Source organism: Porites lutea, chromosome 13 (genome assembly GCF_958299795.1).
Source record: "Porites lutea chromosome 13, jaPorLute2.1, whole genome shotgun sequence".
NCBI lineage: Eukaryota > Metazoa > Cnidaria > Anthozoa > Scleractinia > Poritidae > Porites > Porites lutea.
Window position 1 is genome coordinate 8,863,098 of NC_133213.1, and position 71,908 is coordinate 8,935,005.

The window sequence follows — 71,908 nt, forward strand, 5'->3', positions numbered from 1 at the left end:
TAATTCGTTCTAGACCGACTGGAATATATGGCCCCTACAAGCTCTGTGTGTTTATAAAACGAAAGCAACCTTGTTTTCAAGGCAAGCGGTGTAAGTTTGCACACAGTGAAGAGGAAAGAATTGCCTGGGAGGAAGATCGAAAAAAAGGTACTTAAAGTGACCATCAACTTTTACCTTTATTTCTAGCAATAATAATATATCGATTTAGCCAGGACTAAAAGCGAAGCTCTCGATAACATTTATAGTTTGTTCAAACAAAATATAAAATTGTGTAATGCTAAGCGGCGAAGGCAGCGCCGGAGAACGGTGAAAAACAACAATAGGTCTAATTGGCAACAAAAGCAACTTTGTACGTGCAGTGCATTGTACATTTCTTTGCCGTTGTTTTGCACGATTACAACGTGAAACTTCCAGAAACGTTTTAGTTACACGATTTATGGAGGAAATGTCGTACGTGTTCTCGTTCACTTTTTTTTCGCTGCCGCTCATTTTCACCTTGCATTGGTGGCCGCTAGCATTTCTCAGTTTGTCACCGCCGCTACAAAATTTTCTTGCTGTTCTTCCAACAAAAAAATGTCTCCTGTGTTTTTTGTCTCTCGCTCTAGATCTCTGTCGCCCTTTTTCTCGTTGAGCTTCGCTTGCCTGCCGCCTACTTTCCCTTTTTCTCTGTCTTTCTCCTGCTCTGTATTCCAAACTTGTGGACATTACAATTAATCTAAGCTTAATACGGATACAGAAACAATTTCCACTTTCCGTTTTCGTCTTTATTGACTCTTTAGTTGTCTCTACTTGACAAGACGCCGGTGGTTATGCGATTTCCCTCCAAAATAACTTCGAGTTGCATTTGGGTTGCCATACCTGTTGATTGAGTTATTTTGCATTGGGATGCCTGTGGTGCGGACGGACGGTCGCTCGGTCGGTATACGGTCACGTGATTACAAAATTTTCTCGGATGGGTGGATTACTACTTCATTTTCTTACCCATGGTGCTCCGCTGGCGCGCTTCGCGCGGTAGAGCTCCGCTATAAATTAATCAACTGATTGTTTAGCAGGCAGAGAAAACATTAGCCTGTTCCAGGCTCCGAGATAGTGGTGAAAAGTCGTTCAGTAAAAAGAAACGCGCCCGCTTTCCCAAGTCGCGCGCGTCTTATTTTCGCTTTGCTCGTTTTAATACGTCCGCACTCTACTATCTGAGAGCCTGGCACAGGCTAAGAAAACATAAATTGCTCGAATGTCTGGATATTGACCTGATTGGTCAATAAAGTCTTTCATTTAAGCCATGGTGTTATTTGCTATGAAGACTCGAAATCAGGGGCACCCAACAACGGTTTCCTCCATGATAGGTTGAAATCACTTTTTAGGCTATCCAGAGTGTTTTTACATATCTAGAAATGCATTCTAAGCAGCACTACAAAATTCAGTTTTATCTGTTCGGTCATCCTAGGGGAACTTGAGTCAATTCGAAATTACAAGGGCTTCAGTATTATTTTTCCGAAAATTTTTGGCGCAATTCAGTTTAACGCTTTACGAAAGTGAGGATTTTTGTGATTCCTCTCTCCACCACATTTTAGAATCCGAACATTTTAGGTTTCCTTTTTCTACATTAAATAGTGTAAACTGGTTGGTAAAATATGAACAGATATTTTACAGAAAACAGTCGTTGGGTGCGTCGTTTGTTCATGATTCTCTCGTAGTTAGTTTTGCTTAAGTCCCGGCAGTCAACAAGTCGTTTGTACGGTGCCGGTAACTGTTGACTACGATCAACCGTCTTGCCAACTTCCGGTGTTGTTTTATTCTTATCACTCCGGATAAAAAACAGGGTTCAACAGTATTGACGTCATACGACCACACAAGGTGGATATTAGTGAATTAAAAAATATATATTCAGAAATTAAATAAACTTTGTTCACCCCTTTTCCAAATCAACAAGTTTTTGATATCTGTACGGCGGGTTTGAGATGGCATTTGATGAACATACTGGGCAAGTAAAAGATTACAAGTTAATTCTGCTAAAGAGTCTGTTCTTTAGATGGGAGTTCGCGCAGTTTGTCAAACAAAACGAGTACTTATGACCCCCCTGGGGGTTCTACATATAATGTTCTATAAGGGGAGACTTCGCCCGAATGGGGTATTTTATTAATTAAGGCTTCAGATATATAACAGGGAAGGGATTTCACTTGTTGACTTGAAGTATATGAAAGGGTGGGAAATTTGTTATGTCGGTCAGTAGAAAACCCCAAAAGGGCTAACAGATGCGTTTTATGGGCGCGAAAAAGTCGAGAAAACGTTCTGGTTTTGTGATTTATTCATATTTAAGACAATACACTTACAGCAGTTAAAAAGTCAAGCAAAGTTCTAAGCCAGGCATGCGAAAGGGGAATCATTTGACGATAGAAGGAATACGAAAGGGGTAACGTTTCTGTCAAAAATGATATATGTAAAAGGATAAGGGGTTAGACATGTTTTTTGTTTGGGAGACGAGAAAAAAAAAAAGCCTGATCGCAGGTTAACATCGGGGCGGAGCCTCCCAGTATGAAACTTTGTCGAGTGCCCCCCGCCCCCCGGGCTGATGACCTTTGTAGGATTCTTTGTTTTGTGTATTCTTTCTTATCTGTCTCCCACTGATTCATTGAAGAGCGACTCATTCATTAGCGGCTTTGTATACACTTGAACTGTCACATTTTTATCCGAACGTCACAGCTGCAATCGAGCGTTTTAAGGGTCACGTTATTAGAAACTTTTGTTTGTCGAGTGAATCAGTGCGCTTTTCAAACAAAAACAAAACACGATAACTTAGTAATCCCGGACACAGCGTGCTGTGGAATTCATTTCGCTTGGTATTTAAAGGATAAGAAGGTTTAAAAGAAGATTGCAAAGGAGGATGAAAAACTAACCCATGAAGCTGTTTTAAGCCAAGTTTTGGCCGATATTTCGTCGCGCGCGAATTCGAAAGGTGAGATAATTCCTTGGGATGGTGTTGAGATATTTTCAGCTATGTTTACTGCGGGATTCATTCAAGCGCACTAAGAGAAATAACCTAGTTCAGTCTCGTAATGGTATCCATTTTTCAGTGGAATGTTTATTCTTAAGTTAGTTTTCTGCTCGGACGTTAAGCTGCGCAGGGTACAGACAATCATACGATCGATTTGCAAGGCAAGCAGACGAATTTTACATGTAATTCTTAAGACAACCAATGATCGATTATCCAAATAGCTCAAAGGTTTTGCATCGGTAATTTAACAACAGATTTTGGGTTTATTTTGTGCATTAAGTAGCGATGTACTTTTTTTGAAACCGCAGACAAGAGATAAAAGCAAACGCAATATGGGATTAACTTATAATTAAAAACGACCTTTTGTAGTGTTTGGCTAGCAAGAAACTGGCAGCTTCTATGAGCACAAATCTAGAGGCCAGGTTGATATTTTCGTGCATAAAAGAAAACAATTGTGAACTCCACATAATAAAAATGTTAGATCGCAGTTTCAATGTCTCGGTCATCTGCCTTATCCTAACTCAGTGTCTAGCTCTGATAGGAATGCCACACGTCGGGACCGACGTGTCTACCGGAGCACAGCACAGTTTATCAACAAGCAGTAACGGAACTCGTTATTTTGGTAAAAATTAGCAGCTTTTTCTAAAGTTTTAAGTGATCGTTTGTTTATAAAGTGCGGATTACAAGGCAACTCGCGTGACTAAACTAACAAGTTTAATCTAATTATCGCTCCCTTTTCTACCTATCTCGTTAAGGCTGCTCTCACGCGATCTTGTATTCGATCCTGTTCTTTGCAGTGAGCATTTAAATGGTTTCCCGAGAATTTTAATTGTGAAAGAGAGCATCTTCAATGCAATATTGATACCTCTGATGGAGTAATTTTTGTTAATTTCAATAATTTATATCCATGTCTTGCAGAGAAATAATTTCGCCAGCTTAACGACTGCATTCAATTACGATTTCTATTTCTCCCTACCTGCTGTGTTTCAAAACATGTCACAATCCTACTTGATTCATTATTCATTTTTTAACTGGAACTTTCAATAAGTGAATGCACTTCATTGGATGATGTCATTTGGATCATCTAGTCTACAAACCAGTGATAAACGCTTCATCAGAAATATTTCGATATCTTTTCAGTAACAGCTATTGTAGTTGTTGTACTTTAATACTGCATTGCACGATTTGAATAGATAACACTATTATGAAAGATCAAGAAAATCATAAAACGACAAACTGATCCTTACGGTAAGGCGATGAACACCTGATGAAGAAGTAAGCAAAAGAATAAAACAAAAATATATAATTTAAACAAATTTGCCCAATATTTCGGTTTGAAAACAAACCCTGAAGAAGGTTTGTTTATTGTACTGATCCAGTTCTACAACTGGGAGATCCGGCACCACTCAACGGTTTGTCGCTGTGGACTTGTAGACTACGAGCGGTCTCTCTTTTTTCTTAGTCCGTTGAGCAAAACGCCCTAGTCGACACGCAAAAAATGACTACGCGCGTGACAGAAGGCGCGAGACGGGAGAGGCGAGCAATCTCTCTTTTTTCTTTTTTTCTTCTCGGGGTGCCGCCCTCGTTTCTCACGTCTCGGGGCTTCGCCGCTCAAGGCTCGCGCGCGCGTGCACTCCTCTTACTAAATCTGAAGAAAAAGAGAGACTGCTCGCAGTCTAGTGGACTTGCTGATATTTTATATTTTTAACACTATTTTGTTTGTTTGCTGCTGGCAGGAAATTCGTTTTATTTGATAGGTTATCTATTTTCTTTGTAATGCACTTTTCACGTTAGATATATCGTTTAAGGAATGGCCAAAAAAAGTGAACTGGACGAGAGCCCGCCTTGAATACACACTATGAATGGGATGAGGTGAGGAGGCGAATAGGCTATGCAAGGCACTTCTCATCCTATGAGCTTCGATGAGCACATGAATTTTAGCCTGAAAATCTGAGATAACAATTAAATCTTTTTTGTACATATGCTCGTAGCGTGGAGCACAAAGACGTTTTTTGTCAATCTGTGATGCTCACTTCCCATCAGTGATAGATGGTGGGAGGAGGCGGGGGTGGGGGACGTTGTTGGTTAAGGAGGTGGGGTGGAGGTAAGAGAAAGTTATTTCCCATATATACTGTGTCCTGTCCTGTCTTTCTGTCGGTCTGTTGATCTCTTTACTGGTAAATAATTACTGTAAAACTAAAAATGTACATACTTTCGGAGTACAGTTGAAGAAATGTACAAGTTCGCGCGCTGCTTTACGAGCCCGCAATCTCAAAGCGCTGACATGCGCGCCTAAAAACCCAAATTTCAACAATCTTATCGCTAGCCTGGAGAAGAAACGGCAAAATGAACTCCAAAATGCAAAGAAAAGGTCAGGTTTCAAAATAATTCCTTTTGCAATAGCGGTTTGAGTTACTGATTTTCTATAATTCGTTTCAGTTTTGGCAATCCAAGCGAAGAAAAAGAGGCTTAAAGCCCCAAAAGCACGCATGAGGCCGGAGGATAGCAAGTCAAAGCCGAAAAGGTATCTAGAGATTTTCTTAAACTTACAGCAAGTTTCTGTGAGTTAATGGATCGTTTCTGTTTCTTGGTATTTTAGCGGTAGTGTTTCTAGTTTCAATGACGAGGATTATGAAGTGGACGAAAATTCGGACGAAGAAGAACAAGAAGAGCCCGGAGATTATCTGAAAGGTATAAGAGAACGTATTTAACCTAAGTTAGCTTACTTGTAAGAGCGTGCGGCTAAAATCTGTTCGAGTTTCATGCACATGGATAAGCGATCTTTTAATGCGAACCAAGCAGCATTTACTGGCCTTATGAGACGTTGAGAGGTTTGTTCTCCATTACTCCTTTGTTCGAAAATAGCTGACAACTTCTAGACACCGTTTGTCGATCTGTTCGAGTACAGCAATAATCAGACGAGTTGGAGAAAATAAGCTCATTAAATGCGGCGAGATTAAGTTCACGCAAAAAATTGTGCTGTACATCTCAAGTCCTATTAGATTAGTTTAAACTGAGATTCTCAGTTTTTTGTTTAAAGGAAACAGTAATTTTTATGATCATCTGCAGGTTAGAAACACGAACCTTGCTTTCAGATTGCTTAAACTGATCGATAAAGGAATTTTTTAGTACACAAGCTTTTGAACTGTCAAATTTCAATATTGTTTCGCTGTTTTTATCAATATAGTAAGGACACTAAATGTCTTTCATGAAGGGTGCTTCTAAACCTTAGAAGAAATATTGTTGTTAGAAAATGATCCTGAAAGATTTCTGTTTTACCCGATGAAAAGTGTTTTGTTTGATATAAAATGTGTATCTAAAATTACCGTTTGAATACATCAACAAAGGGAGGAAATGATATTTTTTGACTGCCAAAAAATTTCCATTTGTTCCACACACTTTTGCGTAAAAAGGGTGTAGTTTGAATTATGCCAATTTTTAAAAGTTATTGCAGCTTTTTCTCTAGCATTTTGGCCAATTTCAGGTTTACATTTTTTGAAGATTTAAACCGCTTTTTGAAATCTTTTAGAAACGTTCCATCCTTTTATGAAATGCATTGTTTTTTAAAAACTGTAGTTATTATCTGAAAATTATCATGAAATATGCTAATTCAGCCGACAGTTGTGTCTGGTAGACTTTACTTTATAATAATTATTATATTTTTTCTTTTTTTTTCCTGTGGAAAAAAGCAAGATAAAAGTTATGTGTGTAACTAAGAAATTAAAACGGAGACAAAAAAGACAAGATTCAAAAAGGGTGTCTTAACTTTTAGAACGGAATAGCATTCTCAAGGCATCGTGCATTAAAGTTAAGTATACCAATCATTTAAATTAGTTCCACCTAGCTGTTAATTTGAATTGTAGAATACTGCAATTAGTTCACAGACTGTGCGCAGTCTCCTATTTTCCTCTCCAAAGTTATTCCATGCATAACCCATGCATGCGTGTGAGTTGCACTAAACGAGGGTGTAACCTAAAGGGAAAAAGATGAAAATAAGAGCCTACTGACTCTTTTGTTCTGTCTGGGAACAACAAAACTGTTAAAGTACAGTGGAAGCTTTGTAAGGGGACATACTTGGGACATGAAAAAGGTGTCGGTAACTAGAGCTGGCTGCTTACAAGAATGTAAAAATACAGCATTTGTATCAGAGTTGAGTAAAACAGGGTTTTGTAAAAGTGTTCGGATGTAGAGCTGTCCTCTTACGGGAGTGTTCGGTAGGAGAGCTTCCACGGTAATTTTATTAATGAATTAAACCCAAGTAACTTGAGCCAATTATTAATTTTGTAAATGGAACATAGACAGCTGAAAATTACACCTTTTAAAATCCTGTAAGATTGCTATGACTCCTTTACTATCAGAAAATTTACAGCATTTTCCTTCTGTTCTGATCATTTTAGCTTTTATACATGTATGATTATGCATGGTTTGTAATTGCTCATAGTCAGTTGTGTGTGCGACCTGTTCTTGTGACTATTTTTAGTGCTTGTTATTTCACACCACGCTTATCCACACACCAGTCAATGATCTGTTGACAGCTGTAAAATCCACTAGTCAGCTGCTTCATTTCAGAGCTCATGGAGGGTTTGTTTACTACAAAAAAGTCCACAGGCGATCTTTTCTCATCTTGTCCTAATCCCTCATTGTAACGTTGTCATTTGCAATTGCGCCGGCTGGGATAAGCACATACGTTAAAGAAAAGGCGGACTGCAAGCAGTCTATTGGTTTGAGGTTTAGCTTTGTCATCTGAAGACTTTGTTCTCTGATTCCTCTTCTTTACACACCATCATACGTTGTGTGGTTCCATAAAATATCCATACCCACTCTTTAGCGCCTGGTCATTTAAAGGCCAAAGTTGTAAAGTAAATTGTAAGGCGAAACTTAAATTTCCAGAGGGGTGGGGGAGCTTTACCCTATAATCCCTCCTTGAACAACAACAACAACAACAACAACAAGCTTTACTAATAAGCAGATAATATTACTGTCACATTGCCCGCAGCCAGCAAGGCCATTCAAGGCGGGACAATGATTGCAAAATATGAAATTAAGACCAAGGCTAAGTAGGGAAAGTCTACAGTTTACCAGATAACACAATAAAGAATAAAGAAGAAAACAAATAAATTGTAAAAGTAGAAACTAATAAGCAAGAATTTAGTGGCTAATTTTACCTTTGTAATAAAAACGGTGGGCATATCAATATAGTTATCCTCTGAATTCAAAGTATCAAACAGTGATTTAAGGAGAGTTGTTTTTGAATTGATTCTTGCGAGATTTTGGATGTGACAGGGTATCTCATTCCACAGAAAGGGGTATGGATGTTTTTTAGAGCAACACATTTACTTGCAAAGTCAGTACTCCCAGGGTTAACAAAATAACCAAAAGCTGGTGAAAATCACCCACTTTGTGGTATGTTTGGTCAGTCATATATCTACTCTGCTAGTAGACTGCAAGCAGTCTCTTATTTTTCTTTTGCGTCACGGTAAAATGCAATGACTTGGGACGAGTGAGCAGAGAAGCCGTGAGGAATGAGGGCGGAGCCTGAGTGAAGAAAAAATAAAAAATCCTCTCTTGCCCCAATCTCTTCTCCTTTTTTGCAAGTAATTTGCATAATTTTAACTTTTCGCGTACCCGTGTGGCTCTGAGGAACAAAGGATGACCACTCGCGGTCTACTCTGCTAGACGGTTCTGCTGATTCTTCAACCATCAAAGAGGATAACTATGTTACATCATTCCCCATTTCACAGGGTTCTGGAGAGTGAATTAGCTGAGTAGACTGATCTTTGCTTCCAATTTTATTGTTTGCAGGAGGTTACCATCCTGTTCGTTTAGGAGACTTGTTTAACAACCGCTACAGCATAATCAGAAAGCTAGGATGGGGACACTTTTCAACTGTATGGCTTGCATGGGATCTCAAGTAAGACTTTTATCTTAAAGGAGCTAGGTCATGAAATTCATCAATATTCAAACAGTGTTAACTGCCACCAAATTGAGTGAAACATTGAAATGATCTCTCAAACATAAAAAAAATAAATGAACCATTAGACAATTAATTAAACAAATGATTTAGATGTAGTACGTCCACATATTATAGGTCTTCATCTATTACAGTCAACTTCCTTTATAGCGGACACTGTAGGGACCTCAAGTTAGTGTCCTTATTAGCAAGAGTCTGTAAAAGCAGGAGTTTATATCAGTCAAATGTCTGCAATTTGTTGTTGTCTGGGATTTAGCTGCTGTCTGTATTATCCGAGTGTCCATTATAGCGGGGTGAACTGGAATTTGGGAATGTTGGTTTTTAATGAGAGGGGTAAACTGTGGTAATGGAGTTTGTCTGAGTAGAACGCCTTGCGGTGTTGTGTCAGTATGTACCTCTAAGTTCAACTGCGGTGTATGTAGTGTACCCTTTTACACCTGCAAACAAAACCTTCTGATTTTAAAGCTCTGATTATTCTTTTTTTCATTTCAGAGATCGTCGGTTTGTTGCCCTAAAAATTGTGAAAAGTGCGTCCCATTATACGGAGACTGCAATTGATGAAATGAAACTGCTAAGGACGGTAAGTGATAGATAAAATTAATGTGAGTGTGTCAGATTTGTATGTATAATGGGCAGTTACAAATCTGTTAGAGATCTGACAGGAATATCTTATTATGGTTTTGAGTTGAATCAGATTTAACTGTTTATTCATGTTTATAACATTGTTGTTTATCTTGTGGGTGGGACATTCCCTTGCATATCCCATTTGGATTGTAACAAACGCTTTGTAAATGGTAATTTATTATAAATGCTCCTGGTTTCCTGGATACGACATTCCTAATGTTGCACGTTACCATTTTACTTGTTTTTGGTGTCATTCTTTTCATTTGTTCATTCCTCTGACAACACAGAGTTAAGATTGCAACATAGCCTAAGAAAACAGCTGAAATTTTGCAACATCATCGTTGGTTTCCTTGCAAAATGTTGTCTGAGAAAAAAGTGCAAAAATTCCATACTGATGACATGTCCTACCCATATCTGGGTAGTGCTTCTGATTGGTCATGCCATGTGGGAAATTTGCTTCAACCAATCAGAAGCACTAACCAGATCTTGGTAGCGACACGTCATCAGTATGGAATTTCTGCACTCATTTTTTCAGACGACATTTTGCGGGGAAACAAGAGGTGGCATCGCAAAGTGTCAGCTGTTTTCCCTGGTAAGTGCAGTATGAAACAACTTAAATTAACCATTGCCTTTTCAAAGTGAGAGAACCAGGTCCTTGTTCTTTCTCAACAATGTATTAATGATGAATAATGTTAATTTTTTCCAGGTTCATACAGCTGACACAGACCATACTGGGTATAAACATGTTGTACAGCTTACTGATGATTTCAAAATTGTAGGAATAAATGGCTCTCGTATCCTCAAACAGTTTTTTCATGTATTCACTTCTCACCTTAAAGCTTAAAGAACATAGACCTATGATTTTGAAGTTATCCATGGATGGCCTAAAAAAAAGTCCCATTCAGTTTTTTGCGACAAGCAGTCAAATTTCTTGTGACCTAAAAAACTTGTTTGCCCAATGGGCGACGGTCCAGGAAAGTCATCCTCTAACAAAATAATTAACTAAGACAAGCAAGAATTGGCTCCAGAATGATAAAATGTGAGAACTGCTTGCCAAAAGGACAAGCTGAAATTCAGGCCTAATGATTCATCTATTCATCCCTCTACCGCCTACCAGCCTGTCCATTTGTACATGCATTTGAATTGGTTTGATAACCTAATAAATAAAGTAATGATAATAAAAATAGTAAAAATATTAATAATAACAATATTAGTAATGATAGTGATAGTGATAGTAATGATTATTAATTAGCATAATAATGGTATTAATATTAATATTAATAATGATAATAATAATAATTAATATTTATTACAGTCAAACCTCTATTAAGCAGCTACCCTCGGGGTACGGGCAAGTGGCTACTTGATGGAGGTTGGCCACTCTATAGTTGTCTGAAATTAGCATAATCTTAGCAGAAACACCACTTTATTTTAAAGCAAATGCACGATGAGAGGAGCATTACTGGCCGCAATTATTCCAAAGGTTGGTAATGCTATGCACCGGATAAATCTCTATCCAGGGGATAACGCAATTGGTTTCCCTGATACTTGTCCACTAGGTAATGATTTATCCCGTGAATAGCGCTATCCAACTGAACAACTGAACAACTGGGGCCTGGTCCACAATGGGTTATCAACTTCTATTTCGGACTATATTTTCCTTCATCATATTCTTGAAATGAAGCCAAACTTAGTGTATCAAGTGCTTAATAGCCACTTAATAGAGGTGAAAATAATGGGAAAACTCTCTTCACGATGGCTAAAAGGTGACCACGTCCACTCCACTTAACAGAGGTTGCCGCTTAATAGAGGTTTAATTTCCCATTCTTTTGGACAAATTATTTCAGGACTTATTTAAATACTGGCCATTTAATGGAGCTTCAACTGTATTTAACTATTTACTCCCATAGGGATAAGGCTAAATTTATTATTATTATTATTTTTATTATTACTATTATTATATATTATTACTGTAATACATGTGCTTCTTTTGCACTGCTCACTTGTTTACTCTTAAAGGTATTGTGTATAGTTTTACTATGTCTGATCAAAATAATAATACCTTGACATTGGTGTTACAGATATATGTATGGTTTTTGAAGTGTTAGGTCATAACTTGTTAAAATTAATAATAAAGTCCAATTATAGAGGAATACCTGTGATGCAAGTCAAGAGTATTATAAAACAGGTATGTAGTTATTTTTTTGTAAAGTGATTTAGGTTCAAGTGCCGATGTAGAAGCTCAACTTCCAGCTCCTACTTAAATGTGGTTGTTATGGATACAGAAAATGTAGTACTAACAGTTTAGCTTTGTTAAACAAATATTTCGTCTGATGTGACCTCACTGCACTTCCATGTGATACCATTTGTTTTTTAATATTTTTCTAACTAAATTGGGGATAGTTCTCAAATTTTGACATTAGCCTCCGAGAGTGGAAGGTTCAAAGAGGAATTTTAAGGGCCCCAGTGCAAGAAAATTAGCACCACTTGGTCCAGGGTAAAATAGTACAGTAGAACCTCAATGTAACAGACCTCCGTTTAATGAAGTCCTTGGTATAGTGAGTGATTTTCTTTATCCCAATAATAGTAAAATATTATGTAAAATATAACCTCGATATACCCAAACCTTGTTAATGTGAACAAATTTTGCCAGACTCTTGGCTCTTCATTATATCAACGTTCCACTGTATGGGCACTATCAATAGCATAACCAAGGGTTTTTGTTGGCTACAGAGAAGAACATTCAAAGAACTAAGCTATGAGGCTCAGATTATTGTTTTGAGTGGTGTGTTTCAAAGTTTAGAAACTGTGACACTCCACAAAGCAAATCTTAAAGATTGGGTAACTTCCCCAGTTGGTTGTGTCATATAATTTTCATAGAAAAACGTTCAGAGTAGTAATGGCTTTCTTATTAATACTTGTCTTTATGCAGACATTACAGGGACTTGACTACTTGCACACCAAGTGTAAAATAATACACACTGATATTAAACCTGAGAATATCTTACTGTGTGTGAGTGAAAAGCATATTCAGCAACTGGCCGCTGAGGCAGCAACAGCAAGAGCATCAGGAGTGTACTCACCAGCTTTAAGTAAGTTCAAAATAATAATCAAGTCCCATTGCTAATAACAATGAAAAATTTTTTAAAATTATTGGTAGGTATCTTAGTATCAGGGTCTTTCTAAAATAGCTCAATATGAAGTTTGATGTTTCCCGTAAAATGTGAAAAAAAAAAAGTTATTGTTTTGATTACTCATGAAAATCTAAGGTGGTCTTGAGTTGTTTAAGACATGTTATCTCAAAACAGGTTTTCACCCTTGCTCCCTGAGTGGTAGCAATGGTCTTGTTTCCAGCTCTGGAATATTATAATTTACTGCGTAATTGGATCTTACCAGAAACTCATAAGGGGCTGAAACACGTAACTGTCATATCTTTGCTTTGTCCAATGCTCGTGAATATTCTTTTTCACAATTACCATTTTTGGTACGAGAAGAAAGGATAACTGACCTATCAAACTTAGTAAATGATGAGACATAATTTTACTCCATGTTCTTCCACCTTCACAAAAAATAGCGAGCTTATGTAAACACCATTTAAAAGTGGCACTGCTTCAAACTTATCCCATCTCATTCAGGTAGTCAAATGTTAGCAAATTTTTCTGGAGTTCAGGAATTCTAAAGATTGTATCAAAGTTCAGGAAAAGAAAAAGAAAGTCATTGTCTTGTGTTTATGCCCTCCACAAATCATGAAATAGGCACTTTCATGCCATAGTCATGCAGTGACAGCAAAGATATGTACAAAAAAGGGTGATGCATGTGCAAAGTGAAACCTATTCCTTTTTTGAGGCCGTAGTGAGAGTTTCCAAATATGGTACTCAGAAAAATGAATATTCATGAGCATTGAACGCGAGTGACAGGTTTTAACCCCTTTCTGATCTTACCTCTTTTTTCCTTTTAGTAAGCTCAGCTCCACCATCAGTAATGCAGGTTTGTAAACTACTCAGATACAACCACCTTAATTTGCAATGTTCTTCATATCACACTCAGCCTCATTTTTTGTTATTATAATTAACTTGATTGGCCTAGACACCATTTTTTGCAAATTGATGTATTTATTCTTTAATCAATATGTTCAAATCTGTAACTTTTTAAGCAGCCTGTCACATAGGGTTGCAGTAGCCATGAAGAAAAATTACGGAAGAAAACAAGCACGCTGGTCAAATGAGCTTAATTCACCAAATACAATGTATCATGTCCAATTATCATTGAATAACAAAAATTTTGGTAATAATTAATAATAATAATAATAATCGTAATAATAATCGTAATAATATGCGTCAGAGGTTCTGGATATGCATTCAAATCACGTGAGGTCTCAGAAGACTTCACTTTCACTGTAGCTGGTCTGCATCTGCACTCATAATTTTAGGCCTAGATTTTTGATAGTTTTTTTTCTTAGTAATGCTTGATTTTCTTTTTCCCACTCTTAAATTATTCACAATTGTAAATAGTTCTCTATCGTGGACATATATTTAGTTCTTAATTAGTATCTTAGAATTCTGAATTGTGAAGGGGTTTTGCCGGAAATTTGTATTTATATAATAATGAATGTGGACGTTTTATTTTTATGAATATTTTACCGAAGTTTTGTGTGTAGTTTTTAAAAGATTTTTATAAGATTTTAGTGAAGAATTTTTTGAATCTTGGATATTAAGAAAAAAATAATGGTAATAATGATAATGATAATTTATAAAAGCATTTATTTATACATGGTAAATAAGAGGCTGATTTGGTCTTGTATTATCTAAACAATAATATCGTACACTCTGACCATAGATCTGTTATTTTTTTTAATTTGAAGCAATGCACATCAACTAAAATATCAAAGAACAAGAAGAAGAAAATGAAGAAGAAACTCAAAAAACAAATTGAAAAGCAGCAACAGCAGCAGGATGAAATCGAGCAAGGAATACTGGAAGAAAACGAAGAGGATTCAGACAAGGAGACAGAAGATTGTAGCAATAACGCAGAAAACTGCACCAAAAATACCTCTGAATGTGAACAAAAATCAAGTGAACAAGCTCCAAGTGAAGCACTTTCCAACTGTTCACAGGAAAAGACTGTAGAAAATCATATTGATACTGAATCAGTTGAACTGTCTGAAGAGCTTAGTAGTCAGACTCTACAAGAAATGGGTGAGACAGCATCAAATGATGCTATGTCCACAACAGAGGAACAGCTTGAGTCAGGTGGGCTCTTTTGTTTCCTCACAAATATAAATAAGAAATAAATTAATGAATCAGGGTTGTCATTAAGAGTCAGGGGTCAGAAATTTTCCACAGCTACTAAGGGAGTGGCCCTCAGCTACTTTTATTGGAAAATAGGAGAAAAATAGAACCAGAAGAAATCCAGAGCCGTTTGATTCCCCGCCTACTTGTTGTATTTACCCGGCAACTTGAAATCTTAGTGACAACCATGATTGAATGCATGTCCAGAGGTAAAAGGTAAAGGCACACATGAGCCAAAGGCCCAATCATAATTATGACAAAACAACCAAAATGGATGGAAATCTAGCAATTTCATCCTCCTCACTTGACCTTTACAACCCGCTGAAGAAAACCTATGTTTCCTGTCGCTAGGTTACAGTTTCAAACTCAGGCCTAATAGCAGTGCGCTTTTGGTTCAACATCGGTTTATCAATTAATTGATGCTCACACTCGAAAAACCAGTTTGAAGGGAAAAACAGGATTGACTGGTCCAAAGGTTTTGGCTGTGGAAATGTCAAAGGCCTGACACTATTCAAGCTGAGCCTCCTTTGCTCCTCCTCAATCGAGAAGTCAAAACGGACCAGTTTAGGTTTCTAGGAAACTGCCTACCCACCCCACCCCTAACCCATGTTTCTCACTGACAAATGACTTAAAGGCAGAAACATGGGTTAGGGGTGGGGTGGGTGGTCAGTTTCCCAGACACCTAAACTGATCTGATAAAAGGACGCTCTACGCACAGGGTGCTACAAAGTATGGCAAATGTTGTGTTTGATTGCATTTTTTCGGATCTCGGTAGGCGCTCCGCTCTGTAATGGAGACGTAGAAGACACGGACAGTAGGAGTGTTGATATGGAGTCAATACCAGAACAGAAAGGTCAATAACATTAAATATTATTTGTGACTGACGAACCTTGATTATCTAGACACGGTGGGAGTTGTGTAAATGGTAGGAAAATCAAGAGTCTGGATACCTTGCACTAGTGCTTTTAAAGCAAGTCGTTATGGGTATACAGTGAAACCTCTATTCAGGTGACACCCTCGGGACCAAGCCACGTGTCCCCTCAATGAGGGTTGGCCTCCAACAAACAAAATATATTTTTCTTCCATTCTGCCTCGGAATCTGCTGCAGTTTATTTCAAGCAACTAGTGAATGTATAAAAGATAATGATTAACTTATCTCTGTGATGTTGTGTGTTGAATTGCCACAAGTGCGGTACATCAATTTAAGTGATATAGTTCATGTTGTAAAAGCTGTCTCATTGCGACTAGTGGACACTTAAACTTTTGCTTTTTGTGGTCAGTCATATTTTGAGTGCTGAGGTGTCCCCTAGATGGAGGTTAATTCCGTGTTTCAGGTCCCATAAAAAGTGTCCCTTTCCCCTGAATAGAGGTGCCCCTTCAGTAGAGGTAACAGATACAAAGATTATGTCAACATTTTCTTGGACCAAATTTTCTGTCCCCCTGAATGGAGGTGTCTCCATTGTAGCTGAAGGGTCAAGGCAGTCCATTAAAAAATTTAATGTCAAACCAGGGGAAAACAATTGCTACATAACATATACCGTGGATGAATTGATAAGGGAGAAAACTGTGTACTGGAAGCTGGCATTTGAGATAATTATTTTAAGTGTTCACAAATTAGCTGTTCATGGATAAAGCTCACCTGAAACCTTTGACTTCAAAAATGGATGAATTTTTTATTGTAAACACCAAACTCCTCTCTCTTTTTTGACTTTTGTTGCATATCCCCCACACTTTCAGAGACAGCAGAAGAAAACTGTGTAGAAGAAAACCACACTGAAGCTGATCACAGTGATGACTCTGTCAGGGTGAAAATCGCTGATCTCGGAAATGCATGTTGGGTGGTAAGTCATGTAAACTGGCCAGAAATAGAGCCCCTTCTCTTATCTTAGACCCTCCTCCTCATCTCTCCTAGTCTGTTGCAGGCGTTCACGTTGTCGGGGACAGTCCAAAAAGATGTGTGCAGGATAACTGGTTTACAACGGTTTCGCTACTTGTCGAATTCGCTACGTTCGAGTTCGCTACGTAAATATTCCTGTCGCTGCCTATTGGCAAAGTCCAAAACTTGCACCCTCGGAGGAACAAGCTTAGAAGAACGAGAAATGAGAAAATCTTGTTCTCGTACTCTTCTTCGTCTTAGAATCTAATGGTGTCTATTGTTCCTGCTTCAGCATCACCATTTTACAGAGGAGATCCAGACAAGACAGTACCGTAGCCTGGAAGTGTTAATAGGTGCAGCGTATGGTCCCGCAGCTGATATGTGGAGTACAGCATGCATGGTGAGTTAAATATGGTCTTTAGCATATGACAACATTTATAATGTTTCAATCTACTTTCAGTAATACATATAAACCCAGGTTTTGCACGCACCTTGAAAGTCCTTGAATTTTAAAATAAATGTTTAAGGCCTTTAATTAAAGTCCTTGAAAATTGCAGTTGGTGCTGGAAAGTCCTTGAATTTCAATGCTAACTAAGAAGAACTCCAAAGAGAAAGGAGCAAACACAGAAAGACATTCAGGATAAAACTACTCATGTTATGGAAGAAGTAAAAAAGACATAAACTCAAGGCTGTTTTTCGCAGTGAACGGAGTCCTTGAACAATGGGAAATGTGCCCTTGAAAGTCCTTGAAAATTCCTTGAATTTTTTTGTGCAAAGAAGGGTACGAACCCTGTAAACCAATGTCATTTAACATTAAAAATCCGGTTGAAAATCTTGGGCATAAGCATTTAACAATATAGTAAATTTGACCTGGTGGGAGAAGTACCCAGTAACAATATATCCAGATCATCTGGAAAGAATTGAGATTAAAAATTGAATCGCCTCAAATCATAGCCCATATTATTTTTATGAAGCTTCCGAAATGGAATCAGGCAAACTATTCCCATCAGAATTTGCAACTTCGCGATGAGAATACCTCAAGAGCTGTGTCACGAACTGAACTGAACTGAAATGAAATCGGTTTTGTTCCTCGTTATTTTGTTGTGTCGAAAATACATGCTCACACGCACATTCGTTAAACAACCTACTGACACACTTAGTTTTGTATCGTAGGCTTTTGAATTAGCGACTGGTGACTTTCTGTTCGAGCCTCACTCGGGAGAAGACTATTCAAGAGATGAAGGTAACTTGTTTTTGTTTTGCAACTGCCTGTCGGGGTTGCTGTTTTCAATAATATTTGTGATCGTCGTTTTTCCTTGTTAGATCATCTTGCGCACGTCATTGAACTTCTTGGGAAAGTGCCGAGGCATATAGCCCTGTCAGGGAAATATTCCAGAGATTTTTTCAACAAGAAAGGTTAGTAGCTACAGTAGCTAATTTAAAAGTTGATCTCAGTACATTTCCAATAGATGAGCGTCCCGGGAGGTGCCCGCAAGGTTTGTGAGTCGAGTGAGAACGGTGTGTATGCCAGTCCTGTGATGATGAGGCATCCCCTACCCCTACCCCACCACTTTCATAATCATTGTCATCGTTATCCTCATAGTCATTGTCATCGTCGTCGTTATTATTTATTGGCCAATCCTGTAAAAAACCGCCCCTCCCCTCCCCCACGAACGTCATCGTCATCGTCATCATCATCATCATCATCATCATCATCATTATCATCACCATAATCATTATCTTCCTCGTCATCATTTCTTTGCCGATCCTATGAAAGGCAGCCCCTCCTAGGCGCGGATTCACACCGGTTTCCACCGTTTTACGGAAATTGGTCAGTTTTTCATAATAAACATATTTTTGACAATAAAAAATACTTTTCAAGTTGAAATCTAGAGAATGGTTTGGACAATTGTTTACTTTTTTCAACTTCCGGGCATTAGACACGCTATGAGATTTTCAGCTGGAAAATCATTTGTCGCTGTCTAGTCTACTTTACACAGTCAGTAATGCCCTGACTTTCAAACAGCGGTCACGCGTCGTCATCACATTCAGAACCCAGGCAAGGGGACTTTGGTAGTTAAAATCTAAAAAACTTCCCGGGGTGAGCATGCCCCCGGACATCCCTAAAAGCTTGCGCCTGCCTTTCGCGCTCGTTAGGAAATCGGTCACTATTTATCCTAGATTCGCGCCTGCGTTTTCCCCATGGAACTATCGTGCTAAGAACAATGTGGTCAGACAGAAGAAAGGAACAACAAACCTAGCTGAAACTGACTGACTTCCTGAGGAAGTGAGTGTTTTGGGAAAAACATTTGGACAGGAAGTACGCGAAAACCAAGTGGTCGCGAAACGCTCCAACCTTAACGAGAGACCTGTAAAGCAACACCAGTTTTACGAATCTCCAGTGGAGATTCACAGGGGTTGCCCAGACTCGCAATGTCAGGCAATAATCTTTGCTTTATTATTATTAAGCCACATTTAACAGATGCGTAAATTAGCTTAGTATTTATAACTTCTTTCCCATTACACTGTGGAGTTAATGTATAAAACAACAAACTCTTGTCTGGCACTTTAACTTTTACACCTGTGGACGAAAACCTTTAGTGTTGCCATTTAAATAAAACCTTTTTGCCAGAACATCTGCTATAGTACTATTTTTTCTCAGGATGTTTCAACAATTTTTTTAACGTTCTTTGACAATTCTTAGAAATGAAATTGTTGGGGAATTCTTTCTTTCTTGTTAAACAGGGGAGTTGAAGCACATTTCCAAGCTACGACCCTGGTAAGTGCAGTAATACGGTCAAATTAAATCTTTTTATCCATGACGAAACCGGTTTGGAAACTTCGGTTATGAACTTCAACCGGCTTAGAGACAGTGTCAAGTTCGCTCTTCGCGACAATGAAGTAAAAACACTTCTATGTAAGTCGTGTGATGTGTCTCGTTCTTTCCACAAGTCTTGTCAGTAATATGTCAATCATTTTTTTTGTCGCTGTAGGGGCTTATATGACGTTCTACGCGAGAAGTATGAATGGCCTGAGCAGGATGCTATGGAATTTTCAGCATTCTTGCTTCCTATGCTGGACTTTAACACAGAAAAGCGATCGACAGCAGCTCAGTGCCTTGATCATCCCTGGCTTAAAGATGTCGTTTAGTGTCCTTAATCACAATATGACTTTGAGCTGACTGGACAACACAGACCTACTCTCTTATAAAGTCAGCTGGATGTTATAAAGGGCTACTCGTTTTGTCAGCCTCGTTTTCAGAAGATAGAGGAGCCTGGGAACGAGGCAAGAGACTTATTTTTGATTAACATTGGGGTCGTGATGAACGATTGTAAATGTGAATTCCCAGTTAATCTTGAGATATTGCCTGTACAGCGTGGCTAAGAGAACAGTAACCAATTGTTTCGTCTTTACAATCCAAGGATGACTTTGGCCAGTATGAAGTTCAGTGAAGCTATTTTTGTTCAACAATGGCCTTTAAGGTTGTTCAGAGCAGTTTTCCGCATTGATGAGTTTGTAATAGACAACAACTACCCGTTTACTTTCAGACGAGGACCTATTTTATGTCGCGCATTAAGGTCACAACGACTGAATAGCGTGAACGTTACACGCTATCTTAAAGACCTTCTCTGTACAGTTTGGCCGAAAGAACGTTAACCAGTTTCCGCAATTTTTATTATAAACAGTTGCTCTCCCAGGATTAGCGGAGTTCAAGCCGAATATTCCTGGGAATATTTCGATGTCCATTGACGATGGAGATTGTATTTTTTTGTAAAAGTTTTTCACCAAGAATTCTCTAAGTAATAGAGGATTGCATGTGGATAACTTAATTTCAAAGTGTATACATGAAGAACCTATCAGGCACACTGCGTGTTTCGCAAGAAATGACCTTTACGTGGAGAAGTTGAACTCCTCCTTGAATGTGCTACCTGCTCTATATAAACATCAGAGTGGATACGAGGATTGCGCATAAAGCTATATTATGGTGTCTTTAAGGCCCCGATTATATGAAGAAAACCTGTCTTGGGTAGAAGGTTCACCCTCCCTATCGAGTCAATTTAAGTCGCGCATGCTCTGATTGTAACGCCTTGACCGTGTTGACCCGGCTGTGCGAGGCATAGCGTTTATGTGGAGAAACGTTAACCCTGCTGGGAGGGTGACCCTAGTCGAGCGAGCATTTTTGTTTCTCATGTAAACGGCCGCCGCGTCTTTTACTGCGCGTTTCAAAAACACACAAATTCTGAAGTTCAAAAGCCAACTGACGTTTGCGTTCTACGCTGCCGTCAATCATCTTAGCGGACCTCTTAGGAAACGGAAGTTTACTTCAACGAGTTCAAAAGGTCATGGTTTGTGATTTGTGATTGGTGGAATTCGATCCGTTTTGTGTGTTCCAGTGTTTCAAGGTTTGTTGCGTGTGATCGTAATTATGATTGAAGGCAGTGTAAAACGCAATTGTGAAGGCGGCATTTCAACTTTAGAGTTCGCGTGTTTTTGAAAAGCGCAGTAAGGAAATGCATGAAAAGTTGGCTCTCCCAGCAGGGTATCTCGGGTAGGCGAGTGACCCTTCCATCCGTCAACGTTTCTCCATAAAAACGGGGCCTCACTAAAAATCCAGCCATTCAGTTGGTCAACTTCGAAATGGCTTGATTTCTTGTCGTTTAACCCTAAATTCTAGTCATCAGACAGGGGCGTAGACAGCTTTTCGACTGGTTGCAGGCCTTGCTGTCTTTCATTTCCACACATCTGAAAATTGCACGCATAACTAGTGCGCACTGATCTCACCAACACTTTCAGCTCTTAAACTTTTCAGCTCACTTCAACAACGCATAATTTATTACAAGCGGTAGAGTTATCAAGCCAAACATTTGCAGGTCCGGGTCTATAGGTCTATGTGCTGGCTACGCCCCTATCAGATACGTTCTCTGTACCGCGTAGTTAACGACAGTTAACAGAGTAACGAAACATAGATATCTACCTATTAAGTTCTTGTAAGAAATGGCCAAAGAGTTTATTAACTAAGGACTTTGTACTTGCATTTTTCAAGTACCATGAATATGCACCATATTTAATAGGCGAGGCTTGATGCTCATCTAGTTGTGCTTAGGTGTAATTAAGATACTCAGTTTAACTTCAAAAGGAACAAGTAACCTGGCAAAATATATTTGCTTCTTCTCCAACCCTCTTTACCCAACGTTTGTGTTCATTAATGTTTTTTAGAAGAGAGGGTTCTGGAGATTTTGATTGGCAAACACGCGCGAAAAGCGCCTCTCGCAGGAAGCCCGGAACGCGTGGTGGCCATTTGCTGGACACGAATACATTGCTTGCTCGCGTGTTATCCCTCTCAAAGTCATTTTCATCCTCATACACATCATCATCATCTTCATCGTCACCTTCATCACTCTAGCTCAAAAGCTTCACCATCATTTGTCATCATTCTCATCATCATTACCCGTAACATTAGTTAACTCGTCAAAAGCTTCATCATCATAGTCATCCTCGTGGTCATCACCATCACCACCACCACCACCACCACCATCATCCTCATCCTAGTTGTCATCACTACCACCACCATCAACATCGTCCCCATCGTCAAGCCCACCATCATCCTCTTCCTCGTCGTCATCACCACCACCACTACCATCATGCTCGTCGTCATCATCACCACTACCATCATCATTCTCATCGTCACCACCACCATCATCATCGTGATCCTTGTCGTCACCACCACCACCACCACCATCCTTCTCATCGTCGTTGTCAACACGACCACTACTATCAACATAATCCTCATCGTCGTCATCATCATAACCACCACCATCATCATCATCACCCTTTTCGTCATCACCAACACCACCATCATCATCCTCACCCCCTTCGGCATCACCACCATCATCATCATCCTCATCTTTATAACATCTTCCACATCATCATCGTGATCGCAAATTATCATTCTCGTGCTCATCATCATTATCATACACATCATCAACATAACCGTTATCTCACAACATCATACTCATAATCATTAAGCCCTATTTCCAGCACACTACTTCCGTTAGTGAGATTAACAACCTAGGAATCGGAACAAACTGAGGATTAATGGACCCGGAGTGGTCTGGGACTCAGAGAAAAATTTATGGACAACAATCTTGGAAAAAATAGAAGGAAAATTACCCCCACCTCCTTCTCCCAAATCAAGGGTGGGGAAATAGCACATTTTGGATTTCACGGGGCTCTATCCTTGATTTCGAGGGGATTGGGGTTTGTTGTTCTATTTCAATCTATCCAATGCTGTAGTTCCTGCACAGTTCATTTCAGGCCAACAGTCGATTTGTTGCGTTGACCTGACCGAGATACGCTCAACCGAAACAAAATGACCGCACGGCAAAAATTTTGAGATATGGAAAATACACAGGAAGCTTTTATGCTTTCTTTTAAAAGTGGTGGGATAATATTTAATCAATATTAATTTTTCGATATTGTGGGCACACGAGTTCGACATGGATGTTTACGCGCCCATAAAACTAAGTAATGCACACTTTCAAAGTCAAACTCATTTCATGTTTGAGCTTTTCCTATATTTAAATAAGAATACTTGGTGTTTATTGAGTGCTTATCGTTTTCTGCCATAAGGTGTGCGTTCAATAAATAGTGCAATTGAAAAAGACTAACTAAACTAAGACATTTCTTTAAAAGTCTACTTTTGTCGCTAAATAACAATGTCTATGGCTTTATCTCTTGGAATGCTGGGTCACGTGTCGGTTTCCATAGCATCAGTTTGGCGTAATTCTTCAATAGCTTTTTCCAGTAACATTTAACATCCTGCATACGAAGATGTTCTTTGATAAACTGATAACCTCTGGGAACAAGAAGAATAACAAAGACGATCGATCAAAATGAGTGAGTCGGCCATTAAGAGGTAGCGAGTAAGAATGGGTCATTGATGGTCGCATTGCATAATCTGACAGTTTGGGGGACGCAATTATTTATGGCAAACAAAACAATAAACAATAAACGCAATCCATTTCTTATTGGCCGTTTTTATACATAAACATAGTTGCTAATCCTAGCAGTCGAGAGACTATACAGCATATTAAGAAGCAGTCTGTGTGGAAAAAGAAAACGGGAGCAAAAGAAATCCTTCACTGGAGGACGCATTATCTGTTCAGACGGATATTTCGTCTGTGGCCGTTTTTTACGGCGAAAGACGCATTCTCCGTCTGAACGATCTTAAGCAAACATTTGTCGTTTGTCTGGTTATGCGTCTCGCGTATAAAGAGGGGCGCAAGAATCATTATGCCTCTAGACGAACTATCCTTCGCAATACTTTTTGAACGACGCACTAAGAGAAGTAGTTCGTTTGCTAGATACAAGAGACGCATTACCAGGCGAACTCACTCCTTGCAACTTTGCCTAGTCCCTAGGCTTCATTACTACGCGCCGCCTGTGCGTTTCGGGTCACGTGGTCCGAGCGAATTTCGTCTCCCGGCAGATACAACACCATAATGAATTGACCGAGAAGACCTGGGAAGACGCCGTACAGCGACTTGGCATCTTTCAACTCACCTCTCAGCCATAGCTTTAGCGACGTCATCATTTGCTTTGGCGAATTCTAGAAGGTCCCTAACATATTAAACAAAACAAGCAGGTCAAATAAAGAGTGAAATATTGTTGTGAATAATTTACGGTAAATAAATGCACGATTTGATGGTAGAATAAACGAGAAATACGCCTTGTTATTAACCGAGCGTGAGCTCCACATGGATATGGACATTGGCCAGTTTCTTTTGTTGTGTTTTTATGGACGAGGGGTGCATAAAAATGGAAAAAGAAAAACGAAGCCACTATCAAGCCATCCTGTCAACAAACAAGATTGTTCAATAAACGATTAAAAATTATGGCCATTTTTTTCTCTTGCGGGGGCAAGATCGGGGCGAAGTAGGCTCATCTCGCTAGCTCGGGGAGCCAATAAGAACAAAGGATTCGCGTCATCTTGAACACTCAAGGTAAATCACGACAATTATGGACCTCGTTATCGGGGAGTAAACAATAATTATATTTCGAAAAAAATTCTATTTATTCTATTTAGTTTGTCTTATATTTTGCAGATAATCTTTTATCCAGTTCCTGTATTCATATTTACGTTCTGTATTCTAGTTATATTGACGCTAAATATCCCCTTACAAGGAGCATGTAAAAATATGTATCTAAGCAAATACTGCATAAGATAACCAAGAATTGTCTACACTGTTAATGCCCTGCAAGTTTTATATTTTAGATGGTACGGGCACGACCAGGCATAAGCATACGTTTTCATCAACCGCCACCGAAAAGCCTAACGCAGGTCAACATTTAAACTTCCCTTGACTTGCGTTCCAAGGTTTGGCCATTGGGCTTGAAAGCCAACTCCTGTGCAACGCTGATCTGCTGAAATTATGAGTTTCGTAGCGCAATTCTCATTTTGTATCGACAGACATATTTATCGAGACACAATTTTGGAGAAGGGAGACAAAAAGAGGTATTCAAGGGAGTGCATGTGGCTACGGCTTATTATAAAACGGAGACCTTTCCAGGATTCGTTTTCCACGCAGAAAAATTGCCCTACCCATAATGTCATTTTTTTTAAACTTTTGTCAGAAACATTCCGCGAATATCCGTTGAAACTCTGAATTTTTAACCACAATATAACCGAAATTTGCATTATATCTTCATTATATCTGAGAACACAAATATGATATTAATATTACTCACCTAACATTATGGAGATCAGTGTCAACTGGTATATAGTGAACCCAAGGTTTGAGAGCACGATAGAAGAATTCAAGCCACTCGTCTCCTACATGGAAGACTAATGACTTACACAAGAACAGATGCTTGAATCTAAAACTTGCCGCTACACCTCGGAAGTTGAAGAGGTATCTGTAAAACAAGAAACAAAAAAGCCAAATTTAAAAAGCTCAACATTGTATCTGCAAAAATGGTAACACGAAAAAATGGTCTGTAGTTTTATTTGGATAGGCCGGAAGTGTACTAGCTTGCGTAGGTGGCGGAATTGTTTCCTGCGCGTTGCGCGTGAAAGTTTTGGCGGCACAGCCGCGAGAATAAGTTCAAAACGTCTAAAGGCGTGTCCTGCCCATTCTCCGCACGACTTCGCAGCTCATCTTCCAAAACTATGCGCCCGTTAAAAAAAGATCCCGCCAGCTACGCAGGCTAAAAGTGTACTTCCCGTCTTCATTAGACTACGAGATGCATAGCTTAGGAGATATTCTTTAAACAGCAGAAGTCGTTCGTCGAATTTGTATTTTTGCTGTTCTTCGTAGTACGGCTGTTTGATTTTCTCAAAGCGTGTGAAATTTTGCGACATTTTCTACAGCCCTACCAAAGCAGGCAACCACGTCCCCAGGGCTTCTCGGTTGCCATGCCTTTTTCTGGCGTTTATCCTGTAGAACTGAAGTCATTTTATTGGCTCCCACAAGTATCTGCCAAATTTGGTCAAGGCTAGCTCTATAAAAAAGCTGGGCATAAACCATTGGCCGAGGGATTTGAGGAAATCAAAAACGACGAAACATTTTAAATGAATTATAATGCAAGTTACAGGAGCTAATCAAAACACGAAAAAAATTGCTATTTACTGATTTGGTAAAATAATGCTAATGATGGAAGTCGATGTATCCAAAACAAAGTCTTCCAAACTCAGATATTGTGTCGTGTTTCTCGAATGTTTAATTTTCTCCAGACTGCTACGGAATAAATAACAGCGACAATATTTTTAACACACCTGTATTCACAGTGATCCTCGAGCTTGATTTCTTTTGCTGGAGGAGCATGTAAGGTATCCTATAAGACAAAAAAAAAATCAGAAAAAACACATACACACACACTTAGCAGGAAAGATGCCCTCGTAACTGATTATGGAATGAATATAAAATTCTAAACAATTTTGGAATCGATAAGGAAGGGGAGAAAATTCCTCTTCCTTGTTCCAGGCACTATTGTCCGACCATTGGAGCGGGCATTTCCAACAGTAAAAGGGGCAGTAAGATCCCCCCTTCACCTCTACCTCTGTCTCATTACTAGAGGCTCCAGAAAAAAGGTTAGGAAAAGGTGACAGTTATAACAGTTACTGGTTATATCCACAACCCGACTAGACCCTCAGTTACTATGCAATAAAATCACAGTATGTCATGACTGAAACAAGTGGGATCCAGACGTAGCGAAGAGTTTTAAAAGGGGCTGAAAATCACCTTCTTTTCTAATGAGGGTAGGATATACTGGGCTCCTGTTCCACTGTTCCGTACAGTTAAAACAGGGGGACAGAATCCAGCTCTTTAACCAAGCCGTTGGTTATGTAGTGGATTGTTATATATCGAATGGATACTTCAGCTTTAATTAAGAAATATTCTTCAATGAAAACTTACAGCATCAGATTTCCAAGCCTGGTTCTTGGTGTACTGAGCATCAACTAACTGTGGATTGTCACGTGACAGCAAAACCAATGGATCTCGCTCAGAAGATGTCCTGCAGAGTACAATAAATTGAAAATTAAACAGTGCTCTAATAGTTCCTATTCGACGCGTTAACGTTACAGTTTTGTAGTTGGAATTATCGCTTGGAAAAATTCAATGTTAGTTTTAAAGGTTGCCGGCCGTATTTATATGGAGAACACCTGTCCCGAGAAGAGGGGTCAACCAAACCCCCGCCCCCCCGGCCCAAGCCGAGTCACCTTAACCGAACGTTCACCCATTTTTCCAACCCAAAGGCGCTCGCATATGCTCATAATTTCTTGCTTTGACTGAATTGACACGGAGAAAGGTTGCTCCGGGTAGGACGGTGACCCTACCATCACGAAAGGCGACCCAGATAGGCGGGCCAACTTTTTGTTCTCATGTAAACGGTTGGCAGCCAGGTTTTGTTAGGAAATGTAAGAAACGTTGGCTCGCCCGGGTATTTCAGGTAGGCTGGTGACACTTCTCCCTTAGACAACTTTTCTCCATATAAATAGGTCTTTAATCTCTTCCCCAGACGATGTCACCGACAGTTGGCCTTTTCTGCAACACGGGTTTGCGTGATATTCACACCAAGTTTTGTTTCACCTCGCACCGCCTTACCTATTCCATATCGACATGACTGCAAGTTATTAAAGACCTAGAATTGCCAATAAAACACTTAAAACAACCCATCATTGCTGAAAAAAGAGCAACCTGACAAGCCCAAAAACTGACAATGCTGACAAATGTCTGCCAGGAATGCATTTCAAGCTTTTGTTACTTGGTTACCTTACCTTGATCCCCTGAAAAAAGCTTTTGGTTGCTTTTTGTCCCATGGCCACTCTTTAGCTTTCCTGTAAATAACCACGAACACACACTGTTTAGTACAAAATTTTCTAGCCTAAAAACAAGAAACTGGAACTTATAAAATATCGTTGAGCCTTATTCCAACATGAGAAGTCACTGTAAACAAACTAAGGTAAATACAATTGTGGATTTAGCCGGCATAGCAAGCATTTCCAATCGAGTTATTACGCGAAAGATGGAGCAAGAACGAATTTGCGCGGAAACGCATGCCACGCAGCCTTCTGTGGATTAACTCAAATAGGCCTTTCAGGAATTAGACCATGAGCAGCCTCTCTTTTGTCTTGAGCAAAACGCACGAGACACGCAATGACCACGCGCGTGAAAGCCACCCTCGTTTCCCGCGTCTCTCGACGCTCGCGCGCGCATGCACTCCCCTTTCTAAATCTGAAGAAAAACAGAGACCGCCCGCAGTCTATTCAGGAATGGGACCTGGAGGGTGTTTATTCCTTGGAAAGACTACCATGTAGTGTATTTGAGCAGCGACGGGGGAGGTGGGTGGGGGCTTATTTAAGAACACTGTTTTGAAATCAAGATAAGCTTATCACCATACATGTCACATGTGTAATTTTTATAGGGTTAATAGTTCCGAAAAGGTCGTTTAAGTCTCTATTTTGAGTCATTTCAGCTTTGTTTACCACAAAATGCTGAGGTGGAAGAAGGATTATTGACATTGCAGTGGGTAGTTGCTGTTTTCATTATTGGTAGTTAGAAGACTGAGGAATTCAAATGGGGTGCTCAAGTGCTTACTCGAGAATTCATTGATAGGCAAATGTCATCTATTTCATACCCTGTTCCCAGAGGCTTTCCTTGAAATTTTTCCTCACGAAAGAGAGAGTGAGCAGCGTAGCGGCGAGGAGAGAGAGAAAAATCAGGGTAACTATTTCACTTTACATTGACCAAAATTAACCCGACAAAACTTACTTTTCAATCTCATCTCTCATTAGATCCCATCTTCCCAGTCCAGTGGGGTAAATTGGCCAGACAGCAGGACCTCCTTCCCAGAATGTCCAAGCAGGGTACATAATGTCATACTCATTGGCTGTCTAAAGACAAGAAAAAAAATGTCCAAAATTCTATCAAGTCAACAGTGTATGACAGCCATACAATGGTGGACAAAAGTCATGCATGTTTGTCAGCCTGCGAGCAGGATCTCTTTTGCTGGGTATTGGGCACTGCCAGTGCGAGCCAAAACAGCTGGCTAGAAGAATACTACTGACTCAATTCCCCAAACATGTGTGCTTCCTACTGAGGTAAATATTAGGATGCATATATTTAAAGTAGTGCTATCTTGAACAAATGCCTTGCACTTCTTCTTCTCCCGTGCCGAGCGATGTTTGGAAAAATGATCAATTAACAAAAATATCAAGGATACATGTCTTCACTGTTTTATGTATGGTGGGGGTAGGGGAAAGGTCCGAATGTAAAGAAGATTAAAAAAAGTTCCACAAATGCAAATTTGGCCCAAGACTTTTCTCCATGATTGTAGCAAAGGGCTACATTTTAGTTAGAAAAAAAAGTGTTAACTCTCTGAAAACTGGAGTACGAAAACAGCCCTTTAATTCTTCTTTTTGCACCATTCCCTGGGCAGGCATAGTTTTAGACTCATACCTTTGATTTATACACATTTTGCAAGGCACAGACCAACCCATTCCCACAACCTGTGACTAATAGATGGGGTGTGACAAGTGTGTGAAGGATTGATAGGATATGGGTGTGGTCACTGCCAGTGATCGTTTTATCACTAGCAGGTTCTGAAATGGGAGACTGTTGTAATGTTCTCAAAATGATCGTCTCAGCAGCCTGAGGACATTTTGAGATGATTATACAACAACCAGCTTTAACAGTAAAAGGTTTACAATCCCTACCTTACTGAAAGAGAACACAGGCAATGGTTTTGACCACTTTGAGTTCTACCAGAGAAAAGAACCAACATCTCAGTCAGTAGACTTCCCTAGATCCATTTCAGTTGAGCATAATAGCCTGCTTAAGATCCGACGACGGCAGACGTCTGTGACGGCGAGTGGAAGTGAAATTACTACTAGAAAGACTTCCGGCTGCCGTCGTTGCGAAGTTTCCCGCCGTAGCGGCCTTGTCTGTGACGTGAAGAAGGCCATTTTGCCGTCGCGTGTAAAACGTGAGTAAACTTGATCAAAATAATGCCATTTAAACACATTTTGAGCGAAATTCTTTAGCACTGTTAACAGTTTATTCTCAGTAGACCATTTTTGTCAAATTTCTAAGCGACTTAAACGATTTGAACACGGTATTTAAATTAAATTTGTTTGCCCTCTCTAAACAGTTTGACTCGTTAATCGCCATGGACTCAGTCAACTCGACAAAGAAAGCAACCCAGTAAGTTTTACAAGTTTTTTCTTGAGTTTATTGATGTGTTTATTAACAATTATGATATCGTAGACTGTTTTGGCATTAAATTGAGGTCCAATGGATTATGTCACTCATCTTTTCGTCAAGCCTCTCGAGGTCAAAATTTTCGTAATTCTGGTAGGGAAAATCCGGATTTTTAGATCTGTTGACATCATACAACAGTAAATATTCATCTTCTGAAATGTCGCCATCATCGAAACTTGTCAGTAACAATTCATGAACCTTTCTAAAAGTAGTCATCACTCTTGTATTTATTTCTAAACTTCAACAGGAAAAGGCGCTACAACAACCCGCCGTCGCGCGAGCTTTCTTAATGCTATTTTTCGCACCATTGCGACGGCGACCTCACCCCAAGCCCCCTCGACCAAGTCTGCCGTCGTAGAATCTCGCCGTCGTCGGATCTTAAGCTCACTAATTATGCATCCTAGACTACGAGTAGTCCCCCATTTTTCCTCAGGGATAGTAGAGCGAGCGAAACGCGAGCGCGCGTGAAAATCACCCCATGTGAGAAAAGGCTTTTCTCGAGTGGGGTGATTTTCATGCGCGCTCGCATTTCGCTCGCTCTACTGTCCCTGAGGAAAAATGGGGGACTACTCGTAATCTAATGCATCCAAGCTTCATGTTTTTATGTGGTTAGTACAGTACTAACTATGTGTGAAGTAACCCATACACTTCCTGAGTGAATGATGGAAACTAACTCGAAATTAGTGGACAGGTTAAAACTGTAAGTCTGTGATCAAAATCCTATGGTATGAACTTTACTGTTGTCAGTGATTAACCTACAGGGCTCGAAAAAAGCCCTGTCTGGTCATCCGTGATGAGTAATCTTTGTTCTTTTCAAGCCCTAGGATTTCACGGTAACAACAGTTTCAGGTAAGATGTTGTTACAATGACCCTACATGTAAAAAAAATAACAGAAACGAAAAATAGTTTCCCAGTGACATATCCTGGAACAGATGATGAGGCCCAAATCTCTTTATGAAGAGACAAGATCTATGGCGAACATTTCAAGTGAGTATACTTCTTCAGTTGGATCAAAGAGGAGTCTGGAGCTTTAGACACTAATGCACACACATTTAACACTTAAATTGATTTTCTTCTGTCATTTTAATAGACATTGAAGTTTTTTGTAAATAATAGTACACACTAATCAATGTTCTTTAATTTTTAAGTACTGGTACTGATTAACAACATATTTCTGTACATTAGAAGATTAAATAACAGTGGGTCCCATGAATTTTTATTTATGGTTTCCCATGATCTCTGGGCATGGTATCCATGGGATTTGAAATCCTAGGGCTTGATATTTTGTCAAACCAAAGATTGACTCGGAATGATAAGCATATACCTGTGGATAGTCCCTAACATTGATCTTCATCTCCATATCTGGAAGTTTGTCAATCATCTTCAAAATAAAGTGTTCCACTCCTTTACATCTGAAAATAACAATATTATCACAGCTTATAAATTAGAGGTGACAAATATGAAACAAGGTGAAGGCAGTCCACCATTGCCACAGCTTAACTTGGTTTTAGTAACACAAAGCACTTATAGTTATGTAGTATTTACTTCAAACCCCTGTATGGGATGCTAGTCTTGAGCAGAGCCGGGGGGGGGGGGGGGTTACTCTCTATAAAGGCTCCACCATAAAGGTGAAGCTTTTTCAAGCCTTATATGAAAAGGTAGGTATTTCACTTGTTGAAGTATATGATTAAATGGTAGTAGAATCTGGTCATTTTGGCCTGTAAAAAGGCCCAAAAGGGCTGACAGAAGATGTTCTGGTTTTATGATTTTTTCATATCTAAAAGACAGTGCATTTACAGCAACTAGGTTAGAGAAAGGTGTACCATTTAAATTTGTCAATAGAGAACGTACACAAAAGGCCTACCTTTTCTGTCAAAAATAGAATATAAACGGGTACGGGGTTGAACCTCGGGGCGGAGCCTCTTAATTCAAAATGCTGTTGAGTACTGCCCCCAGGGTGTGGGCCTACCCTGCAACAGTAGTATATCAAAATGGTTTGCACACTTGGGTTAGCAAAGACAAAGTGGGGTAGCATTTCTTGTCTAAGGAAGAGGGTTGTCCAATACTGTCGACCAGGAATCCAGACAAGACGGCAAAAAGGTTTTCAAACTGGACCAGAGATCTTAAGTCAGAGCTTTAAACCACTTGGTCACTATGCCGCTGCAAGTCTTAGATTTTACCATTGGACAACACCTTACTGTAACACCGTATTTCGGCATAAAAAATTAAGAAAACAATAGAAAATAGTGTTTTTAACAGATGTCAATCTCATTATATAAAAAAATGCATGTTATTTGAGTGTCAAGGTATTTTGCACAAAAGTACTAATTGGGGACACTATTTTTACATCACCAACTAGAGACGGGACCGCCAGTTTACATGGTCATCAAAGCCATGTGAAGGTCTAGCTGCTTGCAGTGCAAAGGGAGTACCTTCAGTTCTCAGTTATCTTAAGGCTCGGAGTGTTGGTCTGGCCCTGGGAATCGAAACCCGCGACCCCCTGCTCTGCAGACAAGCACTCTACCAACTGAGCTAATCCTGCCGTGATCCCAGAAAACAGAATATACATACTCTTTATTGTATGTCATTGTCCATTTGCCAATCTACATGGAGACTGAATTCACTTAAGCATGTACCCAAATTATCCTTTGATGACTTTAAACTGACCTGAATGGAAACATGCAGTCCTTTTCTCTGTATAATTTATGATTAATAATTTGATAATGGACTCCACGGCCTGCAGCTTCATCAAAATCACTCTTTGTTATTCCTCCCTTGTCCTTCCAAACTCTCAAATCATCATCAATGACATCACTGTAGCAGGCACATTTCTTGTTTGTGCAGTCTTTATATTGAGATGTGGCTTTCTCTATTTTGGAAAGGTAGGTTTTCCAAGATTCTAAATATAAGGACAAAAAATACAAGCATTTGACAAAGTTATCACTACTATTGGCAGGCTTGTAACCAGTAAAGGCAAGTCTGCTGCCTGTGTAAAAAAATTTAATCAAAGTTTCTTGGACCGTGTGTAATTGCCTAGTTATTGGTTGAGCAAGCTGTAGCTAGAATGAACTCAACACAAGAATTCAATCACTGGGAGTGTTACCCGAGATTGCCCGGTTTGACTGTAATACAATACAATACAATACTTTCATTTGATATGAAGAATTATGCAGATCTCAAAAGCTGTTTTCCACCTCAGCCTTGAGCCTTGGTGGATAATAGCCACCTCGATCTGCACAATTTTTCACATGGCCTCATGCAATGATTGTTAATTAACAGACTGTCCAACTCCTAAACCATGCAGATCTGGAGTGTTTGAAAAAAGCCCCCAAAAACCTCGAGATTTCGGATCTCAAACCTGGAGATTTTGAAAATATGTATTGAATAAAACTAAAACGGCAGATTATTCAAATTGTCATGGTATTCTTTACCCTATTAGTGGTCTCTGTTTTACTGCCCTGTTGCTCTTTTGGCAGTAATGAGAAAATTCTGTTTTGCTATCCAGGTCTATAGGACAGCAAGTAGCCAAGTGAGTATGCTATAAGGGTTTTCCCACAGACCTTAGCAAACCTACATTTTACAGGGATGAGGTTGGAATTGGATACAGGTTTCCCTCCAAAGTTAAATTGATACAATATTTGTCTATTATGATGACAGTTTTTTTGATATATTTACGCCGTTCCTACCGGGATTGTCTGGCAATTTTCTTTTTCACCATGAGATTTGGAGGCTAATTTGTGAGATCATGAGTTGACTGCCCAAACTGCGAGTCTCAAGGTCAAATCGTGAAGATTGGAAGGTCTGACTTAATTATGATGAAAATTATAACAATAAGCTTAATTAGTAGTAATAACCAAAGGTTAGGAAATCAGAGGTCCAAAGGCTTTTGCTCCAACGCTGTGCTTTGCGCAAGTTTCACGTGACAGATGGTCAAAACACGCATGATCAGATTTACGAGGGTAGAAGGTCAAAATGCGCGTGATCAAATTGCGTTGTGTGCATTCCATTCATTCTTAGTGGAAGCCCAAATGAATGCTGGCTACATACATGCGATGCATGCGTAATAACAACCTGGAGATTAGGTTTGCGGGCTCCTCTTGTCGCCCGCAAAAATTATACTGGATCAGGCCCAGGGCTGTAGGGTGGTGTGATTGCAGTGGTAGATCTAGGGGAGGGGCCCAGGGGGCCCGCCCCTCTCCTTATAATTTTTTGGAGACCGGGCCCCCTCCTTATCTCAGGATCTGGATTACCGGCCCCCCACTTTTCTGACGGTCTAGATCCGCCACTGGATCGATACCATATAGGCTTGTCTTTTTTAAAATGATCATCATTAAAAAGCACACACGTTGTCTGTAAAAAAGTAACAGACTTAAGTTCTCAGAAAAAAGCACGTATGATACGTTAATGTATACAGGCTTAATAATCAGGTGTTTTCAAGTTTGTTCAAACCTTTGATTTCATCAAAGTTTAATAAGCAATCTTTACCTTTTGCTCTGTACTTTTCTTTCTCGTGATTTCCATGTTCCTTTTCACAGCTGCCGTCTTTCAAGCAATCGCCTGGCACATCAGACCCGAAAACAAACTTGAGAATTTTTGGGGAAGAAAGAAAAATAAAACAGAGAAGAGTTAAGTGAGTCATGGTGGGAATGAAGACGTAAAGCGAAATGTTACATGACGTACTATTCGGGCATTTGTTGTAGCCGCTGGTTTAGTCGAACATTTCCGAAGATTTTCCGACTTATATGGTCCAACTTATCGTCCAATGAAAATGTTGCAAATAATGTCGATATTTGGTCGATGTTACGTAGCACGAAATGGATACCGTAAACATCGGAGCGGTTTGTCTAAAAAGTTTCATTTTCATCTGGTTTGAATCTTGTGTTGATTCCGAGCAACAAAGCCGGCTATTGTGTTTGCTGTGCAGGTATTGAGACTTTTCTATAACTTGTGTTGTAAACAGACTTATTCTTAGTTGCTTTTTTTAGAATAGATGACAATGGAAAAAATGAAATTGAATCAAAACAGCGCGTGTTTTCTATTTCTATCGCCCTCGTGATTTTCACTTGAGTTTAGTAATATTTAGTTTGCGGTATAGTTAATAAGAAATCATATCGTCAGTGAATCTTTCACTTGCACTCATACTTTAGTTAACAGAAAAAAAATTTTCATTGTGAAATTATTTTGTAGGCAAACAAAATGGTTGAATCAAGAAGAACACAGCTTAGAAAAAGATTTTGTGGAAAAACCGGCAGTGTCTTGTCCATGCTATTCATGACCAGCTCGTTTTTCTTGGTAGAAATTATTGTTGGTTATGCGACGAATTCGATGGCTCTTGTGGCTGATTCGTTTCATATGTTATCCGACATCATGTCACTTATAATTGGCTTTTTCGCTTTGAGATACTCCAAACGTAGTCAGAGAACGGAACGAAACACTTTTGGTTGGCAAAGAGCAGAGGTGCTCGGTGCTTTGGTGAACGCTGTGTTTCTGATCGCGCTTTGTTTCTCGATTCTGGTCGAATCACTAAAGCGACTCGTGGAAACTGAGGCGATTCACAATCCCGTCTTGGTCCTGATCGTTGGTTCTCTTGGCCTGCTCATAAATGTTGTCGGTTTGGTTTTGTTTCATCAACATGGGCATGGTCACAGCCATGGTGGCCATGGACATAGCCACGGTGGTAGTGTTCAAAATGGCACTGAATTGAATGAGCTAATTCAAGTGCAAAATGGTTCGAACGGAGTCGATCAAAAATCTACCGGAAGTCAATCAGGATCAGAAGTGGATGAAAATGAAATAAACAGTGATGCTTCTAATGGCCTCGTCTCGGAAGCTGAAGGTGAGGAAATTTACTTTCTTTTTTAGAATTATTTTGATCAAAGGACACTGATTTTTGTAGTGGACACTAAACTGAGTAGCATTTGCTTTTCATTATTCTTGCACATTTTTATCATTTTGGTCTATTAATAAAGAATTATTGTTAGATAAAAAAAAGGTAATTGATGACATGTCGCTAATTTTATTAGAAATGCATGGGTGCATAAACCCGTCTTTTAAGTACCTCTTCACCATAGTCAATCTGAACTGAGAAGCATTTACTTTCTTACACGTCCCTAATATTTTGGTCCATTTTAGCCTTACTTGTCTAGTAATGAAAAAAAAATTGTTATATAAAAAATAGGTAATGTTATTACAGCATACTTAAAATTATGTGATGACTTGCAGCAAATTTTATTAGAAATGCATGGTTGCATAAACCAGTTTGCACAGTTTCTTTTCACCATCCTAACACTAATTTTTGTAATTGAATGAGATTTGAGAAGCATTTACATCTTTCAGGTTTTTAATATTTTGGTCTATTTTAGCCTAACCAATTTTGTAAAAAAGGTCATGTAGAGTCTTGAAGTACGTGATGACATTAGAAATGCATGCCTGCATAAACCGGTTTGTTCCTGACACCATCTTGACTCCCTCTTATTAAAGAGGCACTGTCACGATATTTGCTCTCTTTTTGAAAGCTAAAACGTGTCTTCGCATCAATTAAATTCCAAAAATAATCGTCTGGTTTTGTTATTTCAGACTATATTTAGGTACTAAAATGGTTTCCTGCTGTCTGTTGCCACGGATAGCAAGGATTGGACATGGATTGAAACTTGGGCCAACTTTTTCTGCTATACCTGCAAAAATAACCAAAAAATAATATCATTATGGTTGAAGTGTTCCCTGATGAAATTTGCCAGATATCTTTGTCATTGATTATAACGAGAGCTCATGAGAAATTAGTTGGCCACTGTATTGTGGACAATCCTTTTGTCTCGGATCATCTTGCTGTACACAGTTTGTTGGACCTTGCTAAATTACCACTCGAGCGTAAACGAATCTCATATCACAGGATTCATGATATTGATTTTAGCGAGTTTTGTGGTCAGTTGGAGAACACCAGGCTAGTAAGGGATGCAGCTTCTTTTAGTCTCGGTGAACTTGTTTATGAGTATAACACTGCATTAAAGTCGTTGTTAGACAGACACGGGCCTCTGAAGACTAAGAGCATTACTCTTCGCCCAACCGCCCTATGGTACACTGAGGAAATACGATCTGAAAAGAGAAAACGCAGAGCTCTCAAGCAGCGCTGGCGTTCTTCAAAACGAGAATCGGATTTTTCTAGATTTAAGGAACAATGCCTTAGAGTGAACGCTTTGATCAAGAAAACGAAAGTTGACTATTACTCAGGCATTATACGGGAGAGTAGTAATAGCAGAGCTCCACGAGCGCGTGGGCGGAGCCCCATAGCTAAGGAAATCTACCCATCCCAGAAAATTTGGTAATCACGTGACCGACCGACCGTCCGTCCGCACCACAGGCATACCAATGTTTGCTCTCACACTTTCTAGCTACTTTGGGACTTGGGAGCCCAGGAGAAAGCTGATTGCACATCAATGTTGTCATCAATTGACAGCTGTCAAAACAGGGTTTCCGCTGACCACTATCACCTGACCGTATCGCGGGCTCAGGTGTCGCCCCATCAAGGTCGAGTATTTTTTGAAGTTATCCGCTGACAATTTACTCGTTTTCAAATGATCGCAGGCTCACTCTTTTGTTTTAAATTCACAACAAATATGTTGTGTTTATGTCAGTTTCGCCCCGCACTATTACGATTTTGATTTAAAACTGACCTCAGACGCAAAAATTCAGTCAGTTTTTAAAAAATACATGCGGGGAAGACCTTTTCTTACCATGGTCACGTCTTGGTCACGCTCCACGTCCAATTTTTATGCTCTGGGGCCGGTTGCTCGAAGCCTGGTTAGCGCTAACCGTTGGTTAAGAGGTATCAAAATGTATAGGTTTCCATGGTATTTAACGCTGGTTAGCACTAACCATGCTTCGAGCAACCCGGGCCTGATTGGTTAAAATTTGACAGGTGAGTTCATGCGTAAAATTTATGCAGCATCTTGAAAGTTGTTTACTGAGACAGCTGAAGCTGACAGAGTTTTGAGTCCACTTGTGATGTTTTTAACTGTCTTTTTCCACTGGATGTACAAAATGAAATACAGCTGCTATCAAGAGTGTTCTCTTATTCATGGCTGGTTTGTTTATTGGGTTTTTGGTTGACAAATGCGTCGCTTGTCAAAGCCGATAATCCGATTTTGGATGGCATCGTTTTAGTTTTTCACCTTGCTGGATGCGTACGAGAATTATGAAGGCTTAAGCGATCCTTGTCTTACCTGATAGCTTTCAGGAGCTGCATCTCGAAATATGGTAAACCTGAGTAATTATTGCATTTAAATCTAATTTCATGAAGTCCAGCGGCGCAGTTTATGAAGCTAGTTTATGCACGTTTGTATTAAGATTTGACTGAGACACTGATCTGACCTCGTATGAGGTTTGATATAAGCTTAAGCTTACAGAACTTTAAAAAGCCTTTAGCCGATATTAATTCACCGTAAATAGAAAGAAAAAACTTTCCGAAGAATATTTAGTTATAATTTTGGCTGTAGAAAAAAGCTTTGAATGATTTTCTTGTCGTGAGTTTATCTTTGAAAACAGCCAACACCGGGAAACCGGCGGCTTAAAACATGAACTTTAAGCTTACTAGTAAAGACTTGAGGATTCTTAGACACACTTAAATACTCATTTGTTTTCGTGAATGAAAATTGTTGTCTCTGTAAATGTTCTATCGAATTATTTTTCTTTATTGATTTTTGGTAGTCTCAAAAGTGTAATTTTTATCGCTTTGCCGTTTGTTTTCAGCCGTTCATAAACATCGCTTGCAGGAGTACTCAAAATGCCAAGCGTATATCAAACGCTTTTTAAGATTACTCATCATTATAAAACCGTTAATAAAAAATAGACTCAATAAATTCTTCATCACGTTGAAGCGTAACTCTTTTAAAATTTCTTCGCATATTTGGCGCTTGTCAAAAGTTAGAACCGGCTGGCCGTATAGAAGATTTTGGAATTTTTTTGAACGGTTTCGCTAATTAAAAGTCCACGCCGCTTCGATGGTCCTGAATATTGAATGAATGCAATTTGTCTTGAAAAATTGTGAAATACTGCATTTTGTACGAGGTCTGTATGATAAAAACAGCGCCTCATAGTACTCTTTCTCCTCAGATGTGGCGTATAAAAAAAATAGAAGATTGGTTTACGCGCACCCAGATTTATTGGCAAGAATTTGTAAACTTGTCGAACGCCAAAAATTCGGTCTGATTTGTTTTCCAAGAATTTGTTTTCCACGCCTTATCTACTGTGATCAAGGGCCATCATTGCTCTTAAATGTGACCGAAGACTATTTTTTGGGTGTACATATAAGGCTATATCAACTCGATACAAAATTTGTTTCACTCGAAAATCACTTAGCTTTTCCCTCAAAAGTCACATGAATGTACCCTTAAGTTAACTGATTTGTGGAGTACAAAATTATTGTTTGATTTAAGTTATAAAGTTATCAATGGGAGCTTCGCTTTTAGCTGTGGCTAAATACATATATTAATCCCCGAACTCTTTTCAATACGGTAAATAAGCTCCTACATAAGCGCGTGCCAGCGGAGTATCCTTCAGGGTGTGCGTCTGATGGTGATCTTGCTAACAAGTTCATTGACTTCTTTAGTGAGAAGATTACAGTTCTGCGAAACTCACTTGACTCCACATCTGATATTGTTGTGGAGTCCGATGGCATTGTCCATCAGTGTGCCTTGTCATGTTTTAAGTCTGTAACATCGTCTGATGTCTCGGAATTACTTAGTAAGATGACCATCAAGTCCTGTCCTCTTGATCCCGTCCCTGCTTCTGTTTTGAAGCAGTGCACATCAGTTCTTTTGCCTGTTATGACTCAAATTGTAAATCAGTCTTTATGTCTAGCTGTTTTTCCAGACTGTTTTAAGCTTGCATTGTTGAATCCTCTTCTCAAAAAGCCCACACTTGATGTTGAAGTTTTTTCGAATTTTCGTCCTATTTCAAATTTGATGTTCATGTCTAAACTCACTGAGAAGGGGCATCTCAGTTGATTAATCACATTTCTAGTAATGGACTTGATGAAATACTACAATCTGCATATAAACAATTTCATAGTACCGAAACAGCTTTAGTTAAAGTTTTTAATGATATTATCCTAGACGTTGATAGGAATAGGACTGTTATCTTACTTTTATTTGATCTATCAGCCGCTTTCGATACGGTCGATCACACTATACTGATTGAGAGATTAGCAAACTGCTTCGGTCTTTGCGATCTAGCTCTGGCCTGGTTTAAATCATACCTGAGCGACAGAACTCATTTTGTGACCATTCGTGGTGCGCGGTCTGTCACGCGTTCGCTGTCGTGCAGAGTACCACAGGGCTCCGTGCTTGGACCGATTTTATATCTGCTCTATACCTCCCCATTGGGGGATATTTTCAGACAATACAACATGGGCTATCATTTCTATGCTGATGATACTCAGTTGTATCTGTCTTTCAATTCTCTCAGTGGGGATGATCAAGCTTATTCTGTCTCTCAGGTTGAATCTTGTGTTAGAGATATCGACCGTTGGATGTCTTGTAACAAACTTAAGTTGAATAGGGACAAGACGGAACTGCTCGTTATCAGTTCAAAATATCGGCCACGCCCATCTTTAGATAGTATCCTGGTTGGTGATCATCGTGTAGAGCGGTCTGACAAAGCTAGGAACATAGGAGTTGTTTTTGATGAGACCTTGTCACTGGATAAGCATGTGAGTTCCATTTGTAAATCTGCTTTATTTCATCTTCGGAATATCTCTAAGATTAGAATGTATCTGACTTCTGAGAGCACAAAGACCCTTGTCCATGCTTATGTTACTTGTCGACTGGACAATTGTAACTCGTTGCTCCTCGGGTCACCGGAGTATATTATTCAGAAGCTCCAGCGCGTTCAAAACTGCGCTGCACACCTTGTAGCTGGGCAACCTAGGGCTGCGCACATTCGCCCTGTCCTTAAGGAGCTACACTGGTTACCTTTGGAGCAGCGAATTACCTTTAAAGTATTACTGTTAACTTTTAAAGCTCTCAATAATCTTGCGCCTCCGTATTTAAGTCAACTTATAGTCCCATACAACCCTACAAGAAATCTTAGGTCTGCTAGCAAACATTTATTAGAAGTACCGAATGTGCGCCTGAAGAGCTATGGGGACAGGGCCTTTTCGGTCGCTGCCCCAAAACAATGGAATGATATTCCCGTAGACATTAAATTAAGTGGATCAGTTGATGTTTTTAAATCTAGATTGAAAACTTATCTTTTTAGACTCGCTTTCAATTGACTTTTTGTTTTAGTGCTATTGTTAGTTAGTTATTTTCTTTTTTGATTGTAAAGCAATATAGAGCTTTTGTATATACTGCTATACAAATAAAGTTATTATTATTATTATTATTATTATTAATTCTATAGGAGCATTTTGTGTAGGGTGTGTGAGTCACATAGTCCCTTTAAAATTAACATCTTTCATGTTTGCTGAGCACTAGAACAATATGGCTAACTGCAATAATTGAAGGGTCCAGTGAATCAGGGCTGTCAAAAAGCTGTTAAGTAGGAGGTTGATAATGAATAATAGGTGGCTTTGGAACTCGCACCAAAGGTACACGTTCTTGAGGGCCGAGGCATCTAGGGACATTTTGAAATTTATAGTCTCAGAAATGGCATTTCCAGGGGTTTTCAAGAGGATTTTCCACCACAGATGCTATGTTGTTTGGTCAGAATGCTGACTGGGAACATTGTCGTCACAATGTTTCAGGGTTTCCATGACATCTTACAGTTCAAATGTTTCACAGATGTAAACCTGTTTAAATAAATTATGTGTTCAATGTCTTTCCAAACTGGGATGGTGCTTACTTTTTGTTAGCAGTTATGGCAGGAGGCGTAAGTAACCAGCTAAGGATGGCTAACTAGCCAGCAGTTTTGGCTGGCTACCCTCCCTTATTAAGGGCCCTGGTGAATAAAAATGGATGCATGTGACAATTTTGCCTTTATCCTTTCAGCCCCAATATGCACATTATAAATTCTGCAGCCTGATCTCCATACATTTCCTTGAAGACTTAGTTGAGAGAATTTAATAAAAGATCAAGGCAGTTTCCCTTTGGTGATCATTCCAGTTATTCTCATAACAGTTTCTCTTGATGATGTATTAATACTGTTAGGCGAACATTAATATTGGTCATGCGTTGTGCAGAAAGGCTGAATTTTTTCATGTAGGCTCTTTTTGCGATGGTAAAACCTTATCTGGGAAAATAAAGTGAGACAATATCTGGATTTCTGAGAAAAAAGGCCACAATTTCTCAGATATTTTGTCTTGCTGGGTGACATAATGGGAAAAAGTGTTCAAAGAACAGCTCTTACTATTATTACTACAAAACTGTACTTCTTCAAAAGAACAGAGAACTTGATAAACTACAAATAGACACGTACTGTCTATTCCCATTCTCAGTAGGCATAATTGTAAGTAAATAAGCAGTTTTTGAGAACAATGATTTTTTAGCGATATTTAATTTTGAGCAGAATAACTAAACATCAGTGACACTAATAATACCATATTAGTTATTTGAGAAAATAAAAACCTGCAAATCCATAGCAATATATATAGTTAATAAGATCTGTTTCAAATATATTTAGTGATATTGTTCAAAGGAAGATGAATAAATTATAAATTTTGCTATGCACAGTGACTTCATAGTTTGCATGTTAGAGACTAACCCATGCTCCCCTCCTCACTAAATGACTTGCGATTTTTTGGCTACTGCAGAGAATTCGAGCAGAATCCAGTTGTCCAAGTAGAATTTCAAGCAGGATAACTATATTTTTTACAAGCATTGCAGCAGGGTGCAAAGAAAATCAGTTTTACAGCTTACCATTCGGGCAAGCTGTAGCTAGCTTGCACTAACACAAAAAGTCATTTCAACTAGCCCGCCAAAAAATTTTTGATGAGTACTGATTACACTTGTTTTGTATATTTGAATTCCCCAAGTTAAGAACAGAATTCACTAGCTAGCCCTCATGATAGAAAAATCCACTCGCCCCAGGCTAGTGTGCGCTACATGCCCTGCACACAGGCTAGTAGAATAAGCTGTTTTAAAAGTAGATTATATCCAAGCCCATTTTCTGGTAGTGTGGTTTCTCTTGTCTGAGGGTAAATGTGGCTAGATATAAAATATATGATAATAAAGTAGAAAATCAGTAAATTAACAGTAAACATGCCAGTTAATGACACTTTCTTATGAAAAATGCCGTTTTATCTAAATAGCCACTCAATGCTCTGTTTTTTGTTGTTTTTCTGTCTACAGTATATTTGTCAGGTAAAAATGGATCAGTACACACTGTTGTCACCAAGTCTAAGGGGAGCCACATAAAAGTCAAGTCAAGTGCTCAACTAAACATGCGAGGTGTTTATCTGCACGTTCTTGGTGATGCACTGGGATCTGTCATTGTTATCATTAGTGCCTTAATAATCAAGTTTGCTTCGGGCAAGTGGACAATTTATGTTGATCCTGCCATGAGCATCCTGTTGGTTTTTTTGATCTTGAAGACCTCCATCCCACTCATGCGAGAGTCATCACTGATCTTGCTTCAAACTGTTCCAACTCATATTAAAATCAAGGAGGTGCAAGATCGTTTGTTGGATCATGTGGAAGGAGTTCTCAGTGTTCATGAGTTCCATGTTTGGCAGTTGGCTGGAAATAAAATAATTGGTGAGTTTTGAACCTACAATCTTGGAGAGAATAATATATAGATTTGGCCAGGGCTAAAAGCAAAGCTCTCGATAATATTTATAGTTTGTTCAAACAAAATATAAAATCCTGTAATGCTAAGCGGCGAAGGCAACGCCGGAGAACGGTGAAAAACAACAATAGGTCTAATTAGCAAAAAAGCAACTTTGCATGTGCAGCACACTTTTTTGTACATTTCTTTGCCATTGTCTCGCACAACGAGAGCTCTGCTAAAATGGAAAAGCAAACCCCCATCCCACTGAAATCAAAGATGAAGTTGCACAAAAACCAAAACCAATCAGTTTCCCTTGATTTGAAGTGGAAAGGGGGGGGGGGGGGGGAAGGGGGTCACAATTTTCTAAATACATGTATTTTGTTGAATAAAATGGAGCAGGAAACCGCCATCCCTGCCATGGATGAAGCCACACAAAAGTCCAAGTGTTCCATTTTCCCACCCTTTATATTGTGGAAGGGGGACAGGGTCTGAACTTTCCGTCCATTTTGTCTAAGATTGTGGGACATTTGATAAGTGCAAACAAAAGACATGACTGCATCATAGATTTACCAAAGTGGAGCAAGTGGGGCACAAATAATCTGGATCAAAAAAATCAGTTTTAAATATCTTACATTAAGTGCCATTGTTCATGTTGACTTTTTAAAGTGAGAAGCCACCCTGGGAAAAGGTTCATCACATTTTTCAAGTAATATATCAAACATGAGATGCAGTGTTTCATCACCAGATGAAACACCGAGAAGAGAGTTTAAAATACGACGCGCAGCGGAGTATTTTTGACGAACTTCGAGGTGTTTCATCTGGTGATGAAACACTGTGTCGAATGTTTGATATTTCTTCTCAAACAAAATCATTTTTGAAGGAGAAATTAAGGATGCAAATACTAAGCAGTGTTTCATCCGATTTCCAAACACTCATTAAACATTAATTTCCTTTGTATTTTCTTAATGAATTATTAATGAGTTTGAGAAGTTGTAATAAAGTGATCATTAAAATTTTGGTAACTAAAGTGGAAAATTTAAGGCATATTCCCCAGTTATTTGTGGTGAAAATAAAATACATAACATGTAACTAGATGCAGTTAACCAAAGTATCAAAAACGATAAGCCATGTCATATTTTAATGACCTAGCGGAGCCTGGTGGGCGCTGGCACCCACAATTTGCTCTTGGGTGACTAGAAAGTCTCTCATTATTCCTTCAAAGATTCTGGGCACCCTAGATTTTACAGGTTCAGAGGACTGGGCTCTCTTAAATTTCCTTAGAGCACAGCCTTGTCAGCCATAAAGTAATTGGCAACCTGGGGACTTCATTGTAAAGCTTGAAAATGTTAAGTGGGTGTATTCATCTTTCAGTGTTACTTAGGGAAAAAAGTTACTCAAAAGCCATTGATTTTGGTTTTCTCTATACGCTTTGGGGATTTTCTCTTCCTTGTTGTTCAAATGCCTTTTTGTGCTGCACAGACAGCAAGAGTATAGATCAAGTACTTTTTTCATGATACTCACACTCCCCTTCATAAAATATTTTCGGGGGCTGTTTACATGACACCGGGGCGACTTTCGCGCTGGAGTGAGTTCACTCCAGTTCCCTCTCATGGCTCTACATTTGTTTGCATGATACCTCCACAAAATGTCATGCCGGCGCGAGTCACCCCAGCGTGAGCCACCCCTGTTGTTGTACCGGGACGAGAATTTCACTCCGGTACGAAATCTCACAACGGTATCATGTAAACGCGAAACGACCACACGTTTCGGTGTGAAATCGGTCTGCCGGTAGACTGGAATGGGTAGCGCATGCGTAATGTTTGCGATTTGGAATCTTACATGTATTTTATTAACATGAAATGTACCTTCAAATAACGAGTTATGAAATGACCCAGTCATAATGTAAACGCGATACAAAATAAAAAAGTCATCCCGGTATGAAACTCACACCGGTGCGAGTTTTCTCATGTAAACACCCCCTCAGGGTGTGCTCCATTGGCTGTGTTGCAGAATAAGATTATGTCCAATTGTTGTTGCACATCTCTTGTACCGTTATTTTTTTTTACCACTTAAATGCCACAAATATCAGAAGATTTTATTTCAAGCAGACTTGGACACAATAGGATGCAACAAAACGGCAAAATAAGTGATTTCTAGAGATTATTCCATTAATTGTTTTTCCAGAATAAGGTCAATCAGACACGCCTTTTTTATATTATTTGTCAACTATGTAACCTTTTTTGCTAATTTTTTGGTCAGCATCTGCCCACATCACTTGCCGATCTCCAGACGAATACATGGGCATTGCCAACAAGATCAAGAGATTCTTTCACAACGAGGGCATCCACTCCACTACTATTCAACCGGAGTTTGTTTGTGAGGACAAGAAAGAGGGTGAGTGTGTCCTTGCGTGTGGGCGGAATGACAACTGCGCTGCTCAAAAGTGCTGTCCTGGTGAAAATGAGAGTGAAGTGCGCAAACGTAATCCCGTTACCGATGATGAGGGTGTCATAGTTGACCAAGAATCTGTGGTGTAATTTACATTTAGTGGAAAAAATTTATTTAAATGGCCTTTGCCAAAAATTTTCCTTTGGAAAACCATAAGCATAAGCTTAATCTGTCCTTGACAAATCGTTGATTTTTTTTTTCCCAGTAAATTTTTTATTGGTTCTGAACCAAGAAAACACAGTCACTTACATGCTAAGGTACAGTCATCCTCATCTATCATCATGAAAAATTATTGTAATGTTAACCCTAGAGACCCTGTCAGTGACTGTGAGTGTGACCTGTTAGTGACCCTGTCAGTGATATCAAACCTCTCCTTAAAACATCACTCTCTAGTTAAACATACAGGAGCTTAACAACACTTTGGCAAAAGCTCATCACCCTTGCAAGTCCATCTCTCATATGAGGCCTGGGTCACAACGCTTAATCATGAAATTAACGTTAATTTCAAAAATTTGCGTTAATTTTTTCAAATGTTAATTTCTGCTACCTAAATTTCCGTCATTTTGGCCTCAAATTATTGATACACTCCTGACAATCTTGACACTTAAGAAAGAAGAGTATTTTTTTAGGGTGTAGATCCACCAGTAACAGTGAAACTGTGACGAACCCTTGAAATGGCCAGATTTCTTCGCTTGACACCCTTCCTATGATTAGGGAAAGAACCACGAACAAAGTTTCCATTTCAGATTTTAAAACATTTAACTTTGTTCCCATTGTCTCAACAAGTTTTGTGTCTTTATGAATAATTTTTGAACCTGGGGTAATGATAGTGGTAATAATAGACCTTTTCACGGTTTTTTAAAAACTTTTGACATGGGCAAGAGCGTCTTAATATTAGTAAAACTGCCAAATTTGAAAGTGAATAATTTTTAACCTGGGGTAATGATAGTGGTAATAATAGACCTTTTCACGGTTTTTTAAAAACTTTTGACATGGACAAGAGCGCCTTAATATTAGTAAAACTGCCAAATTTGAAAGTGAAAAGTCTTAAGCGAGTGAAGATATGGAAGTTTGTCGGATGAAGTGCACGCGACAAACCCGAAAGGTATTGTGGGTGGTTTTGAGTTCACTGGTTTTCGAAGAAATTTGAGAGAATGGCACGAGAGGCCATGGACATATGTTTGCAAGTTCTAAAGGAAAGCAACAAAAGAAGGCTCGAGAGCTACACTGCCAGGAACAGGGTATTGATCATATCCCATATTACCTTTCGGGATTGTCGCGTGCACATTTTTAACGACAACCGTCCTCGAAATAGCTGTATTAGCAATGGTTAGCTTTCAGTTATAAATGTTTTCCGTATTACCGAGTTTTGTATTTTTTTTTCGTATGGCTCGCACTGTGTCCTAACACTTGTCAAGCCGTTAGGTTCAGAAGATCAGAATTTTGTATTTGATCAACAGAAAAAATCCCAGTTAATAACTTATTTTTCTGACAAAATATTCATTCATTCAAACGGCAGAGTCGATAAGGTTTAGCTTTGTAATGTTATCTACTTTTATTACAGTTTCTCACAGCTTGTTGTTCGTTTGTAGTAGTATATCATATATTAATTATTTAGGTGTTAAGTTATATCCAGATATATTTATTTATGGTATAATTGTTTGGAGCAATTTTCCGTAACTTAACATTTCATAGTAACATTTCATAGTAACTTTGAGCTAATTTATGCATCCAGAGTTCTAATTTGGTGCTTGCTCGAAAATGAATTAAAATATTTAACGGAAAACAAGTTATCATCAAACATCGTCCCAGCTTTGTTTTTACAATAAAATATTTTAATTTACTTTGCTCCTGAGAATTTCTCTCTTTTCCTGTCACTCAAATACAGTTGACTCCTAATAAATCGAACCTCGCGCTAACTCAAACCAAAATCGATTTCCCCTGGATTACCGTTCGATAACTCGAACCTCCCGCTAACTCGAAGTAATTTGTGTTTCCCCTCAGATCATTTCTATAAAGTTATACCCTCGATAACTCGAACCATGTATTGAGCTGTCAAAAAGTCTGGAAAGAACAGTGTACTGGCGTCCGAAACATTGAATTTTGAATTTCCCATTGACGTGTTGTAGTAGACGCTGATGTCGATTGTCACGAATCTAACATGAAACAGCTTTACTTGTCATTAACAGTAAAACGAATGCTCTATTTAGGTAATGTTTTGTTACGTTACGTTCTGCTTTATAATCTAAAAGTATCTTTCAATTTTCACTTAACATTTCTATAAAAAATGTTCACTGTGCAGTAAAAACTGTCTTTTTTTCCTTACTCCCGGCTATTTTCTTCGAGCTCCCGATAACTCGAACTTTTTTCGGTTTCCCTTGAAGGTTCGAGTTATCGGGAGTCGACTGTAAGTCCTTACCACAGTTTACCCAATCATATTTTTTTTCTCCGTTCCCTCCATCTTGCTAGAAGAGCCTTTCTTTTGCTTCCTCGCTCAAGAAGACAAAAGCAGCCTCTGCTCGCAGGGCCAGTTCCCCGTCAAATAAGTCTGAACCACAGGTTACCCAATCATATTTTTTTTCTCAGTACCCTCCATCGTGCTAGGAGAGCCTTCCTTTTGCTTTCTTGCTCAAGAAGACAAAAGGAGCCTCTGCTCGCACGGTGAGTTCCCAGTCAAATAAGTCCGATTCACAGGTCACCCAATCATATTTTTTCCACAGTTCCGTCCATCCTGCTAGAAGAGCCTTTATTTTGCTTCCTCGCTCAAGAAGACAAAAAGGGGCTCTGCCGGCGCAGCGTGAGTTCCCATGCGTTTACCAAACGGTAAAAAAGAAAATCCACGAAATATGGGGTTGATTTCTTTATTGAAGTCCAACTTGAGGATAGATTTCTCGGTGTTGAAATCAGTTTTTGGATTTCATGGTTTTTTTTGCTTGCAAAATCTGAAATCCCGATTTCAAATTAATCTAAGTCCAGATTTCCAAGTCAAATGAAACCGTAGTTAATATCTTGAATCTTTAGACTGATGACAGGATCAAAAAAATCACATCGATCCGCATTACCAAAATATATTATAATTATTTCTTACTGATTCATTCAAAATATTTCACCGTTTCTGATTGGCTTTATCCCCACGGCAAATTCTTCATAACCAGCTGGCGCTTTCCATATTAGGAAGATGCGATCGTGTCAATGGTGGTACTTCCCCGGGGGGGGGGGGGGTGGTATTCCCCATGATGGCTCGTGTTAATTAACTAAATAATGTATGAAGGGGTAGTGAAACGGCAAGGGTAATTTGCAGAACGCCGAATGACTCTGACGTTTAGTGATTAGGGTTAGGAAACTGAGTGAAACAAGTTTCAGGTCAGTTTTTTCAGTATAATGACCCTAAATAGAACCTGATTCACCCAGTTTCCTAAACCTAACCTATTAAATCAATAAACTCCAGATATTCGGCGTTCTGCATTTGGTGTTCGACGAATGCAGAACACCGGACAACTCTGAAGTTTAGTGTTTAGGGTTAGGAAACTTAGTGAACTAAGTTTTAGGTCTGTTTTCCCAGTTTAATCACCCTAAGTGGAACCTGATTCGATCAGTTTCCTAACCCTAATCACTAAACTCAGAGTCATTCGGCGTTCTGTATTCGGCTTTCTGTAAAATACCTCTGCCGGTTGGGAAATCTGTCATTTAGGTCTGTAAAAGCACCAAAAAGAGCCAAGAGGCAAGAAAATGATGATGTAATACAATTATTGAATTCGGCTTACGTAAGATAAGAAGAATACAAGTGCATATGTCGGAGGCTGTTATCCGCTCACCTCGACCGAGAACACCCTTTATCCTTTATCCTTTTTACCTGAGCAGACTGAAACTAACATTTACTTTTCAACATATTTACGCAACGTTCGAGTAGGAAAAAACACCAGACGGCTACGGTATTTACTCGATTAAACGCCTCCCTCATAAATACGCGGTAGATAAAAAAAAATACCAATAACTGCGGTCCTCGAATAAACGCCGCCACATGAAAGAATGCGGCCAACCTCGTTCCCAAGGCTCTTTCTCTTCTTGGAATGCGGCAGGAGACATTCGTCGCTTTAGAAGCGAAAAGGGAACTGAAACCAAAATGCGCCCGCTATTGTTTCTGGGATCGTTAATGGGAACGCGCCGGTCAGCTATTAGCCACTAGCGCTGCGCGCAGTTACTATTTATAAACCCGAAACTCAGACAAACAAACTGAAATTAACGTTAGCGAATTCCTCACTTTTGTCTGACTCTAGTCATTAAAATAAGAATAATGGCAAAACTCAGACAAAAATTGCAAATTAGTCACTTTGAAGTCATTTGCGCGCTGCGCTATTTTTTTCCGCTGTTGTTAGTAACAGCCCCAGTAGCCTGCGTGGCAGACGTTTGAAAGGGATGGGAAAGGGAGTTTTAGGCGCGAGAGAAACGCGAGGGGGCGCGCGAGGAGGGAGGAAAGAAAACCCGTTCCCCTCCTCCCTCCTCCCTCGGGCGTGGTCTCGCGCCCTAATTCCCTTCACCTTCCCTTTCGAACGCCTGCCACGTAGGCTACGGTCCCAGAAGTCTTTGCGAAAGTTCGCTCTATTCAGTTATCTTCTCGGTTCTAAAGTTGTAACATTGGAACTTTAAACATCTTTCTCTTTTGCATAGTATTTACAAATGATTTAAAACAGTAACTGTAATCAGGTGATGTAAGAAATGCGATCAGTTTTGAAATAAACGCTGCCTTCGCATCAGAAATCCTTAAAATTTAATAAACACCGCGGCGTGTAATCGACTAAGATAGACGGAAGATATTATGCAAAACAAATAAAAAATTAGGCAAATAAGAGGAAAAAAACTTGGTTACATAGAATCATACTAGCTGATCGACTGAAGCGATTATTCTAACGTCTTCATCAAAACAATTCCACAAGTGCGCATGACACCATTAGCAGGACGCTGACCGCGGGAACGAGGCTAGTGTTGCAGAGATCTCCTTCACAGCAAGTCGATTCACATTTCTCTCCGTTGGCTTCTTTACATACACTTTTTCCTACCTCCGATTCGCAGTAGGCTTTGGACTTACATCCTTTCGTGTGCTGCGTTTTTATGTCAGTGGCGTTTTTATACTCGTATGACTCTTTTGCACAGCGCGGATCAATCAAAGATGAACTGCAGTTTACTTTATCCTGGGCAGCTTGACACTCGCCCATGCTTTTAACACTGGCACAACTGTAACATTTGAGCCCAAAAGCTGAAAAAAAAATGTCATGGCATCAAATGATATCTCTTGGACAGCGATGAAACCCAGAACAAGACTTTATATAATAATAATAATAATAATAATAATAATAATAATAATAATAATAATAATAATACTGGGTCATATTCTTGAATCTGTAAATAGTCTATTTTTTTAAATCTATGAATAAAGTTTTGTATCGTTTTTTTTTATCATTATTATTATTATTATTATTATTATTATTAGAGCCTGCCCGAATTTTTTTTTTTTTTTTAAAGAATTAGGAATTTAGGAATACGAGATTTTTATTATTTTGAACTTGTTTTCTTTTTAATATCAGAGACGGATTGGTAATGACTTAATTTTAAAAAAAAAAAATTAATAATAATAATAATAATAATAATAATAATAATAATAATAATAATAATAATGTGGCAAGGACAAAAAGTGGCAAGGAAAGTTATTCCGTATCAGATGGGAAGATGAGAGCCTAAGCATAACCAGCTGCTTTGCATGGTTAAAAGGTTGGGCTACATGCCCTTCATATACCATCGCGGGCATGTATGAATTGTATGAGCAGTTGTTACCTACGAAGCTCTACACAAAGGAGAAGACGCAAACCTCCACCGACGGCGAAGTTCTATGCAGGTTATGTGGGAAGGTAGCTGAGAGCGTTGCACATGCACTGGCTGGATGTTCCTCCCTGGCGCAAACCAAGTACCTATACAGGCATAATGCAGCTTTGAAGATTCTGTTTTTTGAGCTCCTGCGAGAGCATGGGTTAATAGAAGAGGTTCCACCATGGTACTCACCGGTGATGCCAAAACCAGCCTACCAGAACGCCAGGAGTGAGGCGTTTTGGGATATTCCCATCTATGCAGAGCACAACGAAGTTAGAGCAAATCGGATCGATGCGCGACTTGTCAGCCACGAGAGGAAAGAAGTCTGCACAATTGAAATGAGCTGCCCATGGATTGAGAGTAGAACTAAGAAAGATGAGGAAAAGACACTCAAGTATGGGCCCATGATGTGGGAGCTGAAGCAGAGATACAATGGTTACAGGGTTGAACAGTACAAAGTAATAATTGACGCACTGGGTGGTTACTCTAAACACCTAGAGAAGTCGGTGAGGAAGCTACTTGGAGCGAGAGCACGGAGCGTACTTGAGCGGATGCAGAAGTCGGTCATCTCAAACACTTAAAACAGTGCCAGAACATTTAAGATAAATACTTAGTTCGGGCGCTAAGGACTCCAGTTTTTAGGTTTTTGTTTTTTCTCTAGAAATCTAGAAACACAAGCTTGCTGATGTTTTTACTTAGATTTTTTAGAACATTAGAGTTTAATATTATTCTAAATAAGCTTTTAGCAAAGATAATCACATTATGATGGCCTCGTTTAGGTATATAAGAGATAATGAGAGTGTAAAAACTGAATAATTTTCTAAATAGGCCTCTATTAGAGATAATCATATCATCATGTCTTAGCGTAGGTTTTACAGAGTATCAGAATTTAATAATATTCTAAATTGTTTTTTTAATTAGAGAGATTCATATCATTATGTATTTTAGGATCGTATTAGGTTTCGTACCGACCTTTTTTTACTTCTAAGTATAGCTTCTCAAGTGGTGTAGGTTACGCTATGCGCCCTATACTACTCATAATGTGGACAGCATTCCAAAGTTTCATACTGCGACATAATAATGATGATTATGATGATGATGATAATAATAGCCTTTATCATTCGTTGCAAAATTTTCTTCCTTTTCATTGGCCGAGAGCACACCACTGCCAACGAACGGACGCACCAGCTGCCCCCAGCATTGTTAGCTCAGCAATGTTGGGAGTTGTTGCGTCCGTTTGCATGTAGCTTTAGGCCTAGCCTGGTCCAAACGTCTAATTTTTCATGAGACGAACCAAACTTAGTGAATTAAGTCCAAGAAACGTTCGACGTCTGGCTCAGTTGGGTTCCTCTGAAAGAGTTTCGATTGTCCAACACGTTCTATCCGTCCGGGACAAACGGTCGATCTCCACATGCGACGGACTAAACTAACAAATTAATAATTTTTTTGATAATTTATACTTGTTTGAGCCAGAAGAAAATTCATTAAAATTGTTTTTTGTTACGATACAGCTTATTGGTTTGACGCGTCCTAACGCGATCTTAACTAAAATAAGATCGAGCCAAATTAGAGTTAAATTCGTTTTATGAAAATTTGGTCGTTTGACCTAGGCCTTACATAATTTTTTCGCGAATTCTTCTGGCCTTTTGATGAATGGCCTCTGTTTGGAGAAGGTTGAAAAATCTCTTTTCCTATCTTTGCGCGAGTGATATGTCTCTTATGTGAACAATAAAATTGTAGACGACACCCTGAATTGCAAGTGATACAAAAAAGACATACTGACGCTGTGTTCACTTAATATCTGATAGCCTTTCGTGGCGTGGTACTGTATCAACTGCCCGCAAGGCAGCCCAATCGGAAATCGTGCTGGCGCGGTTGGATCAGAGGGTTTGGTACACTAAATTCCAGTCTTAATCCCTAAAGGCTGGTTTTCACTAGCGACGGAGTCGGAGTCGTAATGAGAAGCGTAGAGCATATATATGATCTAGTGAAAACAGCGTTCCGGTTCCGCTTATGATCTAGTGAAAACCAGATTGTCAGAGTCGGAAGCAGAAGCAGAAGAACCAAACCAATCACAAAGCGTGGGAACGTGGATTCTAATTGGCTTATCCTTCCGCTTCTGCTTCCGACTCCGACAATCTGGTTTTCACTAGATCATAAGCGGAACGTAAGCGACGGAGTCGTAAGCGGAGTCGGAAGAAAATGAAACGTTCTGATTCTTCTGACTCCGGTTCCGTCGCGCTTATGACTCCGCTTACGACTCCGATTTTTGATTTTCACTAGGTCCTAAGCTCTCTTTCGACTCCGCTTACGACTCCGACTCCGACTCCGTCGCTTGTGAAAACCAGCCTTAAATATTCACTTCCGTCTCAGTGGGTTCCAGTCCTCGCTCCTGCCTATTCACTTCCGCTGACGGGCCGAATAGGTGTTCACCAGGGCGGATAAAGGTTGGGCGGTGAAACGAGCGTGTCCGAGCAAAAAGGTGTGATGCAGTGGACTGGGCCTCTGCTTAGAAGTGACGCTTGTTTTCGACTTCGGTCAGGGCTTGCGATATGATGTGGTTTGTACATTAAACAATGCCGCTATCACCGAATTATGGCGGCTTGAATTGTTTTCTTGCACTTTTTCCTCGTTCCTTTGTGCTGGTACGCTGTCTCCGAGAGGCAAATGTTGCTATTTTTTTACGGGAGGTTTAGTTGGAGTAGACAAACATCTCTTGCAAAGGGTTTCTCTTATTACTTCCATGACTCTACTACTGAATTATATTTTCGTTCTGCTACTCGCCAATGTCGATGTTATTCCAAAACAAAAACAACTAAGTACTGTCTAAAACACGAAGGAAAATCTCATCCATGTCATCCATGGCAAAACTTTTAAAAGACAGCAGATCGTGTTTCATAACTAGATGACGTGTATTTTATAAATGCGTGCAGCTCGTGCAAGGTGAAATTATGCTAATTTAAATCACCAGCATCCTTCTTTTTAATTTTGAAAAAAACATCTCAGACGTCTTTCCGTTTCTTCGAAACTTCAAAATTAGTTTCCCCTCAGTTTTTTCTGTTTACCCTGTTTTGTTTTAGAGAGAAAAACGGAGAAAAAACCTTACAACTAACCTAAATAAATTTTGTTTACATGCGGTTGCCGGATTTCCAACGCATTGCGCGAATCGCCATGGCGCGTTGCACCCGAGAAGCAAAGTTTGAAGAAGTACAACGCCACTATATCAATATATATCAATCTAATTTTTTGTTATGTTATGTAAAATTTATCCTCCTTTAACATATGTAAAAATTGAGGTTAAGAAGTGTTAAGCTTTTGCAAACGAAACGGCGAAAGACGATTAGGTGATATTTAGTGGAAGGAGGAGGTATTCAACGCTTTCAAATTAAACTCAAATTTTGGCATTATACGACCAACAAGTTTGACTTATAGACGTACAGACACAAACATATGAAACTGTTTATTGATATTGTTATGAAACAAATTTATCTATTTAACACTGTAGCCTGAAATTACAGAAAGAAAATAGGATTTCCGGTTTGCAAGAAGGAAAATTTCGCCGGCCTTGAAGCTCACCGGAAGCGCGGAAAGAGCGCTCGTGCCAGTCCTACTCCGCATCACACATTAAATGAAGAGCGGAGCGCTCGTTTCACCGCCCAACCTTTATCCGCCCTGGTGTTCACACTACTCTAAGGTTCCTTTTTCGAGATCGGCGCGGCGCAGCCTCGGAGCTCCGTGACCGAAATCGCGGCCTCACAACCGCTCAAATTTGTGAACAGAAGTCCTATCCGGTATGATTTTCGTGGCGGTGCAAAAGCTGTTCGGTATAGTGCCGGAGCGGGCAGCTTTTGTTTGCAGTAAGTTAGATAATTCCCAAAGGTAATTTTTACAGTCTAATCAAAGCTAAGTATTAAACACCTTGTCCTACCATCAGTCACGAATTTATTTCATGAAAAAAAACCATGAGATCGTGCTTTGGTCGTACTATTTTCAAGTCGATGAAGTAGAACTTTACGTGGTTGTCGTTTCTGGGGAACAAGCATTATTAAAAAACCTCTTGAACTTTATCTAGCTTTAACGTAGAGACCAGGGTGTTTAACACAATGAAACAACCCAATATAAATACTGTAGAACAATACAACGGTCTGTCGCCGCTAAAGCCTTTGTTACCGAATTCGTTAGCACCAAATCTAACCAGCAAACTTGCATTTGCAAAACGTTGCTCGCTCTTATTTTTCAGCGTTCCCGAAAAGTTCGACCAAAATAAAAGAGCGAGAACAGAATAAAAGTTACAGGCAACATTGTTAGAATCTGTAGTTACAACGAAGGGGAAGTATCGAGAAAAAGTGTGCTAATATTCGAAACTCGAATTCAACATGGCTAAAAAAAAAATAAAAAAAAAATGAACGTCTAACTCGCAGAAAGTCCGCCGCCTCGAAAACCTAGATGGAACCTCGATATGACGAACCTATCAAAACGATGTCCTCGGTATAACAAACGATATTCTTCGCCCCAGTAATAGCAAATTACATAGATAAGAACTAATAACGAAAGTCTCGATGTAGCGAAAATATTTCGCCAACCCAATCAATGACAGAAACCGGAAACCGCACATAAAAAGTCTCTGGTATCGCGATGGTACCAGTCTAAAAAACAACAAAAATGATCAGAGTCGATGGAATCGATCAGCTTCGATATAGATACAAATTACTAGCTTTGCAAAACTGATCCAAGAGCTATTTGCATAACTACAGAATAAAGGGAGACTCTTTCAGAATTATATATTGTACCTTCAAGTGACAGGGTTGCTCGTCAGTGAGACTGATAAAAGTACATAAAATGACTATATAAACCAGCAAGTGGCTCGGTGGCTTAGCAGTCCCAACTAAATAGCCACTAAAATATTGAACTTCCCGTTCTTCGAAAGGCTCAGTAACCTCGACTGACGAGCCACCGAGCCATGCACCGTATTACCTAACACTTTATATAGTTAAATATTCGTCATTTTTTAACATTCGTCATGAGCTGCGAGCCAGTGACTTCTGTGAAATCCTTACAATTTGGCCCTGCATCCTGCAATTTTTGTAGTTGCCCAGTTTGTAATAATACACTTATATTGTGAAAGGTTTGAACTCAGGAAATACTGTTTCATAAGAAGGTTGAATATGGTCGTTCCGGAGAACGTAGCCCGAGAACGAAGTCCTGAATAGGACATTGTATTACAGACGGACGGAGTAACTGTCTGGGATTGGACCTACCTACAGACACACAGGCCATCAGGACTGCTGCAAATAGCATCTTCATATCGCAGGAGGTTTAAAAAGAACTGGAACAGGAACCAATGAATTATCAGGAGCTCTAAATGTCGGAGAAAAAGGTTCGGCTGCAATGATCGATTTAAAATATTAGTTAAAATATTAGTTAAAAATCACGTGGTGTTTCCCTGGAGATTCATCCGTTTTTCTCTTTATGGGGACCTGCGGAGATGTTTACACTGTGTGGCACGAAATTTTTGCGGGTTCTAATTTTTGTGATTTTTCCAGCGATCCGTAAAAATAAGTTCCGGCAAATAAAAATTACCTCAAACAATTTTCCCGCAAAAATTTATAATTACTCCAGAGTAAATATTCTCTAACTTAAATTCGCTACACCAAATTAGTAATATTTAGCATAAATACCAGGAGTAATATTTCAAAATTGTTATACGAAATTTCACGAGCCGTTAGGCGAGTGGTATTTATGCCAAAAATCACGTACAAATCATGCTATTATTTGTTTATACTACTACCCACAAAAGGTTTGTAATTTTCACATGTAGGTATTTCAAATTAAGCTGAAATACCACTACTCTAAGCCAATTAGACTGCAGAAATTTCTGATCATGTAGTAGTATAAGTATAGGTTATAGCATGATTTGTAGTGATATTTGGCATAAATACCTCAAGTAATATTTCAAAATTGTTATAGGTAATTTCACGAGCCGTTAGGCAATATCACGAGTGGTATTTATGCCAAATATCACGTACAACTCATGCTATTATTTGTTTATACTACTACCCGCAAAAGTTTTGTAATTTTCACATTTAGGTATTTCAAATTAAGCTGAAATACCACTGCTCTAACCCAATCAAATTGCAGAAATTTCTCATGTAGTAGTATAAACGATAAAGACCACTCGTTTTGACGCATTGTGAAAACCAGTGGTGGACAGAAATGATTTAGAAGAGGGTCTCAATGGGGTTAACCGATAGGCATAAAACGGTCTAAAATTTAGTCGATAGCCATAAAAATTGAAAAATTTTAACCGTTAGCCGTAAATTGGGTAAAAAAGAGTTAACCGTAAAAGAAATTGTCCCCTAGATTTGTTAATTTTAAGGAAGGTGCTTAACTCGCTTATGGTTGCATTTTTTATTTTCCGGCTACTTTGACTCCGTACGCACGTTAGGCGAAAAGCCTTTTAGGTGTTGACCAAGACCTAGGCTCCATTTCCTCCGCTATCTCGGGGAACTAATTTTTCCTATAGCGAAAGAGGGCTTCTTGCTGGGAATTAATATTTGCGATTTTCAGAAGGTCGCGCCCTCGAAACACTAGTGAATCAACACGCACAGCTGTTTGTAAAACACGTTGCCGATAAACAACATTTTCCTGTTTTTCTCTGACGCTACGGTAGACATTGTCATGCCTAGTCCCTACATATACGGCGTCTTCCCACGCAATCTCGGTCAAGGCATTTCGGTGGCGAACTCGCTCGGACCACGTGACCCGAAACGCATTAGCCGCGCGGAATAATGAGGTCTACGGACAAGGCAACGACAGGCAGTCGTTTTGTACAGTCCTTCGCTATCATTAAAAACACTGGACACGGGAATTTTGTTATTGGCCGTTTTCACAGGACAGCTAGAAAGGGATTATCCAGACTCGCCTGTGTACAGTCGCCCCCTCCTCCACAGCGTTAGACACCCCTTCTCCGATTTTTTCTGCGGGGAGGTTGCGGCTGTACACAGGCTATCTGTAACGGATAATCCATCTTCCGTACTTCAAAATTGACGGATAAAGTCAGGGGGGTTGTTCATTTCAAAATTAAAACTATTCCATTTTCAAATTGAGACGTATTATCTATCTGACGCGAATCATCAAACGGATAACCCGCGGCCGTCTCACACGAATAAGCCGTCTCTAGTGTGGAATGTCGCGCCCTGGCCTTGAGTTGGGCGTTCGCGTGTCTGCTCACTATTGGCATTTCTATGTTTAAAATAATATTAGAAGTGGAATACTTTATAAAAGTATATTGATCTATCAAAAGTGAAAATTTTTCAATAGAATAGCTTATTTATCCCGAGATGATCCGAAGGCCTTTATTTTGCTTTAAAGATACAAAAAATACAGGTTAATTAATATTTAACTTTTTGAAACAAAAGAAATTAATTTTTAACTTTTTTGTTAACCGTAACTGCAAAAAATTAACCGATAGCCGTAAAAGAGCCAAAATTTTAGCCGATAACCGTAAAAGCCATCACCCCATTGAGACCCTCTTAGAAGAGTGTGGCCTTCTTCTGGTCCAAAAACATGCAGGTGAAGTGATTTTTCACAAATTCCTGCTTATTCTTATCAATAATACGATTATTTGAACCCACCTAATTAAGACTGCGAGCCTGACTCCGAGATGTTCAACAGGAATGAAATCGAATTTAATTGAAATTTACTGTTGCAATTGTTTACCTAACATACTGAGGGTTTCATTCACACAATACAACAACTGTCGATAGAGAATCTACTGAGCCCAGCATTTTTCTCTTGCTACTAAGAAACTAAGTAACATGTAAACAAGGAAAATAACAGGCTGTCATAAAATTAAAAAAAGGAGCGAGCCTATGGGACAGGGACTTCGAAAGATTATAATCATCGAATGAAAGAAAGGTTCTCAGAGGTTTCACAGCGGAAGTTGGATGTTTCGGCATGTCACGTCCTCCTGCATATTCCTTTTGCGGTTATTTGAGGTCTACAAGTATATGCTGCGGCCATGAAATCTAAATAGAACCTGATTCGCCCAGTTTCCTAAATCTAACGTAATCAAATCTCAGAGTCATTCGGCGTTCTGCATTTGGCGTTCGACGAACGCAGAACACCGAATAGCTCTGAAGTTGAGTGTTTAGAGGGTGTGAATGGTGTTAACCGACTAGCGACAAAGGGCAAAAAATATTACCGACTACCGACAATACGCGAAAAAAATTACCGACTACCGACAGGAAAATTATTAACCGACTACTGACATGGACCGATATTAAATATATTTTTTTCAGAAAGAAGAGTACATTGTATTTTTTCTACCTTTTTAGGAAGTAACCAAAGATACCACGTCACAAGTCTTTTTACAAGTCAGTACCACAAAACGAGGATATTGAAATCGGTTTGCAGAGCGTATGCCAAAAATTTCTACAACCCGCCTAGTCCTAAACATTATATGCGACAAATGCTTAGATTAATCCTCAAAGAAAATTATTTCCAGTTCAATGGAAAGCTCTACCTCCAAACCCACCGTACCGCGATGGGCACAAAGACAGCAGTTTCCTCTGCCAACATTTTCATGTCATATATTGAAACACATGATTCTACTATTAAATTCACCACCGAAATTCACTGAGACAATGTTTTTAGACACAGTTGTATACAAAGCCACAAGATTAAACGAAAAAGTTATCCTTGATGTAAAGACTACGGAAACCTTCCAGCACACATTTTGCGGCTTGTCACCCACCGATTTGTCAAAAGAGTTTGATGAAAGTGTTTCAAAATTCAAAAGAACGCTTGATGGTTGATGATGGACAGAGGCTACCAACACAATTTGAAAGACAAATTGCAATCAGAAATAAATGAAACTCACAGAAACCGAAGTCCGTGCTCCTGAAACAAAACCGAGCAAGGAGGGAAAAGAAATGTTGCCTTTAGTAACACAATAGGGAACTTTAAGAACCACGACGAAGTTCACGACGACGACGTCTGTTGACTGGGAAAAGACTGGAACGAGAACGTCAGTTTCGGCAGGAAAAAGGAAACTTAAGATGCAATCGGTCGGTAGGTCGACGACGACGACACGGAATGAAAACACAAATGAAAACTGTGATGTTCGTTCGCAACAAAGTTTTTCGCAATGGCGTCTTTTAAAACAATGCAAGATCTAATGTTTAAGCCGTACGTCTAATTTCATTGACGATGGAGAATTTTTGTGTTGTCTGACCTTTTCGTGTGGAAAAACACCTGCTCTCCGCACAAAGATCATTCAACTTTCAACCTGAATGAGATGACCGAGTCCGAGTGTCTGTCAGAGTTTAGATTTGGAAAAAGAGACATTCTGATGTGATAGCTGTTTTCCATATAAAGTTTATTTCCTCTATATTAAAGATATATGATTTGCCTTACCTAAATACGTACAAATAAATTTCTCACTTACGAGTTGGCTCGCTCGGCCTCCCCAGCTGTTGTCATTCTTCGAAGTAAAAACAATTCATTTTTAGTCTTCATAGCCAATAACATCACGGTTTAACTGACAGACGACTAATAACATCGCGACGTAACTGACCAATCAGATCAATAACCAGAGTATAATAAGATCAACTGACGTAATACAACTCACTTTGACTCTGAAGGTGACTACCGCACAGGTTGTCGAAACGTCAGTCACTGTCAACAACAACAATCCTATTCAGGACTACGTTCACCCGGACGATCAAACTCAACCTACTTTTGAAATGACTCCTGGGTTCAAATCTTTCACAGTACATTTTTAGTCGAATTTTCAATCAACATCGCTTGTTAGGATAAAAAAAGGAACGATACTTGGATTTGCGAGAATAAGAAAAAACAAAGGACTTCAAAAATCGCTTAAAACAGTGGATTTATGCACCTATCAATGTAAAGCCGGCGGGGGGGCGAGGCAGGGCATGGGGTGGGGATTTGATTGTCTTTGTTGGCCCTGGGGTAGGGCATTTGACTGATCTTGTTCTCCCGGGGGGAATATTTGAATCTTTCTTCGCCCGACGTGGATACATTTGGCTGCCGACTTGGGCGAAAAAGACTGATACTTAGCATCTGTTTCTCGCTGCCACGCTTCACGCATGCGCCGTACGGTTTGAAAAGATCAGGAAGTCATGGAGGCCACTGAGAACAAGCGAAGGCTGAGTGGATTTCACTGTTTTGTCTTCAAATTTCATTTCTTTGAGCGTGTTTTTGATCAACTGAACCTCTTAAAATACAGTGGTATCAAAGTAAACGAAAGTAAAGAAAAACCAAGTCGATTTTTGCAAGTACAATTGATTAGTGTATGCCTAATTCGCTACAATCAGTGTAAACTTACGAAACTGCCTTTTTTTTTACCCTTTACTAAGAACGGTATATTTAAACTTACAAAATGTGGACTTTCTCCTAAAGGTTTATGTATTCTACGCAGTGTAACACGGATATGGTTAAAACGTATAATTGCAGCTGTAACAGGAACATGTATCTTTGGTGATGCAGCAACGTTTATGAAAGATTGCAGAGTTTTATTTGGAGATATTTTTAGTGTACCTTTCTTGGGTTCTGCCTTGGAGTTGACAGCAATGTGCAGCCTAGGGTGGGGAAATTTGGTTGCATTTGACTGGAATGATTTGCCCGTGGGCAGGGAATTTGATTAAAAAGTCAAATCCCCACCCTACGCTCTGCCTCCCTCCTCGCCGGCATTACATTGATAGGTGCATTATACCTGCCGAAGCTTGTGGATTGCAGGATGACGTGATTGTACTTTGTTTGGCGTCGTCGACGACACCACGACGACGAAATTTGCGCAGCACACTGTAACTCACTTCTGGTCGTCGTCGACAAAGTCGTCGTCGTGGTTCTTAAGTTCCCTAATACCAGCCCTTAGTGTCTACTGTAAAAGAAGCTTTAATGGAAAAGTGGAATCTCATACAAAGCCAACCGCTACTTTGCTAACTTTTAAAGAACCATCCCTTATTTCCTAATAGAAAGGAAAACCATGGCAAAGAACATGCTTGTCAGAGCCAAAATATTAAAGGTCAACACACGGTTTCACGCCGGTATAGATGTGCAACCTGTCACCCCTAGCAGTTTTTCACCAAAAATAATTTACGTGTCTAAAAAGGTTAGAGTGGGCGTTTCCCTCTGTGTCCAGTTAACCTCTCTTCATTACTTTTTATGGTGCCCTGTAATCAACAGGGAAACCAAGTTCCCATTTGCAATAAAAGTTTTGGTGAAATACACTATCACGTTGCATAATGAAGTTTAAGTTCAATCAGATGATGCATTTTTACCAGTTTTACATGTTTTATAGCGATTAAAGTCTTGAAACTGAGTGAAACGCGCAACAAATATTAATAATAAACGTGCATTTTTACTTATTAACTGAGATTAACCGACAACCGACAAAGATCGAAAATTTTAACCGACTACCGACAAAGTAAATAAATTTTAACCGACAACCGACAAGTGGACCCCCCCCCCCCCCCCCCCCCCCCATTCAGACCCTCTGTTTAGGATTAGGAAACTTAGTGAATTAAGTTTCAGGTCTGTTTTCCAAGTTTAATTGCCCTAAATTGAACCTGACTCGATCAGTTTCCTAACCCTAATCACTAAACTCAGAGTCATTCGGCGTTCTGTATTCGGCTTTCTGCAGAATACCTCTGCCGGTAGGGAAATCTGTCATTGAGGTCTGTAATTACCAAAATGAGCAAAGAGACAAGAAAATCATAATGTAACACAATTATTGAATTCAGCTTATGTATGATAAGAAGAATTGTGCATATCTCGGAGGTTGTTATCCGCCCGCCTCGACCGAGAACACCCTCCTCGATCAGCATTATCCATTTTCCCTGAGCAGACTGAAACTAACGTTTACTTTACAACGTACTTTACGCAACGTTCGAGTGGGAAAAGACACCAGATGGCTACGGTATTTTCTCAATTAAACGCCGCCCTCATAAATACGCCGTAGATAAAAAAATACTAATAACTGCGGTCCTCGAATAAACGCCGCAGATGAAAGAATGCTGCCAACCTCGTTCCCAAGGGTCTTTCTCGTCTTGGAATGCAGCAGGGGGCATTCGCCGCTTTAGAAGCGAAAAGGTACCTGAAGCCGAAATGCGCCCGCTATTGTTTCTGGGATCGTTAATGGGAACGCGCCGGTTAGCCCATGAGGCCAAAGGCTGAATGAGCTATTGACTCAGAGGCCATGAGAGCGAGAGGAATAATTGTTTTAGTAAAATCCAACTAGCTGGTCAAAAATATCGAGATAAAACAACTTTAGCTAGCAGAACGCAATTCACCCGCCTTTGGTTTGGTTTTCAAAGCCGGCTCTTTTCGCTACTAGCGGGGAATAACATATAGGCTAGTAGTAGCTCAACCAATCAGAACGCAGCATTGATAATAGAGCACTAGTTGGATTTTACTAATAGCTAATAGCGCTGCGCGCAGTTACTATTTATAGACCCGAAACTCAGACAAACAAACTGAAATTAACATTAGCGAATTCCTCACTTTTGTCTGACTCTAGTCATTAAAATGAGAAAAATGGCAAAACTCAGACAAAAATTGCAAATTAGTCACTTTGACGTCATTTGCGCGCTGCGCTGTTTTTTCGGCTGTTGTTAGTAACAGCCCCAGTAGCCTGCGTGGCAGGGGTTTGAAAGGGATGGGAAAGGGAGTTTTAGGCGCGAGTGAAACGCGAGGGGGTGCGCGAGGGGTGAAGGAAAGAAAACCCGTTCCCCTCCTCCCTCCTCCCTCGCGCGTGGTCTCGCACTCTAATTCCCTTCACCTTCCCTTTCGAACGCCTGCCACGCAGGCTACAGTCCCAGAAGTCTTTGCGAAAGTTTGCTCCACCCAGTTATCTTCCCGGTTCTAAAGTTGTAACATTGGAACTTTAAACATCTTTCTCTTTTGCATAGTATTTACAAATGATTAAAAGTAACTGTAATCAGTGATGTAAGGAATGAGATCAGTCTTGAAATAAACGCTGCCTTTCGCATTAGAAATCCTTAAAATTTGATAAACTCCGCGGCGTGTAATCGACTAAGATAGACCAAATATTTAAAGTTAACCTCCTGTGTTGTCCATTTTTTTCCAATTGCAATCCGTTTCCATCCTGGGCATCAAAACTCAAAAATGTGCGCATATATTACAGTTGACCCTTTCTCAAGTACAAGTACCAGGAGGCTCTGGGGACACAGGATTTGAAGTCCTAGATTTGACGACTTTTGGTCATTTCTGATTTTTTACAATGTTTCTAATAGCGGTCACTTGCTCTTGCCCAAGTGTCATCAACTGTAAATTTGGGTCGGAAGATATTATAATTATGCAAAACAAAAAAAAATTAGGGAAATAAGAGGGAAAAAACTTGGTTACATAGAATCATACTGGCTGATCGACTGAAGCGATTATTCTCACGTCTTCATCAAAACAATACCATAAGTGCGCATGACACCATTAGCAGGACGCTGACCGCGGGAACGAGGCTAGTGTTGCAGAGATCTCCTTCACAGCAACTCGATTCACATTTCTCTCCGCTGGCTTCTTTACATACACTTTTTCGCGCTTCCGATTCGCAGTAGGCTTTGGACTTACATCCTTTTGTGTGCGTTTTTATGTCAGTGGCGATTTTATACTCGTATGACTCTTTTGCACAGCGCGGATCAATCAAAGATGAACTGCAGTTTACTTTATCCTGGGCGGCTTGACACTCGTCCATGCTTTTAACACTGGCACAACTGTAACATTTGAGCCCAAAAGCTGAAAAAAAAAATGTCATGGCATCAAATGATATCTCTTTGACAGCGATGAAACCCAGAACAAGACTTTATATAATAATAATAATAATAATAATAATAATAATAATAATGATGATGATGATGATGACGATGATGATGATGATGATAATAATAGCCTTTATCATTCGTTGCAAACTTTTCTTCCTTTTCATTGGCAGAGAGCACATTACTGCCAACGAACGGACGCAGCAACTCCCTCCAACATTGTTAGCTCAGCAATGTTGGCAGTTGTTGCGTCCGTTTGCATGTAGCTTTAGGCCTTGCCTGGTCCAAACGTCGAATTTTTCATGAGACGAACCAAACTTAGTGAATTAAGTCCAGGAAACGTTCGACGTCTGGCTCAGTTGGGTTCGTCTGAAAGAGTTTGGATCGTCCAACACGTTCTATCCTTCCAACCTCGTTCCCAGGGTTCTCTCCTACCCGCCCCCATGGGGGCGGGTAGGAGAGAACCCTGGGAACGAGGTTGCTATCCTTCTGCTTCAGGCGGATAGAACGTCCGAAGATCGTCTCCGGGACAAACGGTCGATCTTTACATGCGAAGGAGTAAACTAACAAATGAAAAATTTGTTTGATAATTTATACTTGTTTGAGCCAGAAGAAAATTCATTAAAATTGTTTTTTGTTACGATCCACCTTATTGGTTTGACGCGTCCTAACGCGATCTTAACTAAAATAAGATCGAGCCAAATTAGAGTTTGGTCGTTTGGCCTAAGCCTTACATAATTTTTTCGCAAATTCTTCTGGCCTTTTGATGAATGGCCTTCGTTTGGAGAGGGTTGAAAAATCTCATTTTCCATCTTTGCTCAAGTAATATATCTCTTCTGTGAACAATAAAATTATAGACGACACCCTGAATTGCAAGTGCTACAAAAAAGACATTCTGACGCTGTGTTCACTTAATATCTGATAACTTTTCGAGGCGTGGTACAGTATGAACAGCAACTGCCCAGGGCAGCCCAATCGGACCTCGTGCCGGCGCAGTTGGATGAGAGGGTTTGGTGCACTAAATTCAAGTCCTCACTCTTAATTCACTTCCTTCTCAGTGGGTTCCAGTCCTCGCACCTGCCTATTTACTTCCGCTGACGGGCCGAATAGGTGTTCACGCTACACCAAAGTTCCTTTTTCGAGATCGGGGCGGCGTAGCCTCGGCGTTCCGTGACAGAAATCGCGCCGCCATCCGGTATGATTTTCGTGGCGGTGCAAAAGCTATTCGGTATAGTGCCGGAGCGGGCAGCTTTTGTTTGCAGTAAGTTAGATAATTCCCAAGGGTAATTTTTACTGTCTAATCAAAGCTGGTAACACCTTGTCCTACCTTCAGTCACGAATTTAGTTTCAAGAAAGCAAATCATGAGATCAAGCTTTGGTCGTACTATTTTCAAGTCGAAGAAGTAGAACTTTACGTGTTTTTCGTCCTGGGAACAAGCATAATTATAAAACCTCTTGAACTTTGTCTTGCTTTAATGTAGAGACCAGGGTGTTTAACACAATAAAACAACCCAATATGAATGCTGTAGAACAATATAACGGTCTGTCGCCGTCAAAGCCTTTGTTACCGAATTCGTTAGCACCAGATCTAACCAGCAAACTTGCACTTGAAAAACGTTGCTCGCTCTTATTCTTCAGCGTTTATTTTTCAACGTTTAACTCGCAGAAAGACCGCCGCCTCGAAAACCTAGATGGAACCTCGATATGACGAACCTATCATAACGATGCCCTCGGTATAACAAACGATATTCTTCGCCCCAGTAATAGCAAATTACATGGAAAAGAACTAATAACGAAAGCCTCGATGTAGCGAAAATATTTCGTCAACCCAATGGCCCTTCGTTATAACGAAGTTGACTTGACAGAAACCGGAAACCGCACATAAAAAGTCTCTGGTATCGCGAGGGTACCAGTCTAAAAAACAACAAAAATGATCAGAGTCGATAGAATCGATCAGCTCTGATATAGATACAAATTACTGGCTTTACAAAACTGATCCAAAAGCTATTTGCATAACTACAGAATAAAGGAAGACTCTTTTAGAATTATATATTGTACTTTCGAGTGACAGGGTTGCTCGTCAGTGAGACTGATAAAAGTACATAAAATGACTATATAAACCAGCAAGTGGCTCGGAGACTCGGCAGTCCCAACTAGAGAGTCACTAAAATATTGAACTTTCTCGGTCTTCGATCAGTTACCTCGACTGACGAGCCACCGAGCCATGCACCGTATTATCTAACACTTTATATAGTTAAATATTTGTCTTTGTCTTTTTTTTAACATTCGTCATGAGCTGCGAGCCACTTCTGTGAAATCCTTACAATTTGGCCCTGCATCCTGTAATTTTTGTAGTTGCCCAGTTTGTAATAATCATAATACACTTATATTGTGAAAGGTTTGAACTCAGGAGTCACTGTTTCATAAGTAGGTTGAATATGATCGTCCGGGTGAACGAAGTCCTGAATAGGACATTGTATTACCGACGGACGGAGTAACTGTCTGGGATTGGACCTACCTACAGACACACAGGCCATCAGGACTGCTGCAAATAGCATCTTCATATCGTAGGATGTTTAAAAAGAACTGGATCAGGAACCAAAGAATTATCAGGAGCTCTAAATGTCGGAGAAAGAAGGTTCGGCTACAATGATCGATTTAGGCATCAGTTTAATATTAGTTAAAAATCACGTGGTGTTTCCCTGGAGATTTATCCGTTTTCCTCTTTATGGAAGCCTGCGGAGAAGTTTACACCGTGTAGAACGAAATTTTTGCGATTTTTCCAGCGATCCGCAAAAATAGGTTCCGGCAAATAAAAATTACCTCAAACATTTTTCCCGCAAAAATTTATTATTACTCCAATGTTACTCCACAGTAAATTTTCTCTAACTTAAATCACTGGTAGTAGCCCAGGCTCGAAATATGAACGAACATCGGCATTGTATCATAACATTCGAAATATAAGGATTTGTATGGGAAAAAAACCTATTTTCTCTGTAACCTACGAAAATGAAAGGATTTCAATAAGAAATAGCTTACCTTACTTAAAATGTGTGTTACGTCTCTCCTGTGTGGTCCACGGGCCGATTTATGGCCGTTTTATGGTTATTTATGTTTTCTCCCTATATAAAGGTTTACCGAAGCGACACAACCAAGGTCTCTTTTATTGAAAACTAGGCTCGAAAGATATTTGGAATTTTGGACCAGAATCATGGGCCACTTTGGAATTATGCAAATTTTTCAACTACAGTAAATTGATATTTTCATGGTCTAAAAAGCCTCCTTTTAAGAAAAAAACATCATCAAACGACAAAACCAAGGTCTCTTTTACAGAAAAGGAGGCTCAAAAGATATTTGGAATTTTTCGACCGTCGTGAAATGTGATTATTAGCGTCTAAAAACCCTCCTTTTGAGAAAAGAATATCATAAAACGACAAAACCAAGGTCTCTTTTACAGAAAACTAGGCTTGACAGATATTTAGAATTTTGAACAAGAATCATAGGTTAACCCCTTTAAAAATATGGAAATGTTTCAACTATATTTTTGACCAGAATCACAAGTAAGCAAGTATGGATCGAAACTACGGCGTATGAACCTTTCATACACGTTTTTAAGCATGGAAAGTGCTATGAGGTTACATTGTCCTTCCAACTTGCTGTCTTTTATGGATATTACCCATTTTTCACGACTGACTTCTTATCGTTGTACTGCTGAGAAAACTCCTTATATTATGATTAGCGAAGCTCCACGCGGGCGCGAAGCTTGCGCTTGCGGAGCCCCATGCAAAGCTAAGTTAATCTACCCATCTAAGAAAATTTGGTAATCACGTGACTGTTCACGGTTCGACCGAGCGACTAAGCGACCGTCCGTCCGCACCACAGGTATATATACCAATGTAAAATTACTCAATCAACATACAGTTATGGCAACTTGAAGTTATTTTGGCGTGAAATGGCATAGCCACCCTCGTCTTGTGAAGCAGAGACAACGAAAGAATCTAAAAAGACGAAAACGGAAAGCGGAAATTGTTTCTGTATGGGTGTTGTCAGGCCGGAGCTCCTGGTGTTGTCTAAAGTATTAAGCTTAGATTAATTGTCATGTCCACAAATTTGAAATACAGTGAGAGACAGAGAAAAAACGGTGAAAAGAGAAAGTGGGCGACATGCCAGCGAAACTTAAGGAGAAAATGAGCAACAGACTGCTACAGCGAGCGATAAAAGACAAAGGAGAGATTTTCTTGTTGGAAGAACAACGTGAAAATTTTGTAACGGCGGTTGAGAAAATGAGAAATGCTAGCGGCCTTCTAGCGGCCACCAAGGTGAAAATGGGCGGCAGTCAAAAAATGAACAAGAACACGTACGATCATTTCCTCCACAAAACGTGGAACCGGGAAGTTTCATGTTGTAGTCGTGCAAAACAACGGCAAAGAAATGCACAAAAAAGTGTGCTGCACGTGCAAAGTTGCTTTTTTGATAATTAGACCTATTGTTGTTGTTCCGTTCTCGTTTCCTTCGCCGCTTAGCATTACACGATTATATATTTTGTTTAGCAAACTATACTGGAATATTATCGAGAGCTTCGCTTTTTGCCCTGGCTAAATCTACGTATTATTATTATTATTATTATTCATTATTATCAAGAAAACTATAACGAAACTCTTGTTTTTTCTTAAATCCTTAGACCCGGTTCAGTCGCCGCTCCAATCATGTGCCGAACCTAACTGATGAATTAAGTATGGTAAAGGAGCGGCGTCTGAATCAGTTTAGTACAGCAGTGTTAGTTTGATGCGGCAAAAGCGTTAAGTTCGACAGAGTCTGTCAAACGTTTGGCGAACTTTACGTAGGCACGACACACGGTGCGCAGTCTGGATCAGATGTCGCGCCAGTGTCGATCCAAAGTCGAACTTATTCAGTTAGGTTCAACACCTGTAGCAACATCAAAATATAGGATGAGAAAAAAAAATTGAAACTTTAAATTCGGTAAATCGACATAAAAGGAAACTTTTACATGTCTCTAAAACTGATCGTGTTTTGTGGCAACTCCTCACCGCCTCACCTCACCCCTCCCCTAACATCTGCCTAAGTTTTTACCGAGTGGAGCTTGGGGACCAGGGGAAACCAAGATGGCGCCTTATAATGGCGCCCTTGTCCTACTAACTTCAAGTGAAAGCACGAATTCTGTCAGAACGCAGCTTGGTCTTTCAGTTCAGTGGCTGATTATTTTGTTTATCATTTAAATGTGATAAAAAGAAGGTACTTTATTTGCAACAAGAAGGTTTATGAGCATTGATCTTGCACGCTCATGGAGAGTTTTGATCATGGTACAGGTAAGATATGCCTGTTTAAGCTTACAGTGCAATTTTAGAGCTAAGGAAACTACATAGGTGTAGCTTAGATAAGAATGTTAACTTGGCTACTGTCAGAATGGCTTGGATGAAGAGGGGTCAGCCAGGGAGGGGTGGACAAACAAAATGTTTTTTTTTATAATTTAAATTTTTTTCAAGTCACGTGCCCAATTACATGTACAGAGATTGCAACCCCTTTTGGAGGAAAATAGGGAGTATTTTTTTAGCGCCAAAAGCACTCA

General features: G+C 39.5%; 4 protein-coding genes across 4 annotated transcripts; 3 read left to right on the plus strand and 1 right to left on the minus strand.

Moving 5' to 3' along the window:
- Positions 1-5,375: 5,375 nt before the first annotated feature.
- On the plus strand, positions 5,376-21,928 carry LOC140922978 (SRSF protein kinase 3-like). Its single transcript, XM_073373026.1, has 16 exons — positions 5,376-5,516; positions 5,592-5,683; positions 8,795-8,903; positions 9,456-9,543; positions 10,294-10,381; positions 11,669-11,775; positions 12,520-12,679; positions 13,546-13,574; positions 14,449-14,836; positions 15,651-15,728; positions 16,613-16,716; positions 17,044-17,151; positions 17,925-17,994; positions 18,075-18,167; positions 19,497-19,530; positions 19,745-21,928. Exons 1-16 carry the CDS (start codon positions 5,482-5,484, stop codon positions 19,899-19,901), a joined length of 1,740 nt encoding a protein of 579 aa, XP_073229127.1. The 5' UTR covers positions 5,376-5,481; the 3' UTR covers positions 19,902-21,928.
- Positions 21,929-23,311: 1,383 nt separating this feature from the next.
- LOC140922985 (protein O-glucosyltransferase 1-like) lies at positions 23,312-35,325 on the minus strand. Its single transcript, XM_073373033.1, has 11 exons — positions 34,997-35,325; positions 33,179-33,410; positions 31,836-31,923; positions 29,968-30,012; positions 29,024-29,145; positions 28,030-28,089; positions 27,167-27,266; positions 26,527-26,585; positions 25,500-25,667; positions 24,315-24,371; positions 23,312-23,607 (listed from the first exon to the last, which is right to left on the minus strand). Exons 1-11 carry the CDS (start codon positions 35,148-35,150, stop codon positions 23,472-23,474), a joined length of 1,221 nt encoding a protein of 406 aa, XP_073229134.1. The 5' UTR covers positions 35,151-35,325; the 3' UTR covers positions 23,312-23,471.
- On the plus strand, positions 35,300-47,585 carry LOC140922982 (proton-coupled zinc antiporter SLC30A1-like). Its single transcript, XM_073373029.1, has 4 exons — positions 35,300-35,435; positions 35,699-36,347; positions 43,795-44,199; positions 46,472-47,585. Exons 2-4 carry the CDS (start codon positions 35,708-35,710, stop codon positions 46,747-46,749), a joined length of 1,323 nt encoding a protein of 440 aa, XP_073229130.1. The 5' UTR covers positions 35,300-35,435; positions 35,699-35,707; the 3' UTR covers positions 46,750-47,585.
- Positions 47,586-52,457: 4,872 nt separating this feature from the next.
- On the plus strand, positions 52,458-53,597 carry LOC140922993 (uncharacterized). The gene has a single exon (XM_073373041.1). The coding sequence runs from the start codon at positions 52,462-52,464 to the stop codon at positions 53,101-53,103; it is 642 nt and encodes a 213-aa protein (XP_073229142.1). The 5' UTR covers positions 52,458-52,461; the 3' UTR covers positions 53,104-53,597.
- The last annotated feature ends 18,311 nt before the right edge of the window (positions 53,598-71,908 follow it).

Coding starts and splice junctions, on each gene's coding strand:
- LOC140922978 (XM_073373026.1), top strand. CDS start 5,482: ATGAGGCCGGAGGATAGCAAGTCAAAGCCGAAAAG. Junction 5,684..8,794: donor GCCCGGAGATTATCTGAAAG/GTATAAGAGAAC, acceptor TATTGTTTGCAG/GAGGTTACCATCCTGTTCGT. Junction 17,152..17,924: donor TGTGGAGTACAGCATGCATG/GTGAGTTAAATA, acceptor TTTGTATCGTAG/GCTTTTGAATTAGCGACTGG.
- LOC140922985 (XM_073373033.1), bottom strand. CDS start 35,150: ATGACTCACTTAACTCTTCTCTGTTTTATTTTTCTTTCTTCCCCAAAA. Junction 31,924..33,178: donor GACTGCATGTTTCCATTCAG/GTCAGTTTAAAG, acceptor TGTTATTTTCAG/ATGTAAAGGAGTGGAACACT. Junction 24,372..25,499: donor ACTGATCTCCATAATGTTAG/GTGAGTAATATT, acceptor TTAATATGTTAG/GGACCTTCTAGAATTCGCCA.
- LOC140922982 (XM_073373029.1), top strand. CDS start 35,708: ATGGTTGAATCAAGAAGAACACAGCTTAGAAAAAGATTTTGTGGAAAA. Junction 36,348..43,794: donor CCTCGTCTCGGAAGCTGAAG/GTGAGGAAATTT, acceptor TTCTGTCTACAG/TATATTTGTCAGGTAAAAAT. Junction 44,200..46,471: donor GGCTGGAAATAAAATAATTG/GTGAGTTTTGAA, acceptor TTTTTTGGTCAG/CATCTGCCCACATCACTTGC.
- LOC140922993 (XM_073373041.1), top strand. CDS start 52,462: ATGTATGAATTGTATGAGCAGTTGTTACCTACGAAGCTCTACACAAAG.